General features: G+C 31.9%; 3 protein-coding genes across 4 annotated transcripts in view; all 3 read right to left on the reverse strand.

Annotated features, from left to right (window-relative positions):
• Window positions 1-2,958, reverse strand: part of LOC143084987 (uncharacterized) — a 12,226-nt gene extending 9,268 nt beyond the window's left edge. The window contains exon 1 of one of the 2 annotated variants that reach the window (XM_076261107.1): window positions 2,811-2,958. The gene's annotated coding sequence lies outside the window, so the exon portion shown is untranslated. Of the gene's footprint in view, window positions 1-279; window positions 452-2,810 lie in introns of those variants that run through there. The other variant, XM_076261113.1, reaches the window with a different exon arrangement.
• Window positions 2,959-22,898: 19,940 nt separating this feature from the next.
• Window positions 22,899-38,868, reverse strand: LOC143046144 (receptor-type tyrosine-protein phosphatase T-like). Its single transcript, XM_076219546.1, has 15 exons — window positions 38,785-38,868; window positions 38,241-38,308; window positions 37,467-37,503; window positions 36,281-36,378; window positions 35,724-35,861; window positions 34,205-34,350; window positions 32,520-32,655; window positions 31,300-31,449; window positions 30,653-30,752; window positions 29,428-29,501; window positions 27,761-27,886; window positions 26,987-27,097; window positions 26,038-26,183; window positions 25,185-25,320; window positions 22,899-23,827 (listed from the first exon to the last, which is right to left on the reverse strand). Exons 4-15 carry the CDS (start codon window positions 36,341-36,343, stop codon window positions 23,756-23,758), a joined length of 1,398 nt encoding a protein of 465 aa, XP_076075661.1. The 5' UTR covers window positions 36,344-36,378; window positions 37,467-37,503; window positions 38,241-38,308; window positions 38,785-38,868; the 3' UTR covers window positions 22,899-23,755.
• Window positions 38,869-43,054: 4,186 nt separating this feature from the next.
• Window positions 43,055-50,813, reverse strand: LOC143047137 (uncharacterized). The gene is made up of 3 exons (XM_076220431.1): window positions 50,717-50,813; window positions 47,441-47,578; window positions 43,055-43,215 (listed from the first exon to the last, which is right to left on the reverse strand). The coding sequence occupies exons 1-3, from the start codon at window positions 50,811-50,813 to the stop codon at window positions 43,055-43,057; spliced, it is 396 nt and encodes a 131-aa protein (XP_076076546.1).
• Between the last annotated feature and the right edge of the window lie 12,559 nt (window positions 50,814-63,372).

Genomic DNA, 63,372 nt, shown 5'->3' on the forward strand with positions numbered 1-63,372 from the left:
AATCTGTCATATAGCAGCTAGAAAACGGTATTCTATCTACATGTATCTGTAATGTCTACTCCGACTAGAACACTGCATGCCTGTCATTCGAAATACCTCAGGTAAACACGTTTTTCTAGTATCGATTTTGGGTTATATCATCTGTTATGTTTTGTATTTAATATTGAGAAGTTAATGGCACTTCTATAGTTATATAACACGAATGTATGAAGTGTGACGACCTAGATTTCATGTTCTAGATGAACAGATATTTATATAGATTATCCATATGATACTTACAAGTAATTCGTTATGTACTTGTTCTCCTGTCTTACACTGCTATATTAACCACTACCTCTGTCCGAAGTGTCATGTGTACACCATGTACATAGTTTATAACCTTTTTAATGTCTATTCATTCTACACACTTATACATATTTGCTCAAATACATGTTGTAAATATTGCCACTGGTATTTAAAAATGAAATACAATGAACTAAATGGCACAGTAAATAAGTTGGTGAATGTAAAATTAAAGGGAGAGAACACATAATATTAAATGTCACATTACGCGTGGTCAACCTTGTCATTGATCGATCAATTAATGAATGAATTGTTTCCCTTAGGAAGTAAGAATAGAGAATGGAAACGGTGGATGTGTCAAAGAGATAACAGCCCGACCAAAGAGCAGAAAACAGCTCAAGATCGCCAATGGGTCTTCGCAGATAGAAAATCGACCACCCAGTGGCGGGCTTCTGGTGATCCCTTAATAATGATGTATACTCGTTCGACGAAATGAAGGCTACAATTGATGTTGAAACATTCAAATGAACAAAAAATATTACACAAAAAAAAGGCACAAGCCTAAAGACATAAAATTAAGAATGAAAATGGGGAAAGCGTCAAAGAGAAAACAACCCGACCATAGAGCAGACAACAGCCGAAGACAACCAATGCAGCGAGAAACTCCCGCACCCGGATGCGTCCTTCATTATCGGACAGCTGAAGGTTGCATTACTGATTCCTACAGGTAAATGATAGTCCAATCACTGAAAAAAAAACTGTTTTCATCATGTGCAAAGAAAAAAATACAACTAAATAACAAAGACAATTCCATTTTTTTTTTATTAAAGTCAACTTCCAATATATACCATTATTTTGTCACTCGTCAAAACAGATTCTTGAGAAAAAATAATCACTTTCAAATTTTAATTTTAACGCTTCCAAAAGATTTATTCTCGTCTATCTTTGGTTATCAAAATTGATATCTGGAGTTGGTCTTATTCTTCAAACATCATTTTCATCTACACTTAAAAAAAACCAATAAAGTTATGCTTCTAACGTTTGATAGATAACACCGAAATACAAGGACCAGAAACAATTTAATCCTCTCCCTGTGTAAAAGTGCAAATCTAGAACTTACTTCATGAACTAAGGGACTACAATAGTTTTTTTGTTTTTTTTTTTAATTTTCAAGTTTCTGCGTTGATTTACAATGCAAGTTGTTGTTTTTAAGTCTGATATTTTTGCTTGAATATGAATATAATGCAACATTTCGCTTATTAACGACGATAGATATTGGAATTTTAGCAGAATTAAGGAAACGTTACTGCATATTATCTGTTAAACAAATCACCCGTGTGTTCGATTCGCACTTTGGTCGCAGTGATCGTTGTATCTGTAAGAGAGACGGGTTATTTTTGAAAATGGAAATTGAGAGACAAAAATATATTCCATTAATAAAAAGAATAAAACAACACAAGTGACATCAATACACAAATAAACGAAACGAAGAGGTGACACGACCTTCCAGGAAAACAACCGATAAAAAGGATGGATTATCAGATGGTGCCGTTTTATAAACAATCACATTCTCTTTAAAATTTCGACGAACAACAAATAAATGTAAAATGAGTGCACGTTGTAATCTCTTCATTAGTTCCTATAAATTTTATATTTGAAACAAAATTGACTGCGGTGCACTCAATAAGACAATATATATGGTTCAACGTGAACCTGTCTTCACAGGTGTTTTTTCTTTTCTTAACGTCCAGTGGCAAATATTTCATGCATATTCAGGACGACATTTTCATTTATATGTTTATTTTAATTGCCAAATTGAAATGAATATGAGTTTGACATTGTGGTATACTCTCTATCATTTTAATGGTCATTATAAAGTTATGTGGGATAACCGTGTGTGATGCCCCGTAAGTTAACATTTGTATTGTAACCATGGACAATAGAAGGACATTTAAACAATTGATTAGCACTCAGACAGTACCAAATAATCAAATTAGTCAGATGTTAGTTTAATGAAACATATTTTGATGTGAAACAATGAAATTAATCTGAAAATCCCTAAAGAGATTTTACTTTTCCCTGAAACACCATAAGACACAGAGACATAATATTATAAAGTTGTTAACTTCTGTGCGATTCCGGTTTTTGATGGAGAGTTGCTCCATTGCTAATCATCATACAACATCTCTTTTTTTTTTTACAATTACAAATATTTTTACCAAATACAATGTACAATCTATTGATAATGAACTTTACAATCTGTCATATAGCAACTAGAAGACGGTATTCTATCTATATGTATCTGTAATGTCTACTCCGACTAGAACACTGCCTGTCATTCGAAATACCTCAGGTAAACACGTTTTTCTAGTATCGATTTTGGGTTATATATCATCTGTTATGTTTTGTATTTAATATTGAGAAGTTAATGGCACTTCTATATTTATATAACACGAATGTATGAAGTGTGACGACCTAGATTTCATGTTCAAGATGAACCGATATTTATATAGATTATCCATACTTACAAGTGATTCGTTATGTACTTTTTCTGTTGTCTTACACTGCTATTACCACTGCCACTGTTCTAAGTGTCATGCATGTGTACACCATGTACATAGTTTATAACCTTTTCAGTCTATTTATTCAATACACATATACATATTTGATCAAATACATTTTGAAAAATTTTGCCACTGTGTAGTACAATAAAGGTATTTAAAAATGAATTACAATGAACTATATGGTACAGTAAATAAAAGTTGGTAAATGTAAAATTAAAGGGAGAGAACGCAAAATATTAAATATCACAATACGGGGGGTCAACTCTGTTATTGATCCTACAGTAAGATATCAATTAATGAATGAATTGTTTCTCTTAGGAAGTAAGAATAGAGAATGGAAACGGGGAATGTGTCAAAGAGATAACAGCCCGACCAAAGAGCAGAAAACAGCTCAAAATCACCAATGGGTCTCCACAGAGAGAAAATCGACCGCCCAGTGGCGGGCTTCTGGTGATCCCTTAATAATGATGTATACTCGTTCGTCGAAATGAAGGCTACAATTGATGTTGAAACATTCAAATGAACAAAAAATATTATAAAAAAAGGCACAAGACTAAAAGACATAAAATTAAGAATGAAAATGGGCAAAGCGTCAAGAGAAAACAACCCGACCATAGAGCAGACAACAGCCGAAGGCAACCAGTGCAGCGAGAAACTCCCGCACCCGGAGGCGTCCTTCATCATCGGACAGCTGAAGGTAGCATTACTGATTCCTACAGGTAAATGATAGTCCAATCACTGAAAACAAACCTGTTTAGAAAAAATACAACCAAATAACAAAGACAATTACATTTTTTCTTTTTTATAAAGTCAACTTCCAATACAATAATTTTGTCACTCGTCAAAACAGATTCTTGAGAAAAAAAATCAGTTTCAAATTTATTTTAACCCTTCCAAAAGATTTATTCTCGTACAGCTTTGGTTATCAAAATTGATATCTGGAGTTGGTCTTATTCTTCAAACATCATTTTCATCTACACTTAAAAAAACCCAATAAAGTTATGCTTCTAACGTTTGATAGATAACACCGCAATACAAGGACCATAAACAATTTAACCTTTTCCCTGTGTAAAAGTGCAAATCTAGAACTTACTTCATAAACTAAGGGACTACAATATTTTTTTTTGTTTTTTTTTAATTTTCAAGTTTCTGCGTTGATTTACAATGCAAGTTGTTGTTTTTAAGTCTGATATTTTTGCTTGAATATGAATATAATGCAACATTTCGCTTATGAACGACGATAGATATTGGAATTTTAGCAGAATTAAGAAAACGTTACTGCATGTTGTCTGTTAAACAAATCACCCTTGTGTTCGATTCGCACTTTGGTCGCAGTGATCGGTGTATCTGTAAGAGAGACGGGTTATTTTTGAAAATGGAAATTGAGAGACAAAAATATTATCCATTAATAAAAAGAATAAAACACAAGTGACATCAATACACAAATAAACGAAACAAAGAAGTGACACGACCTTCCAGGGAAACAACCGATAAAAAGGATGGATTATCAGATGGTGCCGTTTTATAAACAATCACATTCTCTTAAAAATTTTGACGAACAACAAATAAATGTAAAATGATTGCACGTTGTTATCTCTTCATTAGTTCCTATAAATTTTATATTTGAAACAAAATTGACTGCGGTGCACTCAGGGACCGGTCAATATTTATCTACACATAGGACCGGTGCAAAGTGCAGTAGGACAGATACTTTTTTCCGGAATCGCTATTGTTGGGACATCACTTTTTTCACAGATAATATCCATAGGACACAAGTTTTTTTTCAAACGATTACTTTGAAATAGTTTTGAATACATTTATAACAAAACTTAAAATAACAAGTATAATATACAATATGTAAAAATAAAAATTATTATATAAAAATTCAGATAGGCATCTTTAATTTTTTTTATAACTTTTTCAAATCAACTTGGATTTTCATCAAACTATGCAGCTATCTTAGATATATAGCAAGCTTACTGAATCCCATTTCATTTAGTTTTTTGTTGTATTGCTGTAAAATTTAAGAATTAAAGTAATCTTGGTAAAAAAAGCTAGGATTTGCAATTCGGACAAAATAGAGATAGTACACTTTAATTTTTTTAATAACTTTTTCAAATCAACTTGGATTTTCATCAAACTATGCAGCTATCTTAGATATATATTAAGCTTACAAAATCCCAGGTCATTTTGATTTTTTGTTGTATTGCTGTAAAATTTAAGAATTAAAGTAATCTTGGTTTAAAAAAAGCTAGGATTTGCAATTCGGACAAAATAGAGATAGTACACTTTAATTTTTTTTATAACTTTTTCAAATCAACTTGGATTTTCATCAAACTATGCATCTATCCTAGATATATATTAAGCTTACTGAATCCCATTTCATTTAGTTTTTTGTTGTATTGCTGTAAAATTTAAGAATTAAAGTAATCTTGGTAAAAAAAGCTAGGATTTGCAATTCGGACAAAATAGAGATAGTACACTTTAATTTTTTTAATAACTTTTTCAAATCAACTTGGATTTTCATCAAACTATGCAGCTATCTTAGATATATATTAAGCTTACTAAATCCCAGGTCATTTTGTTTTTTGTTGTATTGCTGTCAAATTCAAGAATCAAATTAATCTAGGTCAAAAAAGCTAGAATTTTCAGTTCGAACAAAATAGAGATAGTACACTTTAATTTTTTTTATAACTTTTTAAATTCAATTCAAACTATGCAGCTATCTTAGATATATATCAAGCTTACTTAATCCAATGTCATTTAGTTTTTTGTTGTTTTGCTGTAAAATTTAATTTCACTTATATGGTGAAGTGCAACAAACATACACCATGTACATTACATCATCCAACAAAGTAGCAAAAAGGAGTATGTTCGATAAGGTCCTTAAATGGCCCACTTTTTTAGCGTAAATTTCAACTTCGGATTTATTGACCAATATCACGATAAATTATAGCTAATACATTGACTAGATAGGATATAAGCCATTTTGTTTAAAAGTTTACGTTTCTGCGTTTCATTATGACGTCACAAGTTGTACTCATATTGATTTTTCACGAAAAAATCAATGAAAATGGGTAAATTTCCAAAGATTTTTTGACAGGAAACATAGAGCGCATACGTCGACAACAAAGATCTTTTAAAATAATGTTTGTGAAGACATTTAATATGTCTTATTTGAATTTTAAGCTTGTCGACGCCTGCGCTCTATTTTTCCTGGTCCTTTATTTGGTTGAAATCCCGCTGATCTTGTCAAATTTCACCAAAATCCCTTAACTTGACCGTTTTGGAATGTAAAAATCGTTGTGTTAGAATTAAACTTTGACTAAAACAGCTCTGTTTAACTTTTTCACATGTCTTTAAGGCAACTTAAAACAATTATTGTCTTGTAACCATGAACTTTATAATTGGGGCCAAATATGGCACTTACCGAACTTACTCCTTTGGGGGTCACATCAGGTACATTTTCTGTAAGTGGGAAAATGTTAAAGCAATTATTACCATTCCTAATAAAAAACACATTCCAAGGCAACCTATGGGTCTTCAGGTTAAAATATATATAGAGAGTTCAACCAAATGCTATTGAGTTTCATGTTTCTCCTGGAGCTTGTTTTTATAATTAATATTTAAAGGTTTTGATAAAATTCTATAAGATACATGCAGCTTCATTAATTTTTCAGTTTAACAAACACCTATGTGGTTTGATTGCATTATGCAATGTCTTTGTTTTTTTCAATGCTATATTCATAGTATAATTTATGATAATGCCATGCCTGTAATTGTATGTGAATCAACAAAATAAAACATGAAACTGTTGCTTTTGATCATATTATAAAGATAACATATGTTAAATGCCTCTATTAAGTATACTTTTATTTACAATACATTGGAAAAGTAGGATAGGACACCAACTTTTTTATTACTAAGTTGGCATAGGACATCATTTTTTTTCAGTCAGAAAGCGATAGGGTTGTAACTTTTATTAAATGTTTTTATTTTTTGCACCGGTACTATGTGACGATAAATTTTGACCGGTCCCTCAATAAGACAATATGGTTCAACGTGAACCTGTCTTCACAGGTGTTTTTTCTTTTCTTTTTTTATGAACCCAGTAAGAAATGAAACAGTAACCCAAAAAGAAAAAAGAAACTGAAATGAGAGGACTACATTTTGAAATATAGTATAGTATTATATAAAACTTGCCTTTATCAGCTGCTAAAACGATATCCTTTTTGTAATCCACACTTAAATCGAATATATCCAAATACACATTTGATTGTAATCCAAATTTTGTTAAGGATATACTTAGGTGAGGTTAAGTGAAAATTAATAAATTAAGAAGTTAAAATTGATTCTATAAGCTGGTAGAACATCAATTAAGGATAAAAAATAAGCTAAAGATATTGATAGGTCATGGAGCTCCTTTGCGAGATATTTGAGATTTAAAATATGGCGGGAAAAGGCTGACTCGGACTTTTACCTTATATTTGTATCGATATAATTGGGTCTCAAAACAAAAGAAAGAAAATCAAGAATCTTCTAAAATTTTGGTAAATGACCTTTCATGACCTATTAAGTCTTATATGAAAAAATAAATGGGTGTTATGGGGCAAAATATTTTACATTGTATTGTATGGAAAAACTCCAAGGAGTCCGAACATTTGACACACATTCCAAAACCTCATTTAAGTACATCCTTAAAGCACAATCACTAGTCACCACTTTCTTCTTCTTTTTTGCATTAGGAATATACTTTCATCGTCTTTATCCATTTTGGAACACAAAACGCATGTAGAGGTATTCACGGAGCATATTAAGATTAGTCCTTAAGGCTTTGCACGGAAAAATCCTGATACGCATACCCTGAGTTTTAATCTACATGTAGCAATACATGTTGACAATGTTTAACTTCAGTTGTACTTTCTTTTTTCCGTTGAGCTACTGTTTAAAAGGGGCATCATGTAGGATAAATTTCAATGTAAAGAAAGTTTTTTCACAAAAACTTTTTCACAGTTGATGATTTTTTTTTAACTTTTTGACGTGTTAAACAATGTTTTAAGTAAGATATAAGCCTCTAACAGTCCATTCTATAAAATATTGAACAGATCTTTAGTCTGCGGTCTCATACCTGTCCAAATATTTTACAGAATGGACAGTTATCGGCTTATATCCTTTACATAATGGACGTCATACCCAACTCCAATCATACACAAGAAATTAAATTTAAAATCATACAAGACTAACAAAGGCCAGATGCTCCTGATTTGGAACAGACGTAAAATGTAAAACAGTTAAACTCAGATAAAAAGAAGTCCGAGTCTGATGTCAGAATAGGTAGCAAAAGAAAATAAACAAAATGACAATAGTACACAAATAACAAAAGACTACTACAAAATCGTTATGGATAGACCGGTTATAGAGAGCCAGTGGAATGAGAAAATGTATCTATGCGTTATATTTTTTTATATATACATCTGTACATGTATATTAGTTTATCTAGTTTTCAATTCTTTTAATTACATTTACATGTACTTTTGATCGTTTGCTTAACTCAACTAGTTTGATATCAATAATTATTTTTTCATTTAAAGAATTGGTTAAAGTGCAAATATATTACCATTTTCAACTAAGCATGGTTTGAATCATTGAAATCAGCCCATTTCTCACGTTTACGATAACAGAATGAAAAAGGTAATTCCCCATTTGAGAATCTAAAGTATTTTAGGGGATATTTTCAAAATCGTACATCAAAACGATGTTATTATAAAAAAGAAGATGTGGTATGATTGCCAATGAGACAACTATCCACAAAAGACCAAATTGACACAGACATTAACAATTATAGGTCACCGTACGGCCTTCAACAATGAGCAAAGCCCATACCGCATAGTCAGCTATAATAGGCCCCGATAAGACAATGTAAAACAATTGGCTAACATCATCCAAAAGCATTGAATGCAACCAATATATCACCTTGCAAATATATATATTAGTTTTACAAAAAAATGTTTACTCGCAAGCTTGTGCAATATAATATTCTACTCGGAACAATATTCCCCAGTATTCGTGCAATAACCCTATATTATTTGTATTCAAAATGTGTCAAATATCAAACTTATTCTTTCCCTGTATTTTTACTCGTTTTTTTGGTAAAATATTATTTTAATCGTGTATATAAGCTATTTCATTTGATATTTTATAGTATGTCTTTTTATGTTATAAAATACACTACTGTATCAGGTAAGGGTGAAAGTTAACCTTTTTTATGCACCTGTCGTTAGCCAGGAGCCCGTCGTTCTGTGGTTGTCGTTTTTTGGTGGGTTTCTCGTTTTTATAATGATTAGGTCATTGTTTTTCCTGGTCGAATATGTAACGCTAGTTATTTTGGGTATTTTATAACTTGCTGTTCCTTGTGAGCTAAGGTTTCGTGTTAAAGGCCTTACTTTGAGATACATGTATGATTGTTAACTTTTTATACATTGTGACTTGGACAAAGTTTCCCTACAAATACCTACCTTTTATAAGTACTCACTTAAAATGCTATTCCTGTTGTCAGCTATAGGTTAAACGCTTGAATTGTAGCCAGAAAATTTGGTGTTTATTATATTTAGCCACACATCAAAACCCTAACACACATGTTTGTGCATAACTAGTACAGAAGTTAAACTTTTCTTATATATGTCAATATATAAATAACACATAGCTGAGAGGTTGATAGAGAAGATTGGTACCCCGAGTAAACATTGTCAACCGCGGCGAAGTCATGGTTGACAATGCTTTTTCGAGGGGTACCAATCTGCTCTATCACCCTCTCAGCTATGTGTTATTTAATTTATTATACTGAATGTCCTATCATTATTGTCTTTTACAGATTACTTTTATTTTAAAAGTACGTATTTTCTTTGACGTCACGTTCAAAACAACGTTATGGGTGTTAGAAAAAAAAAAGTCAAGCAAGAGGTTTTATTATTTTTATTCTAACAGTCAAATTACAAAATCTGAATCCAAAACGAAGAACTTAAGCATTGCATTTTATTACTTGATGTAAATTCAATTCATTGAATGTCCTTTAAATTATCGAATTCTAATTGGTCTAACCGAGAGGGTAACATTCAAAAAAATTGTCACCCGCTCAGCCATGTGATAGAGTAAATTTACACCCTCGTATTAGCCAATCAAAATATGGCATTTTAACGTGAAGTATAATAAATATGTTTTATTCTAGCAGGCAACGCTTCTAATTGTCTTCCCTAAAAAAGGTTGCTACATAACGTCTAAACTGATATTTTTGTACTATTTGAATATAGTAATCTGTTAGGCGAGTAATCATATTTGATTTTTTCAACACAGTATGTCATCACATGATAACGTTTAACATATCTCTTTCTTTAGAACTGCAGAAATAAATAGTGTCGCCGTTGGGAATGACAAAGTCTGAATTGCTAATGTATGATACATTCAATAATAAATCTTATATTGACGTAATATGGACTCCAACAGAGACACAATTCGGCAGTCATATATTCTGCTATACAGCATTTGATATTAACAGGTAATTTTTCATCATATGAGAGAAGTTAAAACTTGAATACCACAATAGCGAGATGTGTTATTGGAGATTTATAAGAGTTATAAACATTTTTATTTAAGTTCTATTATACATGATTGCCTTGCATACTTTAAATTTGATACGATGTGTGTTGTTTGTAGAAATATAAGAATGTTCAAGCGCTCATGATAAAAGTAATTAGAAAATATTTAATATTTCCTTTTGTTATTTTATTTGAAGGGCAAATAATTCTACAATAATATTATTACTTTAAGTTAAATGAAGAAATGCAATGTTTTACTATTTGACAAAAAGGTTATTTATAAAAAATCTTTTTCAGGAATACTTGACATATTCTATTTTATTTTTTATAATTTTGTTATTCATCAATTATCTTTTGTGTCTATTTTAGAGAAGCATCCGACCAAGAATGCATAAAACTTATAGTTCTAAATGGGGAGAAAACATTTAACAAATATATTAATAAATAATTTGATTTTGGCTCTAACGCGTTTTCTGATTGGCTGACGTCGTTTTGTTTATCAGCTTATAGACATCATTAAGTCTTGAACGGTTTTTTCCATGGTTTACTCCGGTTTAAAATGGAATTTAGAATTATATTATAAGATATATACCTGTAATATATTATCTGTCTATTCGAAATAACATAACAAATGTGGTGCACACTGTAAAATAACCCACTATTCAGTGTGCACCAGGTTTTTGATATCATTTCTTCATAGACCGAAAATATATTACAGTCATTCCTTAAACAGATGGTTGTAACTGAAATATAGTACAAGCAGTGATAATTGTGGTCGTTTCACAGCGTAGGCTTAAATCGTTTTAAACTGGTCTATGTCTCTGTTATCCTCAATTTGACCTTTATTCTCTTATCCTCTACGATGCAATAATTCATGTTGAGTTTATGATCAACACTGACCCACATACGTGATTAAATGAATAAATCAGAACATTTTACATTTACATTTAGGTAAACAATAGAACGATTTAAAGAGTGACATTCATATGTGGACCGTTTGTCCTTCAGGTGACATACCCAATCAATATACTCAACTCAATTATTCAAAGTTAAAATAGTTGTTTTAAATCAAGGCACTTTTAACTTTATTTGAACCAGGAATGCCATGATGGCATGTGTAACGATTTTTATTATTTCCAAAGAATTTGCATTCTATGCTGATCATATCAATCATTAGTTGATTATCAAAGAGAAAAAGATTCTAGATCATATGAGTATTTATATCGTTAGAAAAAAGTGATAGACGTATAAACATATGTAATTGAAATGATATCTAGTGTGATATTTTGTTACAGATATTGACGAATGCGCATCTAACCCATGTCAGAATGGAGCCACTTGTAGCGAAAAATTCAACAGATATAAGTGTACATGTCTTGATGGATTCACTGACAGCCAATGTCAGACAGGTAAAAGACAATATAACAATATGATTCAACATTTGAAAGATCTTACATGAGCTGAAGACCTTTTCTCAAGTACGATGTTAGTCACCACAGTACAACATAAGCATAAAGATACCAAATATGTCAATATTTATGCAGTCTCTGTTGTAAATACTCTACCTCCGTCCACTTTGAAATTTTGAGATTGTACAAGAGTGGTTCGGTTTTAATTTGTTTTAGTTAAACCATATTATTAGTTACATAGTGTGTTAGTGACCTAATATGATATATACCCTGTATATATCATATTAGGTCACTAGCACACTTTGTAACGAATTTATCTTACCGACTATCTTTATTTGTGGAACTTAGACTAACGTTGTCTTATTTGCTATCATAACACATCTTCTTATTTCTGTATAAAAAGTGTTCCAGTGTTCAATTTTAAGAACCTTCTTCTGGTCTGCACCAAAAAACTAACGTAAACGACAAACATCTATTATCAACAGCCTTGATATAAAAATTTAAACAGATCTTTCAATACTTTTTAATAATCAAACAATGCCTAAGTTGTAAATCCACTACTAACCGTGTATTGAAATAAGCTCCGCCTCCCTACTAACCGTGTACTGAAATAAGCCCCGCCTCCCTACTAACCTAATATTGAATATATACGGTCTCCACGAGGTCGCTATTAACCAATCAGATTCCTATAAATGTATAGGAGGTAAGATAAATATGACCCAGATTTTTCAAATACTTACGAGATCAAAATAAGTTTGAATGATTTCAATCGAATTGATGATGACAAGTATTTGTTGTGATAACTCATAACTTATGCTTTATGAAATATCCAAGTAAATATTCAAAGAATATTGACATATTTGTATTAAAAAATAACTATTAACTTTATTAGTATGCTGTAGTGACTAACATCGTACTAAGGAAAAAGTAAAATGTTGCGTTAAAATTGATATTTCGTCGTTTACCTATCTGACAGTATATGTCAGTAAATCCGTCAGCACATGTTCAGTTATATTCGTTGACTCAGTCATTACATGTAGCTCCATTCTGACAATATCTGTAAAAATAATTATCATAATACATGTACATAAAGTATATATTTTGATTACTTATATTCATGCAGCTTTCACATTTTGCATTGTAAAGGTATCAAAACTTGACCCTTGAACAACGTCTAGACAAATATCTCTGCTGCTAAAAGTTATTTATTGTCCCCTGTGACATTTTAGAAGTGTACCAGCTCATAACGCACATTACGCTTATTTTGGTGTGCATACTTATTGAGTCTCTGATGTAAATACTCTCTGTCAACTTTAAATTATCGAGACAAACGATAGGGGTTTGTTTTTTAACTTGTATAACGTAGTATTAGTTAAATAGTGTGCTAGTGACCTAATACGGTATATATGGGGTCAGTACATTCCATATGGGGTGAGCGCGAAGCTTTAAAACCATGTTTAACCTTCAATTTTCTACATAAGAAAATTCCATAACCAAATCAAGAATATGACAGTTGTAAACTTTTCGCTTTAGGTGTTTGACTCTTGATTTTAACTTTTGATTACTGACTTTCTGTTTTGAATTTTCATTGGAGTTCGGTATTTTTGTTATTTAATTTTTTATGTCATCAAGTAAGCAGATAAAACAATTCGAAGGCATCACCCACACGTAGTAAAATATAATAAGTCCATATCATATACAATGAAAATATAAACAAGTTGAACGATGATCTAATGTACTCTTATGGTACCGACACTTACTTATATTCAGTAAGCAGTACGATGGACGTGAGAACGCGCCATACTGGAAAACAAATCCCTTAAACACATTCGTAACAAATATTATACATGACCATTTTATATAAGAATTCGCTGGACTGGACACATTCAACTTGCTTCTAAATCTCACGAAACTCTGATGAGAATGTCCTTTAAAAATGCAAAGTAGATATTATTAAAGAGAAACGTAGACGTAGGTAAAACAGTATACCAATATCCTGTGCACCAGGTGTATAAGAACAAAGCAAAAAATTACTTTGATTTATGTTAACTTTTAAAGGAAATACAGAGTATTCAAGTGAATAAACCAATTGAAGGCAACACAAGTAGCACACATGTATCAATTTATTAGTAATCCTCAAGAATTTTCAGATATCGCTATGAGTACGCTATGTGTTGAAAAATGTCATGTCTTATGTTTCAAGAAAAGTTTGAATTGTTCACAACAAAATTTTAAAACAGAATGAACTAGTAATGTATTTATTTAAGACATTCACAACAATAACATTTTCTGTCATTAAACATATACAATTAATCTATTTGTAGTTTCATCATGGTCCATGATAGCTTTTATAGATTTAGCATCTGCTGCAGTTCTTGCGACTTTTTGTTGTTTTTGTTGTTTTAGATTTTTTTTTTTTGGAATTTAACTCCTATGAATACATACAATAGTATTGACTTCTTAAAAATATTTCAGAAAGAAAAAAATCGTCTTTTTAAAAAAAAATAATTATTTTTTTTAGTTTCATCTAATGCTTTTTTTTATATTTATATATTTATATATACATGAACTGTTTGATAACTATGAGATTGTTAAAAAGATGAAAACAAAACTATCAGCTTGCTATATCTGATGTTGACGCAAATTGTCTTTAAATTACTTGTAGACGGAGGTGTTATAGCTGGAATTTAGGGATTGTCGAGTATCTTGGTCAACAAATATAATTCATATGTATATGTGTTGTACATGTATGTCATATACGTTTCAGTCTTTGCATGTACAACAATAAACGTGTGTACTCTATAATCTTATAATAAAACATTTCATATTTTCAGGTGTAAAAGGGACAATGAAAAGAAAAAAGTTAAACCGCTAAAAATAAATGTTAAACCAAAACTACTGGATTTGGAATGGATATGACAGATGGTGTTCAGTGTCCGTTGTTACAAATAATACGGCAAAACAGTTATATTAAAAAAATCTGATGTATAGGATTATTTTCAACAGGAGCTCCGAAAACTTGTTTAATGTTAGAATACCCTAGACCTACACCAGATTGCTTTCACTGTGACTTATGTGATACTTCTAAGAAATGAATTGACTACAGCCTCATCATTCTTTTTGAAGTTTATATACTCGTTTTACCTATGAGTAGTTGTGTAAAACGGACAGTCGAAGTTCTGTTTTTAAATGTGTTTTATGTTTTTCCGTCATGTATATGCATGTAATATTTGCCACTGAACTACACCAACAACTGATCAACCATGTAAGAATCCCATTCAAATAAACCAATAAATAACTTTATATCCGAAAATGACGCGAGTTCCCAACATGATAATCTCTGTATCTAATTATAGTTCAATAGTCGAAGTGAAATCATGTGCAATTTAATATATTAAATGTTGTATCCTACTGTGATGCTGGTTTCAATGTCGCTTTAACCATAAGTCTCATGTTATGCTGTTTGCTATACACGTGTAATAGCACAATATGATTTGTGAGGATTTTGACACTGCAGACTCTTTAATAATCATTTTATCCCCATTATCAATCAATCAGTTAGTATGAGAATCTTCGCAGGACATCAAACTGTGAAATTTTTGTGTGTCGATATGCTCATTAGCTTCACTGTTTTAAACTTTGACATCTGATAAAAATCTGAGGTCAAATGTGTTAAAGGTTCCTGTTTGGTGAATGTTATCTTAGTGTAGTGTCAGTATACTGTAGATTCAATAGTAACTTTATCATGGAACCATTGCTACTAAACGAAAAGGTTTTAATGTAATATATATTTATTATGAAAATTACACCAGATAAAATGAAAACGTATTTCCTGTACTAAACATATAAAACATATCAAATTGTTTGGCCTTGGGAAATCACTCAACTATCTGACGAAAAATTTTGCTCCAGGACTTTGTCAGGAAGCGATTCTTTCGTGGAAGAAGACCAGCTGACAAGCCACTACGCTCAACTTGAACAACACAACTGACAAAAGAATGATAAAGCGAAGCTTCATCTGACGGCCCATGCGTGGCAGTGGACCAGCCCCCGCGTGACGGTGGGCTACAATGTTTTAAGGTGTTGAGTTGAGGTTGGAGATGTTAAATGAAAAATGCTTGGAAAATGAATGAAAAATATGAATGATAAGTGAAATATTTGAAAAGGTGCCAAGAAACTCTGACGAAGTAATGATTAGAAATCAGATGAGTCTGAGTGACCCCCAAGTATTTAGAATAAGGAATCCCCCAGGACCACCTTCAATAAATCAACGAATAACACAATAATAAGCTAAATATAAGAAACAAAATATACATATTAAGCAAGCATGCAGTTCTACTGCCAATAAATCGAAGTTGACTATACTATATAATCAATGATTGAAAGATTCAGCAAGCTGCTGTTGTGCATGCTTTATAGAGATTGGTTGAGTTCGAATATAACGCACATAGCAATCTGAAGACCAACGACCTAACGTTTTAATCATGTGATCTTCTATTTTTGCTTGACCAGCTGCGGTGCCAGCACCTATTCTAAATGAATGACCTGAAAAGTTTTTAGGATTATAACCGCATAACTCTAGAACATATCTGATTTTTGTTATAAAGAAATCTCTTTCCATAGCTAAATTGCCAATTGATACAAAAAGAGGGTCAGTGTTTTGATAAGACGATAAAAACGTTTTCCTGATCTCTAAATATCTTTTCAAAACACGATAAGGACAAATATGACTATTAATTTTGTGTAACTGAATATCTATACCCTTACGGAATGGATCAGTTTTGGACTGTTTCAAGTCCAGGTTAGCAATATTGTCTGTGAATGAAATGTCTGATATACATAAATTAATTGCAGGTTCAAAATGTTCGGATTTGATAACAGTCATTTCTCCGCATCGGAGGAAGCCAAAGAAAGAAATCACGCTAGCTGTTTCAATCATGTGATCAATAAATTTTGAAAAAACTCCCTTTCGTAAACTCTTTATAATTTGCTCAAGAATATCAAAAGTGATTGGTAGCCTTATTCTTTTATTTTGATTTTGAGATCGTTTAACAGAATTTAAGATCAATGTAAGCCTTGGCAATGGTTTGCCGTTATATAGTTCTAATGGATCACTACAATTTTCCTTTAAATAATTGTACCTGATTCCACATAGATAAAGTTTAATGGTAGAATAATGAAGTTGCAGAACTGTTTGACAATGAGCAACAAAATATATGAGGATTTCTTCCGAAACTGGGGCCAAGTTATTTGTAAATGTCACGTTATTTAACAGTAAATATCTCTTGAAATGCATGAAACCAATATCATACGCATCCTTAGTCCTTTTGGATATCGATGTTGTCCATAGTTGTTCGACAGTTTGTTTTAACACCATATTACATCTGAGATTTTGGGACACGGTTCCGGAAAAGTGTCTGCATCTGGTGCCAGGGTTCTGAAACGTTGTATCTGAAATCGAGATAAGGCATCACTAATATCGTTTTGTACACCTGGCACGTGTTTTGCACTAAAAAAGAAATTGTTTGTACATGCGCACCATGTTAATTTCCTCATTAACTTCATAGTATACAAACATTTTGATCGGCCTTTTCTTATAATTTCAACTGTAGACATATTATCAGACCAAAATAACACTTTTTTAGTTTTCCATGAGGCACCCCATAATACAGCTGCTACAACGATAGGGTACAATTCGAAAAATGCCATTGAATGTTTACTGTTTGTGATGTTTTTAATTTCGGTCGGCCATGAAGAATAAAACCACTTTCCACCAAAATGTCCACCAAAACCTATAGTTGACGATGCATCTGTGTATAATTCCATATCGTAACTAGATATGAATGTAGAATTATAAAACATATTAATTCCATTCCAATTCTTAAGGAATCGTAACCAAAATTCGAGATCTATCCGACATTCTTTATTTAAACGCACAAAATGATGTAATTCTTTCGCTTTGTTGATAAATTGATTAGATAAGACACAAAAGACCTGCCCGGTAAGATAACTCTTGAGGCAAAATTTAAATGACCTAGCAGCTGTAGAACTTCTCTCTTAGAACAAGAGGATTTTACACTTATGCTTGAAATAAACTCACAAATTCGATCAACCTTTTCCTGCGGTAGACGGGCTTCCATTTTTTCTGAATCGAGAATGATGCCTAGATATTCAAGACAAGTTACAGGGCCAACAGTTTTATGCATTGCTATTGGAACATTTAATCGTTTAAAAATCATCATCATTAATGCCATTGATCGCTCTCCCTCGGCGTGTGGTGGATCTATAGTTAAGAAATCATCTAACAGATGTAAAATGTTATTGACCTTGTAGTTGTTTGTAGCAATATAACATATTGCTTGTGATAAAGTATCGAATATGATGGGACTAGATCGGCAGCCGAAAGTTAATCGCACATAGAAATAATAATTATCCTCCCATTTAATGCAAAACAAAGGCCATTGTGAAGGTAATATAGGACAATTTTTGAATGCATTGGAAATATCGTATTTACATAACCAGGAATGTCTTCCGTATTTTAGGATTATATCTATAGCGTTGTCGATCTTGACGTACGACATAGAGCAGGTGTCTTTGTCAATTAATTCATTGATGCTAAAATGAATATCACTTTGATGGGGCGCCGATAAGTCCAATATAAGTCGTTTTTTCTTCGAATATTTTCCTTCCGCAACTCCCAACGGACTGACACGGTAACTTGAAAATGGGAGTGTTTCAAAAGGTCCGTACATAAAACCATTTTCACATTCCTTTCTTAACAACTCATTTACTACGTTCGGTTGCGATCGTGCAGACAAATTATTACGACACTCAAGGGTTGGTAAACTAGTTACAGACATTTTGGTGTCAAAACCATATTTTAAACCATTGCATAAATAACAAACAAAAGATTTGTCACTGTGATTTCTAAGTTCGTTTTGTAATACTTCTACATTAATCGGAGTAGTAGCCTGTAAGGGGAAGTTAATATTTGACAGTCATTTCTCGGAACCGAAGCTTGACTTTTGTGCAGGAGTACTAGTCTTAGCAGCTGTGTTTTTAAAAGAATAATTCTTTCTATTTTTCTCGCTATCGTTATGCGTAGATTGACGAGGACAGGTGGTTACGCTATGATCATAGTTACGACAATTGGAGCACATATGTAAGAAAAGGCATCGACCGTCTTTATTACAGCCAGACAAGCTATTGAAATTATTGCAAATTTCTTTCCCGTTGTGATAAAAACGCTTCCTACCACGAATATCAGAATTTCCGCTATTTTTCGTTAGATGTGGCGTAGATACGCTTTTTTCTGTCAACCATGTGACAAAGCTTGCAAATATTTATTTCCACGCCCGCACCCATCAAGATCATCAGGTCGCGATCCCTTTTGCTCCAATCGACTTTAATTTGTTTTTCTTGAAGAAGGGTCGAGGCTTTGGCCGAAAACAACTTATGGTAGTCGTAAAACTTATTGCCATAAAAGTTGCTGATTTCTATGATATCCTCTTCATAAGCGTCTAATTCAAATCTCCTACCTGGAAAAGCAGACGTCATTACACGCTTGAATTTACCGAAAGCTTTTATGAATTCCTGAATTGTTAGCTGTCGATTTAAGCGTGGGTCTGGGTTATTCCCCACGTTAATTTCCATACCGTCTGCCAAAATGGTATGTGACTGGGGACTCTCGAAACTAGGGATAAGGAGAGAAGCTAAGTTAATGTCCTTACCCTGTATTATTTGTTTCTGTAATCCTGAAGAAACTATGTCTACATTTGGAAAATCATCCGAACGAACTCCTGTTCTATATAATCCTTGATGTAACGCATCCGGTGTGTTTTGTAACGGCGGTGTCGTATTGCTGGAATTGTACCATTGATGGAGATTATATGGTTTGCTATCATACAGCTTCTCTGTCATCAGGGTATCGACGGATTTCTGAAGGCCGTTCACACATTGTGACATAGTGTTAAAAGCAGTCACCAATATATTAGTGTTCACATTCTCCGTAGCAGAATTATGTTCAATGTTTTGAGTCTCTGTTGAAGCTGTTGGATTAACAGATGAAAAACCTTCTGGTGGACTTAAACTGGTTTCGATGGTTTCTACGGCGCGATCATCACTTTTGTTTACAATGTTCTCTGTATACAGAGATTTTACTACGTTTAGAGTTAAATTCGGAGGCACTTTGAAACCAATTTTTGACAGTTCGTCCACCATTTCGGATTTGGTTTTCTCAGAATTAGTGTTTGTAACATTGATTTCCGTACTATACGGTTGAAAACGGGATTTCCGTTTCGTCGGATTCCGTTTTTTAGTTGGAGGCATAACTTATATTACAGTGTTTTGAGAATAAGTTATAAAAGCTGTTGCCACAAGGAGCAATTACTAAGACTGTGATCAACTTGTTTTTCACGTGACACATATAATGTAAAACTGCAAGCACGCAACTTTATCTAACCTATATTTATTATGACCTCTTAACCGATATTTAATGTCGAGTAACGGGTTATGCAGAAACGGGTTAAGAAAAGTCATCGGCACCATTAAACAGCTGGTAATAAACAGCTCGTCTATAAACCATGATTATACAATTATATAATCTACCAAATACTGATATCTCTAAGATGAACATTTTATACCATATTATTATTCAAAATAGTATTTGTCAAAAAAAAAATGGAAATGGTTGTAAATGACTTTTTATTCTTTTCAAGTCGTTTATTTTCAATTCATAAGACTTTAACTTACCAATAATGAACAAAAATCGATAGCAATGATTGTTCCGTTTTTCATCATTTGGTTTTATGCAAGCAAATCTATGATACCTTTTTCGTTTATTTTGGTACGCATGCTGAAATCTTCTTTTTTATAAGTTTATTTTGTTTACATCGTTGACCAACACATTTTTTTTTGTGTCAGATGCTATGATATTTACATTTGTTTCGTTGGTTTTTGTTTAAATATACCTAAGCTTCATTATATCGTTCTCATGGAAATCATGTTTAGTAGCCTAATAAAAATTATGGAAACCAAGTTAACTGTCTATGAATGAAATCATCAATGCAATAAATCACTTCAATGTACATAAGCAAGCAATAGTTGTAGATCAGACATGTTTAGGTGTGATATTGTACTTGAATACAGCCACTTTCTACTTTTAGTTGAATGTCATATTGGTCATATTGAAAGATTTTTACGGGTTAAAGCATAATGATAATGATTGCACCAAATACAAAATTTCCATTTAAACATTATATATGGGTAGTTATGTCGTTTATACTTATTGTCATATGTTGTAACATATATTTGTTGCAATAACATATACTTTTTTATCAGAAGTTATCGTTATGTCGTTGTTTTTTTCTTATTGATAAATAAAATCGAGTTTTGTTTTTTGTAATGTTGGAAGTCTTTTAGTTTGCTTTTCATTTTGTACAATGGCATTGTCAGATTATGTTCGACTTAAGAGTTTGAATGTCCTTTGGTATCTTGTGTCATTCGTTTGTAATAAGGAAAACGGTGGGGTTCGTGTTGTTTATTCTTTAGTTTTCTATGTTGTGTCATGTGTACTATTGTTTTTTTGTTTGTCTTTTTCATTTTTAGCCATGACGTTGTCAGTTTGTTTTAGATTTATGAGTTTGACTGTCCCTTTGGTATCTTTCGTCCCTCTTTTCTCATTGAACGAAAATCGAAGCAGCAAATTGAATTTTTGGTCTCGTACGTAAGTTAATCAAGACAGACGTGTCTCGCGCATGCAAATCGATATAATTGTTTTTTTCCTTTTTTTTCGCATAGTTATATGCATATATCGATACAGTAATAGTTGTGTACATAAAAAGTAAAATCACAAAAATACTGGACTCCGTGGATAATGTAAAACGTGTAAAAAATTCTCTAAGCAAATGGCAAAATCAAAAGGTAAAACATATCAAACGAATGGACAACGACTGTCATACTCCTGACCTGGTACAGGCATTTTCATATTAAAATGGTGGATTGAACCTGGTTTTATAGCGCTAACATAATGGTTTCAATTCTTTTATTCACAATTAACAAAATCATGATAAATTCTTCGTCAATTGGTCTCTTGTGGAGATTACTCTCATTGGCAATCATACCACATTTCCTAATTTTTATAAAAAGACACACAGAGGTCTACGAAACACTCCATCGTTTTGAGGCGCTAGCGTCGTTTTACTTCGGAAGATGGAATATATTAATAACACTAATTTCTTATAAAGAATTTCTGTTTTCTTTACCAAAAGTTACTACTAACGCAAAGCAAAAAATATTAACGAACAGTTTAGTAATCAATCTGAATGATGACTACTGTAGAAAACAAAATAATTAAAGGGAAATATGAGATAATATCAGATTATTACATGGCATTTTTCATATCGCATGTATTATCAGCCTTAGGTTCAATATCAGCCCAAGAGCCGCATGGCTCGAGGGCTGATAATACATGTGATATGAACAAATGACATGTTATGATCTTTTTATCATATGCTTCGACAATGGAGAAAAATCAAATATTCATATATTGATCCTTTTACGTGGTATCCAAATAGAAGTTCAAAGAGTGAAAAGTTTACGGACGTCCGACCCCAAATTTAGTACATTCGATATGAAATCTTTCTATTATATGCCTCAACAGAGAAGAAAAACATTTTAATATGTACTAAACGACAAAAAAAAAAATAAAAAATTCAAACATATACATAATGAACAATGTTTGGAAAAGTCAACTTTTTTTTAAAGTAACTTTCTAAATTATGTTTGAAACTTTTAAAAAATGCATTTATTTAATAATTTGATTGTTTTTTTGTTTTTGTTTTTGTTTTTTATTATTTTACAAAATATACTTTCCAATATCCAAATAATTGTTTTGTTCACTACTTTGTAATGTTTTTCAGTGAATACGTAGCATTGAGGTGTATTTTCCGGAAATTGCTATTACCTACTTTTTGTGTCGTGCTATTAATGTATTGTTTCCTGTAAAGATATTGGATCGACTTGCCGAAAAAAACCCACTAAAAGCATAAGAAATCTATAGCCTTTATATTTAGGAATTGATCACAATTTTGACAAAAATTCATGAAATAAGAAACAATGAAATTAATTCCATTTTATACAAAAACGAAAACGATATCATTTGAACAAACACGAAAACATTTTTAAGTTTTACTATATATCATTAGAAGGTCTCCTGGATGTAAACAAAAAGGAGTCAGGAATTCAGTAAAAGAGCATACTTTAGTTGCTTATGTCATAATTTGACTTACATAATAACAATACCACGGATCATTTTGTGCTATCATTATATCGAGGGAAATATATGTGTAAGCATCACATTTAATACAAATAGTTTGTCCTCACATCAGAAAAATCACAGTTCAATTTATAGATTTATGTTATATCTAAAAAATTATGTTTCTGTGAAAAAGTAAAGGATAAACTTAGCGACACCAACAGCAGTATAAGCTATATCAAACTCTATACTGAAAGATATATAGCCAAGTGAGGTATTCGAAAATTATAAATATATAATTCTGGGTAAAATTGCTTCATAAGCCATATTATTTTATCTTACGAAATGAAAGATTATGACGGAATTAAATAGTTTTTCATCCAATAAAAAAATAGCATTTGTTTGATTTTAATACCAGTCATAAAGTTTAACAAAACGATATTTAGCTCTATATACATTAACATCTATAATATGTTTTACTAGTCATGATAACTGTTTCTATACATCAATATAAGCATGGAAGCTTTAATAATGGTTAATGATTAATGACCGATTTATCTATAGCATAACAGTTGAACTGTTCCATTAACACTGTATTATAGCCGTTCTCATTTGTTCGTCAAAAATACTTCTATGAGCGCGGAGTCTGGACTACTATAGATTTGCATACACGGAGTAGTTTTCTAAATACTCTTTGATACACCTGTAGCAATATTCATACTGGTCCTGTCAAAAAGAAACACGCAGTCATTTAAGAAACAACATTTTAATGATTCAGATCTAGACAGTCGGAAATTATATTAACCTCACAGTTGGAAACTTAAGACAATGGAATATTGTAAACATTGAAATTGATAACCAAAAGTAAATGATTTTTGTTTTCAAATGTTAATATAATTTTCTTACATTGATACGAGTGGATTATTGGATTTATCCAATCGAGATAGTTAAATTATCAATTTTAAAGTCCGAGCCTCGGCGAGGACTTTAAAATTTATAATTTAACTATCGAGTTACTATGTAAGAATCTGTTTCTCTAATGATTAAAAAATACATTTTCGTTTTTTGGTAACCGAAAATCCCCTTCGAGTGCCTTTCCCATTGCACAAAGTTGTCAATTTCATTAACACCTGTTATAGCATTTGATTCATCCAGTTAGATAAAAAGGTCATGACCCTTAAAATCATCCAATGATCTTCTGAGATCACCGGCTACCAAACGTTGATTAAATTTTTTTATACAATTGGTTCAGAAAGGGATAAATTTCCGAAGAATTAGAGAAACAAATATAAGTGTCTCTGACCAAAAATTTTTGTATACTAGAAATGTACTGATGATAAAGCTCTTCCAATTCGTATTTAATTTTTTCTACAACTGCTTTGAGTCAAGTGTTACTGGTGAATATGAAATAGTTGAATCATGCGATTGACATGATACATAACGTTTGTGATAAATTTGTAATAGATTTTAGCCTCAAATATAAAAAAAAAAAAACAACAGATGCACGATTTTATTTTGCTGTTTTTTAAATATCACCCCTACATCTGAAACATTCGGCATAATAAAACATTGGACAATTCATTGTGAAACTGGAATAATGTACCTATTTAAAAATAGCTATGATAGGATCTGACATACATTTAATGTATGATAAATAAAGAATTCTTGTACATTTAGGTTTTCCTTTCCCTCCTGGAGAATAAGAGATGCAAAGCATGTCAAATCACACACAATAAACACCATGATTAGTATTCCGTCCAGTATCTTTCTTAGCGTTGAATAATTAAAGTATGAAAAACTTTAAAGCTGACATTTAGATAAAAATCTGAAAAAATGATTTTAAATATTTGAAAGGGGTAAATTGGATACTATGTTTGATGTGTTGCACGTCAGTGTTGATATTAATTTTACTCTTAAAGTTGGTGTGTTTCCCTCGGTTTTAGTTAGTTTAGATTATTTTCTCTCAATCGACTGACTTTTGAATACCGGTGCCTGTATTTGATACTGACCCTTTAACAATGCTACCGTTTTATTTGTAAAAAACTTGCATTAACCAAATAATATTTACTCAAACGAAACTTACAAATTCTGTGAAAAATTCAGGTCGTCTAACTTGCATTGTTCTAACAACTTGGAAAACATCAATTTCATCGTCTATCTCCATTTTTTCCATGATAAGTTTTAGTGCAACAAATACCCCGCTTTTACTGCAACCATCACTAAAAAAAACCACGGAGGTTGTTTCATGTTTAAAGAATATTGACATGACCGTATAAATGATCAAGTAACAATAACTAAATATAACTGGTCTAATAAACATGGCAATATCTTTCGAACCTGTCAGATGAGTAAGAATTACCATTTCAGTAATTGAATATGAAAAAAATTAAATAAGAAAAACGATTGTTTTCTCATCGGCAATTATACCAGGTCTAATTATATTTAAACTATATTTCTTATTTGAATGTTCTATGCACTTTTCAAGTAAACCAATATCAAATTTCATGGCAACATTTGCATTTAATTCAAGTTAAAACTGTTCTTCGCCATGCAATAAATGATAGATTGTCTTTAAAAAGATTTTATCATATGAAATTAACACCTAGCAAGATGTCTGAACAGTACTCTATTTATACTTTTATGATCTTTAATTCTGAAAAAGGTAACAAATTGAAATATACAAATATGATTCATTTGTGTATTTTACGGTCCTTACTATTTTTGACGTGTATTAATTTCATAACATTATGGGAACGAAACACTTATATACATGCTAAACTTAAAAAGTCCAAATGTGTTATGTTAATAGTGTTGCAGATAACTTCGTTGTGACCAACATACGAATGGCATATCACATCGCATAGATAAAAAAATATTATGCAACAAAATATCTATTGCGACATTGTATGTATAATATTCATATGTTAAAGACGCACCTACACACAACAGTAATTGGACCTTTCTGTTTTTTCCAGCATTCTAATACTTTTTTCAGCAGGTCAAGTAAAATGTTGGATGGTAGCATTGCATCATTGTCTACTTTACTTGTCGTAAAAACAGTTATTGTAATCGGATCCTTTTCCTGAAGAAAAAAAAACCAGAATGTATTATTACAGGTTAAATTGTTTTAAAAAAATCTCTTATTGATCAATTTAGAAATAGAACAGACGACAATTACACTGTTTACTGGCCTGTTTTCGTTTTTTTGGTTGATATGAAAAGTAAAATCATAAAATTACTGAACTCTGATTAAAATTGAAAACGAAAAGTCCCTAATTAAATGCCAAAATAAAAAGCTCAAACACATCACACGAATGGATAACAATTTTTATATTCCTGACTTGGTACATGCATCTTCTAAAGAAGAAAATGGCGCATTAAACCTGGATTTATAGCTAGCTAAACCTCTCACTGAAATGACGCATAAAATTCCGATATATATATATTGAGAACAACGTGTCTCCTTAGACAATTTATGTGGTATTATGAAAGTCGCATAAAGTTCCATGATATTGATTTGTACAGTTCTTTGTTTAAAACTTTTGGGTTTGTAGTGGTCAATCGTTAGATTTTCATGTTCATATGTGGTGTTGTGTTGAGTTATGGATGTCTGCTTGTCCCTTTTGTTTTTAAATTTCATATTGTAACGTCGACGTCTAATCGTTTTTTTTTAACGAAAATATTTCTTGAAGTGCGCATGTGGTACTATTTCATCCAGGTTCGCAGGTCGCACGGTTGCCTTAAATTTCTTACATTCACTTCATTTGCACTTGATGGATAGCTGTCTCATTCGAATCATACGGAATAACTTTTGTTACAGAGGTAACAATAGCAGAAAATACTTATTCTGCTCAGGAAAAAATCTTTTATAACCTTCACATTTACCTTATGGCTCAAAGTAAGCTTGAGCTCCTCTGGATTCGGTGAGTTGTCTTGCACAATAGTTAAATCTTGAAACTCCAGCACTTCCTGTCGTCCTAAACACAACGGAGCATTCTAAGAGAAACACAATAGTTATTCTAATAACTTCTTTAAATATAACCCCTTTCAATTAATTTTAAGCAGGTGTAAAAAATACAAATGAGAAAAAAGCACATTAATGTATGGCCAACCATGTCTTCAAATGAAATAAAAAACAATACAGTTTTATTAACATACTTTATTCAAATCAATACATCTTATAGTATACATTTTAACAATAAAAATAATTTAACAACAGTCATTGTAAAATGTAGAGTATAGATATGTGGCGGAGATGGACAATTACCATATAATAAATAAGGAATGAACAATTGTGTATTATGGAACACATTTAACAATTGGTACCCAAACTATTCAGTTCTTTTCTCCTTTTGAACTGATAACAACTGCAAAAGTTTTAAACTTAATGTTTTTTGGCTAATACTATGTTCTGTTAACTACCACAATGTTCCTTGTTACATTCAAAAATAAAATATAAGACTTTGGAATGATAAAAAGATATTTTGTTTCAAAAGATACATTTGTTTGTTGTTAGGTTTTTTTTTAACTATTTTTGCTTAATTAAGCAAATAAAAAATTGATAAAAAGGAGCTTTGCGTGATTTTTAAAAAATGAAACGCGCTATCGTTAAATGTATTTCAACTTCATACACTCAATGTTATAATGACGATATCTTACCTTGTTCAACTGGTCTAACAATACAACAATATGAGAGTTATGGTCATATACCATTGTCCAGAAATCAACAACAGTTTCTTCAAGTGGACACTGAGTTACTAAAATCTTACTGCCATATGTATATTCCTGTAAATGAAAAAAATGCATTGTATTATATATGCGTAGGACAAATGATGCTTTCCGCTGTTATCACGAAGTGAAATCAGCCATGTTAATCATCAATTTGGATATCCTTTCAGAAGATTAATATGTGAAAAAGACTTAAAAAAACATACAAACAAAAATATAATGCATTATGAATCCACTTTTGTTTTGATTATAAGTAACATTATTCAATTTGCGGGATGGGATGTTCCTGTTTTTTTTTTTAAAGAAATAGAAAAATATATTGTTATTTATCTCTTCATCTGTTTCGGATCTTATATATACTTAGCTTACAATTACTCGGTTTTAAACGATTCTGAAAAAAATTATGTCTTAAAAAAGCGCTTCGGACGCATGCAATCTAAAACATTCTCCTTCATGTTTTAAGTAGCAACTTTCAGCAGCACCGAAAAAAAAGAAAGAAAAAAAAAAAGACCCGGCGTAATAATATATACGTGTTCAAAAGGGAACTGCCAAATTGGGAATTTTAATATTTAGAAAATAAATGCATGAGTTTTGCTTGAATAAACCATCGTCCGAAAGGCTTCGTCAACGATCAGTGACGACATACGAATAGCTAAATGTAGCCTTTGTTTAGAAATATAACTACTAAATTGAAATCTAAGTGCGAGAAGTCCTTATAACATACGACTCAAACCTAAACATGCATTGGAATTTCCCCGGGAATAATTTAAGTTGTTGATACCAATTTATCTCCCCAATTTGTCTTTGTATCCGTCAATATATAGAGAATAATACATGGCAAAATCTGTATCACATGCCGTATCATCCCGAGATACCGATATCAGCCTAAGGGTCTTTAGGCCCGAGGGATGATATTGGTCGAAGGTGATACGGCATGTGATACAGATTTTGCCATGTTTCATACGCTTTATCATATATTTCAACAGGAGCGTATATATGAAATGCGTTCTGGTCCCTAGCACCTGGGTAACCCTCACTTCTATTTTTGTCTTGTTTTAAAAGCCTTAAAAGAACTGTTCAATTACTACTCCGAACTACTTGGGTTACCTTACAATTCGCGTGTTGTTGTTTTATAAAATATTTTGTTTATTGTATTGTTTGTTTGTGTTTTGTATGGTATTTTATTTCGTTCTTTTTTAAAGTTGCATTTTGCATTGGTGTGCTAGAAAATATAAAACAACTCGGCGTTTGTGACGTCACATGTCAAACACTGACGTCATCCAATGAATTGCGTCACGCCCGAATGACTGTTTATTTAGGACACATTTTGCGGAAAAATATTTCTTACAAAGCTTGCATAAAAAAAAAATAAAAAAAAAATAAAAAAAATAGGGGTGAGATAAAGGGTGCGATAAAGTGTAGGGGTGTGATAAAGGGTGTGATAAAGGGTATGATAAATGGGTGTGCATCACTGTTGTGTGATATAGATTAAACAGCAGGCGATTTATCGAATATTCAAAACTTCTGTATTTACTACTAAATATATGATAAGTATTTTTAATCTAATGTAAATTAATTATTACAGAAAGTTTACTCACGGGTATAATCACTGCATTGATGTAATCATTACGCGTTCCTGAATGTGACATTGTATAAGGTCTATATCTGTTGTCTAAAACAAAATCAAATTAATTAAGTATTTCTTTATTGTTAGATATCTGTCATATGCTGTGCAACGAACTATGTTCTGTTTTTAATTTAGTATTGTCGAACGAATGAACCATCATTTTATCATTAAAAGTAAAATATTTGATAGATAGATTGTAATCTAATTTTCTATCCGAGACAAAATTTCTCTTAAATAAAGACAAATAAAACATGTCATGTGCAGTTCTATCTAATAAAATCATCAACGCAGCACAAAATTGAAAATGCAAAATAATTATATAAATAAAATGTGTAAACTGACAAATTCAAGGAAACATTTTTTTCGACAGTCGTACAATTTAAAATACTGCCGGGATCGTCAGAAATACAGCCAATGTCCATGAAACGAGGTGACTTCACAGCTATATATTTTCTTCGTATCAACGATGACTTTGTTTTGTTAATGCCGTTGTCAAATTTGAAATTTCCTATCTACCACACCTTTTCGTTTGCGTTCTTGTTAGATTAATTTGTACGTTTGTTTGAATTTTTAATCAGTTTAATCAGTTTATCAAAGATATGTTTCACAGTTTTGGCTGTTTGATCCAAATTATTGTTACATCAACCTATTATGTCTGTTTCGTTTGCTCACTCAAATTTGCCGATATATAAAGTTAACATTAGTAAACCGCTGCTCAATTATCAAAAATCAATTCAACTTAAACAAATCCGGGTTACAAGCTAGAACCGATGAAAACGCAGCAACGGAGCTATAAATAACTGTCATGAAATTTTTCGGAAAATGCATGTTCTAAGTCAGAAATATAGCAGTTGTTTTTCTGAATCACGATGAATCTTAAAAAAAATGCCCAGCTTCAAAGCAAATTCAAAAAGGAAGGAGTCCGTAAAAACTTACAAAATCAGAAACTATAATTCAACGGAACAAGTAAAAACAACTACCATAATCTTGACTATGTTAAGAAATTCTGAAAATGGTGGGTTGATAGTTATCAAAAGTACCAGGATTATAATTTTATACGCCAGACGCGCGTTTCGTCTACATTTTATAGCAAGTATTCAGATTCATCTTATTATAAATGTCATGTTATATAATTTATAAACACCGTTTTCAGCAATTGATACAAATTGCATAAACTAAAGGTATGCTTTACTTACGAGGAAATATTTTCTTTGTCGAATTTTTTGATATATTGTCTTTTGATGTAGCAGCAGAAAATGCCGATGGAGGATACACAGGTCTTAAAGTTTCCAAACTCTAAATCAAAGATAATTTAATTGACAACTTGTTATAATACTGATTGTTAGGTAAATGGTTGTACAGGGAAATCTTTGACTTAAGTTAACTTACCAAATAAACTCATCATAGATACCAGAAATGACATTTTGTAATTACGTCGCGCGTTTCACAAAAGACTCATCAGTGACACTCGAATAAAAAGAAATTAAAAAAGCCAAATAAAGAACGAAGTGGGAAGAGCATTGATGGCCAAACATTCCTATAAATTTTGCAAATTCCGCTTAGTAAATCTATTCTTGAAGTAGAACAAATAATTTCCCCTTGAAATCTATGAAAGGTAATAACAAAGTCTAAGTTGTAATTACAAATACATGTAAAGATTGTACAGGATCAGATGAAAACATTCTATTTTTAAGTTGAGACAAAGTGATTGTAATTTCAAGTGGTAACACATATGTTTTATGCTGATTCAGGTTACTTTTTAAAAAATAGGCGTATGATTTATATGAATTAATTTGACATAAAGTATTTCTTTTAACTCATTTTTAATGACTGTAAACTATACCTGAAATTCTAGTTTATAAAGTTTTTGATTTTGAGGTAATTTCTTCTGTTCTTGATCTGAAATATATTGACAGAACTCTTTCTTTGGAATAGATGTATCTGGTACTGTGAACAACTCTAACAAAGCCTCAAAGATTGCCTCATATTGTTCCTGTAAATGAAAACGATTCAATTGTTAAGATGATATTTTCTTTTTATAGTTCTTTTGAAGAGTTTTTTTTAATTATTTCTCCCAGTTGTAACATTCATAAAATAGAGTGGTGGCATAAGTAGTCAATCTTTTCATCAGCCTTATCTTTTTGACATGATAAATTTTATGGAAGTTTAATTGGTTTTACACCATGTGATGAAGTCATGTTAGAGTCATTAAGTTTTGTATGGTGGGGTGTTTTATAAGAAAATTCCCCTATAACTCAGAACAATTCTAATGACTTAAATCTGATCCATTAAATTTTCTAGTTTATCTTATTATTTTTATGTCACAAAACACTGCCATATTTGATGGGATTCAAATGCTCAAACACATTTATCTTAACTTAACAAAATGTACTAAATTTGCCTATCACAATCTTATACAATAGTCCTTGTATCAATGATAGTTGCCTTAGATTAAGCCAAAACATCTTAAAATTTAATGTTATCAAAGCCATATTGAACCTCAGAAGACGAAAAAAGAATAACAAAACTTAGTCAAACTCAAAATGGAGAGAGGCCATAAAAATTGACAAAATCTAACGCTAATCAACGGAACAAGTGAAAAACAACTGCAAAATTTCTGACATGGTACAAGCATTTTCCGAAAAAGAAACAAACTGACAATGTCATGCCAAAAAATGATAAACCACAAAAATACAAACAAGTTAGAGTTTATACAATGTCCTACAAATAAGTAATAAGGTAATGCAAATGAGCCATGGAAACGAAGTACGTGGCGACACATATATTACATACATGAAGTATACAAGTATGAACTCAAAGTTTTAGTTGACATAACAACACATCAAAACATTTGGTAAGCCAAAGTAATAACTGGTATTCGACTGCTTTCAAATTGTTTTGATTGTTTTGTTTCTCATTTCATAAACAATGAGATAACACAATCGATACATTTAGAATTGAATTAAAGATATTCCAAGCAAATTACAAATGAGTAGAAATGTAGGCAGGCATCTTTAACCTTCTTCTTAACTATGGGTATGGAATGTCAACAATTAAACTTACATATGTTTGAACCATATTCATTCTGTCTTTTCTCATCATCTGTATACATTCCATCACATTTATATAACCAACTTTCGTTCCATTTTCATACAATGCATCTATAGCTATAAAAGTCCCTGTCCGCCCAATTCCAGCGCTGTATATTTTATAAATATATATTGGTTCTTATATCATTATTATGTGTATTAAAAACAGAAAAAAACACATTCATATTATTGGTTATTATATCATTATTATGTATATGAATAAAAGAACAAATACATTCATAGTATTGGTAATTATATCATTATAATGTCTATTAATAACAGAACAAATACATTCAAATATTTTTGCATTTTTGGAACAAATCATATCTCCAGATACACCGGATATACGTATACGTGCATTAAAAAGGAAGATTGATTTCAAAAATTTGTACATATAATAACTTAAGATAAATAAAGGCTACAGTAGTATACCGCTGTTCGAAACTCATAAATCGATTGAGAAAAAAACAAATTTGGGTTACAAACTAAAACTGAGGGAAACACATCAATATAAGAGGACAACAACGACACATCAGAAACACAGCATTAAAATGTAACATACACAGAAACGAACTATAATATAACAATGGCCAGTTTCCTGACTTGGTATAGGGTATTTTAAGAAAAAAATGATGGATTGAACCTGGTTTTGTGGCATGCCAAACCTCTCGCTTTTATGTCAATGTTAGATGTAACATTAAAATGACATAATAAAATGACAGGAATACAATACAAATAAATGGAAGAACATATAGGACAGAGAAAAACACGAATAATAGCTAACAAAAGGTAACAGGTTTAAAATTCAATACACCAGACGTGCGTTTCGTCCACACAAGACTAACCATTGACGCTCAGATAAAAAAAGTTTGAAAGCCGAAACAAGTACAAAGTTGACGAGCACTGAGGACCAAAATTCCAAAAAGTTGTGCCAATACGGCTAGGGTTTACATCATTATTATTTAGAAAAAATTATACTTTTGAAAACAGTAAATGTTATAAAGGACTGTATAATAAGATATACAAGATCAAACCGAAGTGTTGACTAACTACAGAATAAAAACGGATACATTACATAAAACAACTTAATCCAGCACATAAAAAATACACCGCCGAGTTAACTAAAGCCTCAACGCACAAAGTGACGTCACATTTGAAAATCGAATATTAAGTTGAAAGCATTATTCGAGTTGTTTTACACAATTTGTATCTTATAATACAGCGTATAAATAATTGATGAGGTAATATTTTAATGATGAAGGATCGACACCGCTACTGATGGACTATTGCTAGATGATGTAATCATCTCTTTAGTCAGTATTTTGGTTATATCATGATATATATCATACCTTTCTCAAATTCTCCTTTGATACATTTAGAAATAATTGAGGAATAAGTTCCACATTCCTTTAGCAAAATACTAACCGTATGAAGATTTGGTAATGTTTATGTACCTACTGGTCACACAAACAAGTATTCGACTAACTGCACATCCTCGGTGTTTGAAATGTTTAATTAAGTTGAAACTTTCTTGATGAAGATTAATCCATTAAAAATCCCTTCGGATACAAAACAAATATATGAAATGATATTTATGATTTTCTTACCCAATGACAAAGACATGCTTTTGATATACGATCTATCTTTTCACATAAATACCTGCAGTGTACAACTATTGGCCCAAGTTGACTACATGTTTTACTTTTGACTTTCCTGTAAAAGTTGACCACTTTGATGCTGTCTGGAACACCATGGTCTGGCCACTCAGTAAAATGAAAATGGTGAATTTCTCTTACTTGCTCCCTCTTAAATAGGAGAATACAACAGTTATTTGAGGTCTAAACAATATATTATGTAAATGAGATCTATTTTACATATAGGTAAGGCATTTAACTGTTACAGTAATTGAAATATACGATATCAACATTTGAATTCGAAAATATTTTCTCTTTATCAGTGAAGGTAATAAAAAACTTAAAATCATACGCTTTATAAGTGTCCTCAAAATATAAGAAAAAAACCCAAAAATAACACACCATCAGCTTATGAATGGTCCTCGACACAATTTATATCGTCCATACATAAATCGATTACAAATATAGAATTCAAAGATGGAATCAAATGAATACTGTTGTCAATCTTTCATTGTGTGAACAGATGTATCTATGATGTAACATTGCATGTGAAGGTCGATGTTAAGGCCCTCAACAAATGGGGAGTGTATACATGCTGTTAAATAGATATAAGAAGATGTGGTATGAGTCATTATCCAAGTCACAATATGTAAAATGTAAAAGTGGACCAATATAGGTCAAAGTACGGCCGTCAACACGTAGCCTTGGCTTACACCGAACAGCAACCGATAAAGTGCAAAACCATTAAAACGGTCTAATTTATATAAAAAAACGAGAAACGTAAAGCAGTTATGAACCATATTAATGAACGACAACCACCGAACATTGGGTAACTGGTAGGTGCAAATAAATGCAGAAATAGTGTAACACAATATAAAAAGACACGCTATAAAATATCAATTAAAAGCTCTTTTTTTTGTAAACAATGGAGCCTTAAAAGACCTGATTTTCAAAGTTGCTTTATTTCAATGTTTGTAGTTTTTACACATATATAAATTCAGAGACAATAATTCTAGGTATGACTCAATTATAGTGATTTTGCAATCAATATAATAGCTAAAGACAACAGTAGTATAAAAACATGTATGTTTGCAATTATCAACTTCATTAATCAATGTCCTTAGTTTCTCCTTTTATTTTTATGTGTACTTGAAACATGTTAAACTTGTGTGTTTGTTTTTTGCAATTAAGTTATAGATGTATTTATGGTTGTATTTTATCATTATATAACTTGCTGTATATCTTAATACCGAAAAATGAACCATTGGAATTGAAAACCTAAATAACTATTAAGCTAATTTATGTAGATTCGTCATGTTTACGGGTTTACCAAAACGTTGCGTATTATTGAAGAGCTGTTTCACACATATAATTGAATTATATGCGACTGTCATACAAATGAGAGATTTAGCTAGCTATAAAACCAGGTTCAATCCAACATTTTCTTCATTTTTTGCAATTTGATTAGGGACATTCCTTTTTGAATTTTCCTAAGAGTTTAGTAATTTTGTGATTTTACTTTTTCAAGACAATAATGAAATTACCAATAACTGTTTGTTCAAAACTGTGAGCAATCTATAAACATATACTGTATGTTCTCTTTCTTCCTTCATTGTGACTATATAGTCGTTTACTACCAAAGGTTCATTAACTGTTTCAGGCCAATATCGTTCACACTTTATCTGAAGAAAATGTATGAATGCAAATGAATATACAAACTGAAAGTATTATACAGAAGGGTTCGATTGTCACATTAATATCAGAAAGGCTTTGTTTTGTATTTCTTTTTTTTTAACATATTTTTACATTAGAAAACGCTGTACCAAGTCAGAAATAAGACAGTTATTGTCCATTCATTTGATGTGTTTTGTCAGTTGATATTGCCATGTGAATAGGGGCTTTCTGATTGAATTATCTTCGGAGTTCAGTATTTTTGTGATTTTACTTTTTAATGTTATAAAAACAGCAAGATTTAATTATTTGTTAAATACAAAGGTTTTCATACTATTTATAAAACAGTTTCTTTAATCAATTCCATAAAACTTTTGAATTTTTTCCTGACAAAGTAATAAGTTATGGAACATATGGTAAGGTAAGGTACCTTTTTATTTTCTACCAGTTGTGTTACCATCACTACTTTTCCAACATTCTCTTGCCAGATCATGTGCCAGAAATCTCTCAATGTTTTCTTTTTTGGACCTTCATGTTGAGAAAATAAAAACATAGACAGTTACAGTATACTGTATCTGGAATGACAAGCATATATCATGAAACTAAGTTCGAAAAGTATACAACTTTCGTCGTCTATAATAAAAATGTCCGAGTCAACGTACTCTGCAAAACTAAAAATGTTATTTCATTTAAATATTTAATTAAACAGTTTCCAAAATGAAATTTTAGAAAATTAATAAAGATGATACATTCAATAAAATCTTTTTTTAAACTCGTTGATATTCTGTATGTCACAGGAATTGTACAAATCAAAATGACAAAACTAAACTAAGTCAAGGAAAAATTAACAAAATTATGAAGAATTATTAAACATTTAATAATTATGGAAAGCAATGAAAGGATAATTATAATAAGGACAATCATACTGATTTTAAAAAAAAGGGGAAATTCTTTGTACCACTATAATTCTATGCTATGCTCTTCTTTTTGTATTATAACATAGAAAGAGGCAAACAATTTGTTTGCAATTACATATATCCGAAATATATTACACAGAGACAGAAATAATTACATGTAGAATAAGGAATTTTTACCAAATACAAATTTTAATATATTTGTAGTTATCTTAAAAATACAAATATCTTAAGATTACAATTAATTGAATTACACTGATATAAATATGACTTATTTTGACATTAAAAGATAATATTTTGAAGGATGTTCGCTTGTCATATTTTGGAATTTTAGTCAGATTTTTGGACTCGTCTGGATTTATGCATGTGAATGCCTTAAAAAAATTGCCCATTGACCCCTATTTTTCTTTTTATAAAAATGTTATCTGTATAATTATAAGCCATCTGTAAAAGTCTTATAAAATCTTTGTTAGTTTTTAGTTTTTGAGAACTTGAATTTTTCAATGATAAGGCTATGAAAATTCAAGGGAGAACATTTCTCTGCCAAAATGTCAATGGCTTATATCTCAAAGACAAACACATTGCCTCTATTTTTTGTTCCGCGTTTGGTTATTAATACTATATCAATTTATACTAGCTAGTGTTATGAAAAGCTTGTTGTTTTGAAACTGAGTAGCGGGCCTCCTTAATATATATACACACCTTGTGATGCTATGTATGCCTTTTCCCTTTCATAGTTCTGAAAAATCAAATTATGTAAAAAAAAAACAAAAAAACACAGATTTGTTTCATTAACCATAATCTAAACCATCGTATATCGGTTATCACTGATCATCGAGTTGATGCCTTCATGCATTTGTTGCTTTGATTGCAACACGTTTTGTGTTTGCCGCTTCTCCGCTTTATTTCGAAAAAGAGCAAAGGAAATTAGGCTCCAAGTTATATCAATGTTTGCAGGAAAGATGATTTTTTTCTATTTTTCCATGTCAACAAACAGATTTAAAATGCAGGTTTTGAAAGATCAATGATAATATTTACAACACATTATTATAACATCGTTCTTATTATTTGTCAATGAAGTTGCAAGTCGATTTATTTACCCTTTTACTTTTTTCAGATAAGATCTAACTGATGTAGTGTGACAACAAAAAAACTTCTGAAATCGTACTAACATAGAAATATGAAAAAAAACGGGATACTGATTTTGTTATCGTGTTTTTAATATGTCGACATGCAAAAATAAATGCAATGTACCGTCTTCTAACATTAATTTTCAAACAGAAATAGAAAATTTTAAATTTCATTCTTGATAATATTCAAAACAGTATAATCTAATAGTGGAATTGCAACTATCAGTGAGTTTACTTATTGATATTGACCAAATTTAAAACATGAAGTTCTTAAAAAACTCTTTATTTCAGTTGAAAATGGAAAGATTCCCTACTAAAACAAAACGAAAATATTTTCAAAACTCACATCAATATAACTAGCATTAATGTACCCATGCGTCGTGTCTCCCTTCAAAACCACCCTCGAATGATCATCTACAATATACATTTGTACATTGGTTGTGTTGTTGCTAAAATATATGCAGTGTGACATTCATTTTCACTGAACTGAACTAGTACACATTTTTGTTGAGGGGCAAGCTAATTCCAGCCTCTGGTCGCGCAATTTTGTCCCTCTGTTTTTTTACCGTTTTTTTGTTGTTGTCTTTGCAGTTCAAGATTCAAAACGGCTGATGATTTGTTTAAATGAGGTCATCAATCATCAAACACTTTTCGGTATCTTTTTCTACATTATTGATTTTTTTATTTGTTTACATAACGAGAAAGCAAAAGCGTTTGCTTATTCGTATTATACGTGTCGCTGAAAAACCATTAATCACTTCGTTGAAATTTTCAGATCTGACTTTTTATCTTTTTAACCATATCTGATTCTTTTGGACTTTTAATCGTATTTGGTGTTAAGATGTTCGGAATAAATTCATTCACTATATAATTTTCATTTTATAACATACAAGGCCATGTTGTAAGGAAACGATTTTTTTCTTTATTCTCTGCTTTTGAGCCTTCCACGTGCGCATAAACAAGTCCTCTAGGTAAAACCTACAAATAAACAAAACAATGCATTTTATTGATAACGTTATATATCACATATATTTAACTGCTTTGATTCATTCAGTATAAATGAATATTGTATTATGAAATACTTGTAAAGTAAGCTCTGACTGTTTTTAACGTGAAATAACGTTTTACCTGCTATATTATGGCAAAATTAATCTGTTGATATTAATAGTTTCATTACCTCATATTCTTTCTGGAAACCATCGTCTTCCTGTTTCTCATTTATAGCCTCCTTTAGATCCCTTATAAGTATTTTGTATTTGAAAACATTGTTTTCACTGGGTACATTATTATACACGTTTTTATCCCCGTTTTCAGATACTTGAAATGTAATATCTTCACGTTCTGTGTTTATCTTTACATGTACATTAGCGTATCCTTTTCCAGAATTAAGATTCTTTTTCGTACCTTCAGAACATAAATAATTGAATCATTAATTAATGAAAAGGAATTGTGTCTTGCAATTGTTAGTAAAAATTAATTTGGAATGTTGACTCTTCAAAAAACAGATGTGAAACCCAATAAGAAAAATGTTGCTCCCTTCGTTAAACTTAAGTTGCGCGAATCTTTTCACTCGAAAACAACGACTATGACTTTGATGTTCAGTTCAAATGGATTTTGTTTGCAATAATCAATTTGAAATAGACTTTCTCAGATTGTTGACTTTTGATTAAACAAAAAACCTTTTGTCGCAACCTTAATGAATATTTATTTTTGCCTTGAATTCAAAAGTTTTTTTTAAAGAAAAAATCTAAAATTTTGAGATACTTCTATATATGGGAAAAAGACGTACGTTATTTGTGTTATTGCGTATTTTATTTGTTTGGAGAGATTTAATAGTTATATTCCTTTCATTAAGAAACCATTAGATTTTTATGCAAATTGAAGAGTTATGGAAGTTTCTAATGTCAGCATGTATTCGACATACCCATAAGAGACAACAAAACTGTATGTCGGTCGGCTTCAAACAACTGTGTGTCAAACGAACTTTGTAAAGAATTTTTAATTATTTCCACAAGAAACTGTAACTGCTAATAAAATATCTGTAAACATAACTTCATAATACCCCAAAGGGATTGTAACATTTAAAAGATGTGAGGAGAAAAAAGCCCTACTTGTAAAAAAGTTATGATATAGTTAATCTAAGCGCACCTACACACCGGAGGTGTCTTTAGAGTTCATGAATTGTGAGCAGTTCCCGCTCTACTTTCGACATCCGCTTCATAATCAAACAATGTTTAAATTAGATATGTGATAGCCTGCAAAAAGGCTTCAAAGAACACTTATTAAATTACTTTCTACAATAAAATCAAATGACATTACCAAAATAATTAACCCTGAATTCATGTTAATTCAAAGTATCTGCATTTTAATGTCAAAAGTGTAACATTGAAGGACTTAGAAAAGCATAAATATTAAAACTAACACAACTGAAAAGGTTTAAAATAGCTAAGTTAGGATAAACAAATCAGGAAATCATCTGTTATAATCATGTATAAAGACAATGATGAAAAATGAACTCACCCAAAGTGATCTTATTATTTGATTTTGTCCAGTGTATAAATATACCTTTCGTTGATATTGATCTACGCCTGGAAAAATAAGCACTTGACATATAGCACATACAAGTCGGAAGCATGATTTTGTGCTGGTAGATATGTAAAAAACAATGTTTGAAGACGATAAAGAAAATAAGTTATGTGTTGAATATTTTTTTCACACTCATTTACACTAAATTAACAACCATCGATATTATTGATACTTAGTTTATTCATTAATTTTTTATACATAGAAATGTTTGTCTTATTTTAAAAATCAAAACAACACATGAAATTCAGATAGGATTTAAAAAAAAACAAAAAAAACACCATACCGGTAAGTAAAAACGTACAACTTTTGTCTCTACGTGTTAAAACATAGTTTAAGAAATGAAGAGCGCATCACAAATCTGTATCATATTTCAAATATGGTTATATAGGTACGCTAAAGCTTACTATCCGGTTTTGATTTAACTCATTGTCGCTAACTGTATTATTGTTTTACAGCCAAGCACTTTGCTTTGTTGGAGATAGTTGCCTCATTGGCAATATAAACCCGTCTTAATGTATTACTGAGTATCCTTCTTGAATCATCAGAACATTATTATATGAAGCTGTCCTGATAATGAAAAGATGCTATGTGAAAAATTTTCAATGCCAAAATTTTCATGTACATTTAATAGATTGTATTTATCAAAAATGACCAAAATAAATACCACAGCTATTTACTGCAAGTATAGATTACATGTACTGTGGTCAAATTTCTCAATTTAAAACCGGCGCCATTTTTATTCGTTTTTGGTTCGTAACTTACAGACAGAACATTATTTACAAACACACTCTCGAGGGGCAACCATAAAACCAAGTAATATGTATATCCTTCCAGACAACCAAACGATAAAGAAACAATCACTATATGCACTTACAGATATACTGATTACTCTAATAACACATCCCCGAACTTAACCATCAATAAAGACAACAGTAGTATGCCGCTTTTCAAATACTTACTTATAAACGATAAATGCCGCCACCAATATGAGAACTACAATTATGATAGCGGAAACACTTCCACTTATAGCAGCGGCGTTTGTAGGTTCTTCTTTTAGTGACTCAGATCCAACTTAAATAATAAAAACAAAAACCTATTGTAAAATGAAAGTAAGAAGTTTTTAATAGTAGTTTATTTTTACAGCTGTCTAGTATACATCTATATTTATTATTCAGCCTACGGGAAAACTCACGATATTCTATTTGGACGATAGCAATCCATTCATCGTCATTGAAATAACAAATTAAACCTTCAAGCAAAAATTAATATCTATATTGTTCAAAACAAAAATAGCGATATGATAGCCCTTTATAGCTTGCTGTTTGGTGTAAGCCAAGACCGTAGTTAGACTTGGATGGAGAGTTGTCTCATTGGCACTGAAACCACATCTTCTTATATCTATATAATGTCCTTAAAGAAAAACAATTTGACGTATGAGAGCTGTCTCTTTAGTAAAACTATCACATATTCTTATTTTATAAGGTGGAAACCAAGCGTTTAGGAGGTAAATCCTGCACATATCTAAAAATTACATTTTGTTTTGACTTGACAGTTATTCAGACATTGATAAGTCATCTATCTAACATATTTATAGATATAATTTGATTGTGAGCATGGTGTAACAATATCAAAGAAAAGTGTCACAGAAGTAAGCATCAAATGAAAGCATTGAAATAATTGTGAAAGGTTTAAGGATCAAACACTGACTTGTTCAAATATACCTAGGTGTTTTCGGGAGATCACATTTGGAATCATTTAAGAAGTTGGAGAAAGCAAAAGAATGGAGAATATTAAACTTTCAACGACGGTATAAAGTTTCAGCGACGGTAAGTGTAAGCGATAGGCGATACTTGAGGTACTTTGTAATCTTTTGGAAATATTTTTTTATTTAGCCAGTATGCTTATCAGTCTAAAGAGTAATCGTCCTTAAATGAATATAATATGTAATACTCCGGATACACTTGACTACAATAAATATTTAAGCAAAACAATTTATATGTCATCACAAAGCAATTATTGTACTACAAACGGAGCATGCGGTTCATAAAAGATTCTTTGAATTAACAAAAGGGCAAACACCAATAATATAATTATGTGCTTTTAAGGATATATATTTTATACCAGTGGAAATAATATCCTAAATATTTGTTCCATTTGGAACTAATACTAAGAGGAACCTCTATTTCTTGACAAGACGACAATTTTAAACTATTGTTCATTGTTTTAAAAGATATCAACTTTAACAAATGCAAAATTGAGGATCATTACGATATACTATACTATACCCACCAAATAAGGCCCATGTCATCGATTCTTCTGATAGAAAATCAAGTTATCCAACATTTATAAAATCATTTTATCAATTACCAAACTGTTATTGCATAATTGTACGTCAGCTTGTAAACATATTTTTGTGGATTTAAAAAAATTTTATTCAACAATTGACAAAAATCTGCATACTAGCCAGTAGAAAATTGATACTCAGTTGATTTTTCAATTCCTGGTTTATAGGTACCATGAAAAACACGAAAATGTCAACCCCTTAAATATAATAAGTAAGTTTACTTGGAATACTTAACGTTTCTGTACACAAAGTCTACCTTTATCACATGATTGACCATGCCATTCCTTTTCACAACCGCCAAGTGGACATTTTCCTGTTAACGGGTTGCACGGTCCAGTCAGACAATTACACTTTCTTGTACAGTTGTTTCCAAAATACCAGTCATCACATGCTAAAAAATGAGCAAATATATCCTACATGTTATAGTAGATCAAAAAACCAATAAACAATATGAATTACATACAAATGTTTGAATACAAAAGACATTAGAGAAACTTATTAAGTATAGTGAGCTAGAAAGAGTCAAAGATTACACCATGTAAACAAATATAAACCAACAGACAGAGAATAGTTATGTCATGATTTAAGTAAATATGATTTAGCGAGACACAATTTTGGCAAATGACACCCGCTGAACTACATACAGGATAGGTTTTTTATCTTCAAAACTTGTCAACAAATATCTGAAAAAGTGCTTGATGAATTTGCCTTAAGCTAGCACAAAATAGCATTTATTCTGTGTTTAAAAGAAAACTTTCTTTGAAACATTTCACAATAAAAGTAAAAGTGTAAGTCATATTTTCAAATATCTGCCACAGTAAAATTGAAATCATGTTTCCTCCTGAGGGAGCGTTTGATCAATTGTACCAACTCCTTGTATAATAGTTTATAAGTTTTGTCAACTGGATTTTCATCATTTAAAAAACAACAACAGACAATGATGCACAAAATCGGGATTGAAAAGGGTCCATGCATTCAGTAAGGAATAATGGAATAATATAAATAACAATTATTTACGTACTGTTGTTGCAGTAGTCCTCGTACATAAAACCAGATTCACATTCAGTGTTGTTATTACATAATCCATTCATGGAATTACATATGTTCAATACACATCCTTTACAGAATGTTTCACAGTTTCGACCAAAAAATCCACTGCTACATTCTGAAACATTTTATTTTTTTATTTTTATTTTTAATAAAAACGTTAATAGCATAATGTTTGACATGTCCCAATTAATGTTGTTATCAGTCCTCTTTTTCTCAAATGTGAATCAAATTGGACGTACAAAATGTATAAACGGGTTTGTTTCAACATACACAACACGAGTTGTGCCACATATGGAACAAGATCTGCTTACCCGTTCGGAGCTTAGATGGCGATCGTGTTTTTCAGTTTTATTTGTTTTCTATGTTGTTTTTCGTGTACCTTTAATTGTCTTTTCTTTTTTTAAACAAATTTAAAACGACCAAAATGAACATCAAATCTGTTTGAAATCTATCATATACAATTTTAAAGTGGCTTTTTCATTAATTTCATGTATTTTTAATTAATATCAAATCAATCACTGTATACTTTAAACCTGTTAAGCTTTTAAACTTTATAATGACGAAGTACTCAACGCGATATCTAAGTAACAGACAAATATACAACACTTTAAGATTCAAATATATCTAAATATCTCTGTTTATGTTTAGAACTTGTAATGTAACTTGAATAGAAAAGCCAAAGGATATGGTATACCTTTCCTTGAAACAAAATCAGTACATGCCAAGAAAAGAAATCAAACGAAAAATAACACAAACAACACAAAAAACAAAGGAACTACGCTATAATTTTAACCTGAGAAGGTCATTTAAAACGTGTATCGATAACATGTTTTATGTTCCACGCTGTTGTTATTTCAGTTATTTTAAGAGCGTTCGTCTAGATCGGAATGTTTTTATGCCATTCTTGGTTTTGTACCTTGATCGCATGATTTCCCATGCCATCCTTCCTTACAACCGTCAGGTGAACACATTCCATCAAAATTATTGCATGGTAGGTCTAGACAGTTACATTTCCTGGAACAATTATTACCAAAATACCATTCTTCACAAGCTGAAAGATTCACAAATGAAAAGATTATGGACAAAATTTTATTCACGGATACAAACTTTTATCGTTATAAAAGCTTTGACATCTACTGAGTATATACCATTTCTCTTTCTATATCAAACTTGTTTTCTCAGTTTCACATAACTATAATCGACTGCAATAAAAGTTGAAAAATATGTAAAAAAAGAGTAAAATAACAAAAATACCGACTTCAGAGGAAAACTCAAAACGAATAGTCCCTTATAAAAAGGCAAAATCAAAGTCTCAAAGTTAACACATCAAACAAATAGATAACAACTATCATATTTCTGACTTTATACAGGGATTGTGATTTTATAGCTCGCTAAACCTATCACGTGTATGATAAGTGCATGAAATTCCATTGTATTGTTTAAATATGGATATAGAAGTCATATGTCAACAAAGAAAAAGAAAATGGTATACAGACAGAACACATTTGCAAAAACGAAAGACAAGAATAATTGGTATCTTCCGATAGATTTTTATAGAAAAAAGGACGAACAGTTCTTAGATGTACCCCTAGTTCATTAACTTTCTATTCGTAAAGTTTAACAGTGTCTGAGAAGTATCGGCAAGCTGTAATATACTGAATGATTGGAGAAATAAATATCCCATATGCAGGTGAAATGTGTATATTGCTACTAAGGTGAGGAAAATTGATGATTTCAAGTAGCAATATAATATACTTTATTTTGAAACAATAACCTTCATCAGCAATGCTGCTAGAGTTGAAAAACTATATGCTATATGACTAAAAAGAGGACTTTAGAAATAGAAAAATCATTCAAAGGTCAAGTTTGCCTGGGGAGTGGAAACCTTGGTTTTTTTGTAACTACTAAATTTCTTTTTTTTTGTTATATCCCACAATTTCAAAACATTTTTTAGTTATATCCAACAATTTCAAAACTAACTTTGTAATACATTTAACCATACATAATCAACTGTTGATGGTGGAAACATCATTCTAGTTTGTAGGAAAACATATACCATGATGATATCAATATTATTACCATACTTTACCTCTCTTTATTTTGTTTTCAAATAAAGTATCTTATATTGCTACTTGAAATCATCGATTTCCTTCACCTTAGTAGCAATATTGTTTTATTAAGTGGCATCAATTTTTTTCACGTCGCGTTTTTTTTCATTTTGTTTCTTACACATTTTTCACAAGAGAAATAAAACATTGAAATTTATAGTTTAATTTTGTACATTTGAACTAAGTTTTTTTCAATTATAAATAATTTGTGTGTTGGAATTTAAGCTTCCGTTAGAGCTTCAACTTGGTAACACTGTCTTATTAAAATTGGTTTTTGTGTTATATAGTCAGGTGACTTGTCACTTCCTGTTTCCACAACTGAGCGTGTTGTTCTCATTGCCATTCATTATCGTCAATCTACTTTGCTACAATAATTATATCATTGCTCATTTTCCTTTTCTTTTATAGTATTATTATATCACAAGCATGTAAATGCTCATTTTTTGAAATTCTATACTATACATACGTCTGTTGCAGTACTCTCCGATTACATAACCCGGCTTACAGACAGTTTTGTCATCGCACAAACCATTTACATGATCACATACTTTTGAAATACATCCCTCACAAAATCCTGAACAATTTCTACCAAATTGACCGTTGCGACATTCTGAAATAAAACTTTTAGAATTAATGGTTTTGGATATAGAAAAAGAAACCGTAATATGTTTAACCTGTCAAACGCAAAGATTCAGGTAGTTGTTTTTCCAAAATGGGATTATCTAAAGTTATTTTGAAGACAATTTAACTAAATTTGTTTAAATAGCTGGCAAATGTAAAGTCAGAAATACGACAGTTGTTGTCCATTCGTTTGATGTATTTTATCATTTGATTTTGACATTTAATTGGGGACTTTCTGTTTTGAATTTTCCTCGGAGATCAGTATTTTTGTGAACAATGAATGAACAATATTTTGAAAGTATATTTAAGTCTAGGATTATGTTTACATTACAGTATAAATGTTTCAAAAGAATCCATTAATTTTATTTGCCGACAATAATCGAGGAATAATTAAATTCAACATTCATGATAGCAATGCCTCCGATGACAACGTCACGACAATGCATAGAAAATCAAAGATCAAATGGCACGAGTAGTTATTTACAGTTGTAGCATGACAATGTAATAATACGAAGTATTCTATAATTTAATTGGGTTGCTAAAACGTTGATCGTACGCACATTTGTTTCATGGATTACTTATGTTCATTCAAAATGTGTTTCGGTTAACGATTTTTCACACAAACAAAATTACAAATAAAGCATTGAATTCTGTATTTAAGAAGTGGAAGGTTTACATACAAATAATTACTGAATTGATGTAACCAGTGAATTGAGTTATATAAATTTCTATGTAATTAAAACTTAAAAAATGTCTCTTCTAGATTGAACGAATTGTAAAATATGTTTTTTGTGTGTGAAAAAAAGATAAGACATAATTCTTGGAAATTACACAAACTTTGTGTACAATTGAATCCCTGCCACCCGTCTTTACATCCCCCAATGCATTCACCAGTTACGCGATCACACGATGGATTTAAACAGTTTATTGAACAAGCATGACGACAGTCTTTACCGTATGTACCCTCTAGGCATGCTGCAAAATAAAAATAAAAACTGGTAATGACATTCTTAAAATTCCTGCCTTCTTTCACTTGAATAGATATACCTGCTGAACCAAGATTCTTGGGAGCCTTTTTTAAAATTTATTTTATCTTTTTAGTTTTGTGTAGTTTTTTAAATCATCTCATAATCATTTTCAGGTTTGGTTTTTCATTTACCTAACAGTTATAAAATGTATGGCATACTTCTTGTTTGGTTAATGCAAAGTTGTGTTTTTTTAAAGTAAAATAATTTGCAAGAATTTAACCAGGAATGATTCAAAACCATAATATCACAGGATCGATTTGAAATTAATAATTTCTTAAAACGACTTATTATTGCACTTGATACGTTTTAAGATATTGGACGCAGAGGGTTTCGCTGTTTGTTTTAATAACGCCCTCATGTAAAGGTTATATTTTTGTTTAGTGTTGGCGTTACTCTTTTTTTTTATTCTTTTTGGAGGTTTTCTTCTCTTCAACTGCTGTAGTATGATATAAGCCTGGTAGTTTTAAATATTTTTACCTAGAACATCGACGTGACATTTATTTTTGTAATGCTGCAGAATTGATACCGTTAATGATGATACAAACATTATCCCATTGATTAGTTTCTCTGTCTGGCGTTGAACTTTATCGCAAATTTGAGTGGTTGTTGTAACATTTTTTTAAAAGTTTACCAGTACTCTCAGTACTTTGAATTGTTTTCATAATTTTTTGGATAAAAGTTTGCCGTTTTTATATTACTGTTTTTATTGTGTGTTTAGAAAATGATAATAAAGGTGTAGGAACCTGAATGTGTTTGATTAATTTATCATATACCATAATCATAAAAATAAAGTGCAAAAACGTTGATGTTTTAACCTAAAAAAGGGGCGAAAGATACCAAGGGACAGCCAAAAAATAAACTGACATCGTCATGGCTTTAAAATAAAAAGACAAAGAGACAAATGATAGCACAAAAGATACAACATAGAAAAACTAAAAACTAAGCAACACGAACCCCACCAAAACTGGGGATGATCTCAGGTGCTCCGAAAGGGTAAGCAGATCCTGCTCCACATGTGGCACCCGTCGTGTTGCTTATGTTATTACAAATCCGGTAAATAGTCTCATTCGTAAGGTTACATTCTTGAAAAGGGAAGGGGATTGTAGTTACGAACGACATAAGGAACAAATCCGATATTATCTGTGAAAGGTTATTCCATAACGGTCCACCAACTCGTGATGGCGTCCGTAGAATTTACGAAGAGATAATTTCAACCTCACCATTTTGAACTTTTGGTTTTATAGCTTCCATGTGAGCAGCATCCGTCTATCAATGATAAGTGATAGGAAATACAAGCATGGGAGTATCGTATTAATTGGGAACTATACACTCCTTATGCACGCGCTGCTGGAATGTTGCTACAAAGAAATGGAAAGTTCACAATTGGAAAGCTGAAATCATCTCTTTTGTCGTAAAGTTTTATTTTCAACTGACCCTCATTGTCAATTTCTAGATGTAAGACAAGATATGAGTCAGATTTAACTGTATCTGTTGTATCCTTTATCTGTATGTCGTTTGGATAGATGTATCACCACATTTTGAATTATTTAGTGTGAGAACATCATCTTTATAGCGGAAAGTAAAGTGGAAGGAGAAGTTCCTGTACGAAGTCAGCCTCATAATAATATGGAAACAAGTTAGCAAGAAGAGGGGCACAATTGGTTCCCAATGGAATGCAGACAGTCTGTTGAAAAACACGTTCTCCAAACGTAACAAATATGTTGTCAATCAAGATACTTGTATCTTCGTTCGCCATTATTATTTTTTATGAAACAAAGCAATACCAATCCTTTCAATTTGTCTTTTAGTTAATTTGGAATAGGGAATATTTGTGTTAAGTGTAAGAAAGTCACATGTTTTAATACTATTGCAAGATGAGAGAGTCTTAGATTGTATCTCCTCTAAAGATCTTTGGATTGTTTTTAGTATTCACATCTGATTCACGCCACCTCTAGAAAAGGCACCATTAATTTGAAGGCAAGCTCCCATTGCTGATAAAAAAAAGATGTTAATAATTTAGAAAGAGGTTTCGTGGAGCACTTGGAAGACCAAAAAATGTACCGTTGTTTGTAAGGACACTTATGTAGTTTAGGTATCCATAGACCATAGAACAGACCTATGATTATCGAGGATTTTCTCTGTGGGAAGTGTCTTGAGGGTATATTTTGGGTTTCCAAGTGAATTGTCCATACCTTATTCATTTATCAAGCAGTTTATTGAATGATATTTACATACAAAGTTCCTAAATAAGGAATGAACTTCCTAGGTAAGAAAAAAGCATTGTGTTGGCTCATATTAGTCTGATTAAATATAGCCGTATCATACGTGTCATGTGAATACTTCACAAAGCGATTTTGAAGTTCAAGGCGTCTTTATATCTGTAGTGTTACAGAACCTTCAGCTTTTGTATTATCTTATTATTGAATGTTAATACATTTCTTTTCGTTATCGTTGCCCTTTCTTGTGTAAATAGTTATAAAATTGAGAATGGAAATGGGGAATGTGCCAAAGAGACAACAACCCGACCATAGAAAAAACAACAGCAGAAGGTCACGAACAGGTCTTCAATGTAGCGAGAAATTCCCGCACCTGGAGGCGTCCTTCAACTGGCCCCTAAACAAATATTTACTAGTTCAGTGATAATGAACGCCATACTAATTTCCAAATTGTATACAAGAAACTAAAATTAAAATAATACAAGACTAACAAAGGCCAGAGGCTCCTGACTTGGGACAGGCGCAAAAATGCGGCGGGGGTAAACATGTTTGTGAGATCTCAACCCTCCCCCTATACCTCTAGCCAATGTAGAAAAGTAAACGCATAACAAAACGCACATTAAAATTCAGTTCAAGAGAAGTCCGAGTCTGATGTCAGAAGATGTAACCAAAGAAAATAAACAAAATGACAATAATACATAAATAACAACAGACTACTAGCAGTTAACTGACATGCCAGCTCCATATGTATTGGTATAGTGTTTATTGGAAGTTGAACTATGCTGCTTTAAAATTTGAAGATCGAAATATTTTATATATCTAAATCTATTAAATATACATTATTATATATGATAAAATCGGCTATTTACCTTGATCACACTCATCGCCAGTCCATCCTTCTGAACAACCAAATATACAAAGCCCAGTTTTCAGATCACATGGCCCATGGCAGGTTCCTGGGCACATTTTATCGCACAACGGACCATAATGTGTAGGTGGACATCCTAAAAGGTTAAAAAGAAACACTTCCATCTGTGTTGCAATAGGATCTTTCACAAGTCTTAATCAGTGGGTCGCATGCGTGAAAAAGAGGACGGGGAATATGGTTACAACAATACAAAAACATATCTGTCGTCATCTGTGCACAATATATTCAATAACTGTCAACCAACTCATGATGGCGTGCATAAAATGTAGGAACTTCAACTAATTTGATAACTTAATTGTAAGAGTCATACCTTTAGCAAGGTAATCATGATGGTAAATGACATATTGTATCAACTGGACGATATAAACGCCATATGCAGGCACCGCTGTATTGAAGCTACATTAAAATGAAAAGACATCGATTGGGAATGATATCATACCTTTTATTGTAAAATTTTGTTTTCAAACGACCCTTAAAGTCAATTTCGAGATATATTTTAAGATATGATGCATAATTAACTGTTATTGGTGTTCTATCTGTAATTCAATTTCTATGAACAACTTGTGTCTGATTCATTTGTCCTATTAATAAATAGAATATATTTAACTAATTCACTATGAATTGTTAGTAGAAAAATGAAATTATTATTCAAATTGTTCAAGATAGATTCAAAACAATTATATGGGAATAAGATTGCATCCGAAAACACACCATTTACTAATCAAAGATACCAGACTTATGCGTTGGTACCCCAATCGTGATCTTCGTTTACATCAGGCTCATTAATTGTGCCTTAATTGAAAACAGTTGGATCGACAAGTAGAAATTCAAAGAGTTTAAAAAAAAAAAAAAGATAGAAAAAATGTCAATCTAAGAGGCTATCAATGACTTGGTGAAGTCCAACCATATAAAATGAGAACAATAGTTATGTTATACCAAATGTTCAGAATAGATAAACAACTATATGGAAAGTTAAGATAAAAGTAGTGTACCGATTCTCAAATCACAAATATTGATTAAGAAGACAAAACAAGATAACGACGAATATTGAAAGTCTCGTATAAACACCAAATGAGTGGGAGGAGAAGAGACTCCTTCATTGAAACAAGGGTATGTCGACGAACGTCTCGTCCGTTTTCTAAAAGCGTTCATCGGATGACACCAGGACCTTGTTCTTAGATATCCCTAATGCCCGCGTCACACTGTCCCGATTTTTATATACGATGGACACCCGAATGCGAAAATTGTAAGTTCGAACGAAGTTGGTCCCGATCTCGTTAAAATACCAAAAAGTGACCGAAGCAAGTACGATGAATAACGAAGTCTATACGATGGTGCCGAAATTATATACGATAGCAAAAGATGGACATACGAAGGTTAACCGAAGACGGGTATTTAAGCTTCATATCTCAGCCGAAGCATACACGATGGATCACGAAGGCTACACGATGGATTACGATGATGGCGCGATGGCCATACGATGTCTAAAAGACGTCGTGTACAGCTTACGATGCATTTAAATTATATGCCAAAGGCATCGCGCGTTTTAAATTGTTTGATCAATATTGAATATATATTATATTGTACATTTAATTTCTGTGTAATCATAAGACGGAAGACCGTGGGCTTGAAGGGTAAAACTTTACTCCGAGTCTCTGCATATAATGCCTTTATGTCTTATTCTTATAAAACTTAGTTTATTATCCCCTCGCCTACTACATGTAAGTTGCGTGTAGAAAAAATTGTTATGGACACTCTAGAACCAAAATGCTCAAAACTTGGTATGGTGTTACTCGTTAAGAATATCTTAAGCGCTATTGACTTTAAAGTTCAAAGGTCAAGGTCACATTGGCAGTTGTAATACAAGGCAATATCACCCTTGTGGACACTCTGAAACCAATATGCTTCAAAAGATTTTAACCACATTTGGTATATTGTTCCTCCTTGTAATGATCCGACATTTTTTACTTTCAAGGCCAAAGGTCAAGGTCAAGGTCAAGGTCATGCAGATGAACTTGTTTTTTCTCCTTGAAATAGCACAAAACACAGGAAATTGGTTGCTCATTTTTTTACCTGCTGGTTCTAAAGACAATATTAAAGGTATTTCCAGTTACTGAATGTTTTGGTTGATTTCTAAAAAAATAGTTTATGTGTCAAATATGCATATTCTATTTACCATTTTCTGCATGTGTCATATACAAATATAGTGTCCATATTTGTCCCCAATATGTTACATACGAGGGGATGCCACGCTCGGCATTGCCTTGTTTGAACTGTAAAATATGTGCACTAGTCTGAATAATCACCCATAATTATGCCCATGTTTACTGATCTATCTTAAAGGTAAGGTAATGGGTTCGTTGATCCCTTTTATGAAAAAGAGCTCTTTCCAGGAGAATATCATAATAATATAGACAAAAGGAAGGATGTCACGGGGAAATCAACAAATGCGACATAATATGACATATAGAAAACAAAATGGATATCGAGTAAACATTCGTGTGATAATCAGACGATACATATAAAATTAGAATAATGAAGAAAAAGTTGATTTCCCTATATACGTGTACCTGCAGTGTTGGTGTACGAGGGGCGTTTATGATTTTCATTATGTTACTTGATATGAAAAATTGACAAAAAATAATATTTTACTTGTAAAAGTAAATCCTGAGCCTGTAATAGCTGCTCTTCTTGTTCCATTTGAAATAATAGAAACAACGCTGTCGCCTTTCTTGTTCTCATAGAATCATATGATATGAGCTCCATGTTTTGTGAACGTCTTTCTTAACTGTTGTATTAGACTGATCAGTGCAAATCGCACATGGCACTTTAAATGTATTTTGGCGCGAAAAATAACTGACATTTAGCTGGATTTATTGCCGTCGTAGTTTCATCTTGTCGCCTTCGTACTTTTATTCGATGGCAACACGACGGGATTACGAGGTCTTCACGAAGTCGTGTTGCCATCGTAAGACCTTCGGGTAGCTTCGTGATTCATTCGTGTAGACATCATAATGTCAAAACTTCCCGATGGAAACGATGGAAACACGAATGCAATACGATGTTCAAAGATGCATTCCCGGTGACATAACGATGGTGAGGATGGTGATACGAACTCAATACGAACCCTCAACATCGGACGCACCTTCGGGGATTTTTTAACATGTTGAAAAAAATTAGAACACGTCCCAAAGTTGTCCCCGAAGGCTAGAAAAAGTGGACGATGGTTCTACGATGGTTAAAGATGGCACTACGAATAGCCCAATCTGGATACGATCAGTCCCGATTTTGAAAATTTCCATAATCGCGTTCCCATCGGCGTACAAATCGGGACAGTGTGACGCGGGCATTATCAACTTCACAAATATTGATTAAAGGTACGGACCTGATTTATCATCCTAAGAACGTGTTATAGATATATTTATTAAAGTTATAGGTCACATGACGTTGTAACGGTCAAGTGATTGTTTACTATAAACAAGTGTGTTTGTTTATATCAAACATATGTTGTGTGTTTATGTTCAATTTGATTTTGGCTGAATAACATTCAAAGATTGAACAGAAAACATTTAGCAGATTTTTTTTTCCTCACGTGATCGTATATTCTAATGCTAGTAATGTAGCTGCTGGTGCTTACTCGGTAGATATCGACTCTAATATTTTTCATCAGATATGGTCTTGGATGGAGAGTTGTCTCATTGGCACTCACACCACATCTTCCTATATCTTTTTACAAGAGTCCTTACAGAGATCTACATGGAGAGAACTTCAAGCTATTTTGTTGGCATTGATGTCGTTTAAAAATCGTTTAGTAATAGTAAAAGTTCAATGATAAGTTAATATTGATATTAAAAGGCCTCCAAACAAAAAGGGGTGTTCAGATCCCCGAGCCCGAAGGGCGAGGGGATTTGAACAGCCCTTTTTGTGAGGAGGTCTTTTAATGTCAATATTAACTTAATCATTGAACTTTTACTGACTTACAAACCGTCAAAAAGATATGAAAAGTACATAAAAAGCACTTGCAGCAACCTAATTCCCCTGAACTGGACGAGTCTAGATATGTTAAACTTAAATGATAGTTAAACAGTACTCAGACTGATATATACAATTAACAGTTACCAAATTGAAATGAAAACGGACCAATTTAATGGCATTGCATCATATAATTATTTATTTATGATAAAAAAAAAATTAGCATCTAAAAAACACCAATTGATAGTTTTACAAAATTAGGGTGTAAATTATTATTTTTAGCCAACTTTTCAAAATAACGATTTCTTGTTTAATAAATCAGCAATCAAGACCCCCGCAAAGACCTCATTTATAACCGACCAATGAATATTATGCCCAACAGCTTCATGCTATATATACTTGATGTTTTTGATCAGTCAGTAATCATGAAATAGAATCGTAAAGATCAGAACTTGGAAAACAGTAAGTATTTAAGTACTGATATGAAAAGTACATAAAAAGCACTTGCAGCAACCTAATTCCAACAATTAGCTTTTTAATCAGCTTGTTTAAGAACTTTTAATCAGACAGTCCTAGATGCATAAGGTCCTTCACAATATTCATCCGGCAAATGTTCCTTTTGTTTCTGATTTGGTAATTTTCCTACATTAAGATACATACGCAGCAAAATAATTAGTTTTGTCTATTCAGTCCGATTATTTAATAGATCTTGCTTTATTTGTGTTTTTTTTTTAATAAGAACTATGCATGCAAACCTTCAATGAATAAAACCGTATTGAACTAACCTAAGGTTTCATTGTCCCGATCAAAACGTGTTGGGTGAGATATATTCGCAAGTTCAATATATTATATGAAAACAAACACTTTAATTTAGTCGTCCGTTATTCCCTTTTCGTGTCTAAATGAAGCAAAAACACCTGAAAAAACTTTTATCTTTCTTAGTTTAATCCTTGCCTGACAAAAAAAATAAAATCATATGTGAAAAATCGTATTTGAACATTAGATAAGAACAATAGTAAAAAAATCTAAAAGTCTAAAACTTTTGAATAAGCAGTCATTTATGTGATAAACTGAAGAGACCCCCCCCCCCCAAAAAAAAAAAGAAAGAAAAGAAAACAACATAAAAATTTAAATGAAAATTGTAAATTATAGCATTTTACAAGATCTTGTCTTTGTGTGCCAAGTACTAGTACTGTAACAGAGATATTAATCAAATTGACTGATTGTTGTTTGCTTTAAGTCCAGTAGCAAATATTTCATGCCTGTTAATGACTATAACACATACATTTTAAATACAATAGGTAGGTTGTACAATAGGTGCAAGAGTTTTTAATTTGATTCATAAAATCTAGTACCCTGAAGTCGATCATCCATGTTTACGTGTAGTTTACAATATCATTTCACGCATCCAATTTAGGTTAGATACTTTTAGCTCGCTTTAGTAACTGTGAGAATTCTGTGAAACTGTATTGTGTATTGTACTTTTTGGTACGATCACTACTGCTCTCCTGTTTGGTCTCGTGTGGGGGCGTTCGGGTCAAACAAAGACGTTAATAAAATTGGTATTCTATTTCAACGCTTCACACGTGGCATCAAAAAGTTTTTAAAGAGCACAAACTGGCCGGCTCAGCGTCGGAAATGTGTCCTGGTCGTGTGACTTTTCTTCCTGCAAACTAATATCTTGTGAACTTACACGATAAAAAAAAAAGACTCAGCTTTTCAGTCTAGTGAAAAACGGGGTTAATGCTCTTATCATATTTCACGCAATCGTCCTGAATATTAATTTTATTCGCCGCTGGTCGTCATCCATTATCATTATTTATTTTACCGTTTAATTATATACAGTGAAGTGTTTTTCTTTTGCTAGTATTATATTAAAACTTCATAAATTTTCACCAATCAAAATTAAAAAATGGAAGGTGAATGTTTTCAAACACTTGTGATTGTTGGGATTATTATCTTTCACGGTAAATAATAGTAAATCAAATGTGCCTTTTCGGATATATAATATTTGACGGAAAATATTGAATTAACTCCGTATAACTATTATTTAGTCATGTGTCAGTTTTGAGCTTATTATTCTGTATACGGAATGTTCTATAAAAAAAGACCGAATGTTGACTCTAAATATTTTTATTTGTCTGTGTCTTTGGGTTGCTGTCGCATTAATGTATACCTTTATCTCCTTTTATTCAAAACCAAGATTTGCTTGGGTATAGAAATATTTACATCTCTAGACCTCTCCCCTTCCACAATATACCCTTGCTAAATGGGTGCGTTCGTTATATAAATACACAGCTTTGTCCGATCAAAATATAATAGGAATGTATAGCAGATGCCTGGTGCAGTGAGAATTCCACGCTATCTTTACCTTAAAAAAAACATTAGAGGGAAAGACGAGCTACACACGAGTTGAATGATTGAAATGTGTAAACAACAAGAAAAGTCAGCTTAATCTTTTTTAAATAATTATAAGTCGCATGGCTGATTTTAACAACATTTTTGTGACTTTTGCTAGAACAAAAGTAGATAAAAAAATATAACAAAACCGATCAGCAAGACAATATATAAAAAAAAATAAATGAAACGCTCAAAATAAGTTGAATCTTTTTTATAAATTGTTGTCAACCTTTTTTTTTATTCATTTTTTCTCCTTTTATGACAACTATTATACCAGTCTGAGATATAGATAAACTTCAAACAGCAAATGTTGTCACCTAGACGAGGGAGCCGTTATTGTATGCTTCAATATATGAGTTATTGCCACTCAATGAAGATTGTTTTTCTGATGTAGTCCCTCCCCTGTTAGTTTTGCTGGAAGTTATACAATGTAATTCCTGATGTGTACTACGACAACGTTTTTTTTTTAACATAAAAAAAAAGATTAAATGCAAAGAGAAAAATGATGGAAGAAAGGCTAAGATTTACGCATAAAAATTCAAACGTAAATAAAAATGAAATATAATATAAAAATTGGAAAACTGTTTGAGACTATAATCAACTGAGGACAAATTATCATAAATCACTAAATGAAGCTGATGAATTTATTGCTCCTTTGTGTCCAGTGGTAAATATTTCACGCATATTCACGACTAGATTCAAAGTGGGTCAATTTGAAGCAAATGTTTACAAATTTAGAGTGGCACTTTTTACAATAAGGCTGAGCGTTCGCTAGAGGTAAAACGTATGACGTAATAGAATAGATTTGAACCATAATGATCGAACTTGTAAGTTATAAAGCCCTCCTTCCTTTTTTTTCTGCACGATAGACGAATGTCATATACAAAACGTCATGAATTTACAAACAATAACGGCCAATAAAAGTAAATGAGATATGGATTTTTTTTATAAATTAATTCCTATTGCAGCCAACATCTCCCGGTTCGGGACAGGTTATTTATTTCCACAAAATACCACCTGATTATTGATCGAAGATATTTAAGCAACCAAAAGCACTTTGAATCAAACAAATTCTTGAAATGGTAAATTAAGGTATTTTGCTGGGTGTTTTTCCCAATCCTATTTCGGACCCCCTGATTTTAAGAGGGCGTATCTAATTAGTCATGCCCGATTAACTTTTATTGAATTGAACCTCAACTTAAAGACCTACATCGGGTAAATAAGTTCGAGGTACAATAAGTAGACAATAGAAATCTTTTGTGAAATAAGATCGTCCCAGGTATCTTAGAAAATAAATTTGCGTTGAATAACAATGAAAAATGCACGAGCAGGTTTGTAAAGAACTAAATGTGTTAAATGGCAAACAGATAATAATAACTGTGTTTTCATTGTTCAGAAAGGAAGTGCAAAAGTTCATTTACAAGAGATAGCTATTAATATTTAAGTTGTGTTCTGAATTGAATATAACGTTATATGTTGTTTGGATCCCGAGATCTGAAAATACTAAAGCTGATTATATTTCAAAAATGATTGATATAGAAGACTGGGGAACAAACATAGAATGTTTAAAATTTGTAGATGATATATGGGGTCCGCATACTGTGGACAGGTTTGCGAGTAATTTAAAAAAACAATTACCAAGGTTTGATTCTAAATTCTGGAATCCAGGTGTTGAAGCAGTTGATGTGTTCACGCAAAATTGGAATAATAAAGTTAATTGGATCGTTCCTCCAATTTCTGTTGTTTGTAGAGGAATTAGACGTATGATGTTATGTAAAGCTAGAGGCACTTTGATAGTTCCAAAGTGGCCTTCCTCGTCGTTTTGGACAATGATTTTTAAAAGTGGTTCGCATTTGCAACCATATGTAACTGATGTTTTAGAGTTTCAACCAAATCAGAACATTTTTATTCATAGTATGAATAATAAGTCCTTGTTGGGATCTTCTGAATTCGTTTCTAGTGTTCTAGCTATAAGATTGAACGCTGAGTTCATGTAAGAATTTACGACAAGGCTGTTAAGCAAGGTCGCATAGTAAAGAAAAGGCCAATTTATTGGCAAGGTCGTATGTTGATGACAAGGCCAAATTTAATAGGCAAGGTCTCACTGGCATGGCCAGTGTGGAAAATAAATCTGGCAAGGTCATTTGAATATATTGTAAGCTAGTAGTACTATAGTAGATTATATTTCTATTTCATATGCACGTTTGTCCGATATTTTGTCATGTGGAGTATGGAAATCCTTGCCTAAGTCAGTCGACCAAGGTTTGTCATCTCTATCTAATTGCCTACCTGAGTTCTGTCTGCGTTCGAAGACCGAGAATACCAAAAGAAAATATTCATATGCATTTAACAATTTCTGTAAGTGGTGATATAACTATTCTTATGTTAAACCTTTACCAGTTTCAGATTTTTATGTTTCATTGTACTTAATACACCTATCAAAGACATTTAATTCGTATGCTAAGGTTGAAGAAGCATATTATTCCATAAGCTGGGCTCATAACCCAGCTGGCTATTCTAATCCGTGTAATTCACAGTTGTGTTTATCGGTTAAAGAAGAAGCTCATAGAAAGATTGGACATGTTATTGTTAATAAAAAAAAAACCAATTACGCCAGGTATTTTATACAAAATTGTTATTAAATATGGTCAAGAATCTAACAATCTTATAGAAATTAGAATTTGTTGTATAAAGTAAAATCACACAAATACTGAACTTAGAGGAAAATAAATTCGGAAAGTCCATAATCACATGGAAAAATCAAACAACAAAACGCATCAAAAACGAATGGACAAGAACTGTCATAATCCTGACTTGGTACAGCTATTTTCATATGTAGAAAATGGTGGATTAAATCTGGATTTATAGCGCTAACCCTCTCACAATGATGACAGTCTCGTCAATTTTCGTTATATTTACATTGATGCGTTAACTGAACAGACACAATAAATAAAATAGTCAGAATATGGGTACATCAGTCATCATCGTATAACAATATGTATGTGTCTTATTAGCTATGCAAGGTTTCTAAGATTTTCTGAAATGGTAAATTTAAAAAAGATCTGATTGAAAATTTTCTGATACACATGTATCTTTGCCCATTCAGAAAAGCAAAACTGATCATTATAGAGAAGGCACACAGGTTTTAATTGCTAGAACAGATACACAAACATATCCTGTTAGTATGTTGGAGAAATATTTATTATTATCCAATATTGACGCATCATCTTCAAATTATATATTTAGATCCATGTGTTTATGTACAAATTCTAAGTCTTATAAACTGAGAGGTCTTAAACCTTTATCATATACTAGAGTAAGATAAATTATATTATCAGCTCTTGAATCTATCGGTTTAGATAAGTCCAAATTTGGATTACATAGCTTGAGATCAGGTTGAGCTAGTGCAGCTGCATCAGCTGGCATTCATGCTAGATTATTTAGGAGCATGGTAGATGGGCTTCAGATAAAGCAAAAGATGGTTATGTAAGAGAAAATATTAAAGAAAAACTGACAGTATCTAAAAGTTTGGGAATATAATTTTCATAAATATACTATATATGTGTATTATTCTGTGTTCAGATCTACTTGGCTTTCTTTGTCTTTTGAAAGGCTGCTACAGCTGTAGGCTCACTTATCCTGTTTTATTTATTAAATAATTTATATTCGTTTGAGCTGGCGAATTAGAATATAAATATATTTATTAAAGTTATTGGTCACAAGACGTTGTAACGGTCAAGTGATTGTTTACTATAAACACGTGTGTGTGTTTATATCAAACACATGGTGTGTGTTTGTGTTCAATTTGATTGGATGGCATATACCCGTAATGCCGGTTTTACGGGTATATGCCCTCATGATTTTCGAGAAAAGCCTGATTAGGTATAACTTAAGGGGTTAGTTTGAGAAATAAAAGTTGTTCGAAGTTTGCCTATAGATCAACGTAGCAGCTTTCGTTATTATGTTAACTCACCCACAAACCCTTTTATGAGATGGTTATCGTTAATATGAGTATATGCATATACAACATTATATTAATAGGATATTTTCCACTTTTGTAGATAGGTTTTGATTGTGTTACCGTATATTACTGTGCTATTGTTACTGTATGATTGGATTGGTAGCGTGCCTAAATTTATAGTGAAGGTGAATTTAAAATTAATATTAAAGGCTGCTACAGCTGTAGGCACACTTATCCTATTTATGTGTTGTTTTATTTATTAAATAATTTATATTCGTTTGAGCTGGCGAATTAGAATATAATATTATTGTATTTGTCTTTGAAAATTATTACTTTTTCTGTTGAGTCTATTCTTGGTAATATTCATTTGACGTGCCTCGGTACTTATCATCCCGGCATTGTACTATCGTGATGTAGCAAATTTTGGTATTTTTTACTTTCATTTTTGCTAATGCGCTTTGTCTACGTATCTTTTTCGTTTCCTTGTTGACATATTTGTTTCTGTTTATATGGATAAAGACTTTACCACAATGTTGACGGCTGTACCCTCATGTTTGACAATACTACCTATAATGTCTGTTTGTTTTGTTCAGACATCGTTAATATTATGAAATTTTATGCGAATGTCATATAAGTTGGAGGTGAAACTGGCCAGAAAACCAGGTTTAATCTATCATTTTCTGAACAAGATAATTTGTTTTGTTATTTTACTTTATTCTATGCAGGCATAAACTGCCTAATCCCCCCATTCTGTGTGTTGAGTTTTTCCTATATATGATTGAAGTATAAAGAGAGAAATAAGAATAACCCGAAATGTCGGGATATAAAGAGTCATATAACATGTATAAGGAATAATCCTTAAATAGCATTGTTTAATTTTTTTTTTACAAAGGTATCAATGAAAATATAAAGGAAGATATACATATACATATGTAGGATCAAGTATAGAATACGTGATTGTAGTACCATCGGACTTATATTTAAGTCAAATGAAGTAAATCGGTTCTTATACAAATTACATAATTGTAGTACCATCGGACTTATATTTAAGTCAAATGAAGTAAATCGGTTTTTATACAAGTTAAATTATTTTCCAGGTTTATTATTTGAAGATTGTAGTTATGTTTAATCGCCATATTAAGTTGGGATTGACAGGTCGACAGGACGACAGGTCGACAGGCCGATAGGTCGACAGGTAGACAGGTCGACAGGCCGACAGGTCGATTGGTCGACAGATCGACAGGTTGACAGATTGACAGGCCGACAGGTCGACAGGCCGACAGGTCGATAGGTCGACAGCGACATGGCAACAATAAGCTTGATTGACAGTCCGACAAGTCGAAAATGTAGCTATTTCTTTTTTTATAATTTTTAAAAGAATTGTCAATCTGTCAACCTGTCGACCTGTCGACCTATCGACCTGTCGACCTGTCTACCTGTCTACCTATCGGCCTGTCGACCTGTCGACCTGTCGACCTGTCGACCTGTCGTCCTGTCGACCTGTCGTCCTGTCGACCTGTCAACATTTTCATTAGATAAATACATTTTCAATTATAATTTTGAGGCTTTACAACGAATACAGAGTTCTGTGAATAAAAGTAATAAAATTTATCATGCGAAAGCACATATAATTCAGTGGTTTTAATTTAGTTTAATAGAAAAGTGAAAAGCAATGGTGACTGTTTAAAAAAGAAACTAACACCCAACAAGCAGTAACACAATACGATACAGTTCAATTGCTGACTTGTCGACTTGCTGACTATTTTTTTTGAGTACTCAACTTCCCCCTACACAACATCCTGACTTAATGACAAATAATCTATGGATAACATGAAACATCTGCTGACCTGTCGACCTGTCGTCCTGCTGACCTGTCGACCTGCTGACCTGTCGTCCTGCTGACATGTCGACCTGTTGACCCGTCGACCTGCTGACCTGTCGCCCTGCTGACCTGTCGACCTGTCGACCTGCTGACCTGTCGACCTGCTGACCTGTCGACTTGCTGACTATTTAACTGAGTACCAAACCTTCCCTCTACACAACATCCTGACTTAATGACTAATAATCTATGGATAACATGAAACATCTTCTGACCTGTTGTCCTGCTGACCTGTCGACCTGCTGACCTGTCAACTTGCTGACCTGTCGACCTGCTGACCTATCGACCTGCTGACCTGTTGACCTGCTGACCTGTCGACCTGCTGACCTGTAAACTTGCTGACTATTTAATTGAGTATCCAACCTCATGCTAGTCCCTATCCACA

The sequence above is a fragment of the Mytilus galloprovincialis genome, chromosome 1, assembly GCF_965363235.1.
Source record: "Mytilus galloprovincialis chromosome 1, xbMytGall1.hap1.1, whole genome shotgun sequence".
Taxonomy (NCBI): Eukaryota; Metazoa; Mollusca; class Bivalvia; order Mytilida; family Mytilidae; genus Mytilus; species Mytilus galloprovincialis.

Coding starts and splice junctions, on each gene's coding strand:
- LOC143046144 (XM_076219546.1), bottom strand. CDS start 36,343: ATGATCTGGCAAGAGAATGTTGGAAAAGTAGTGATGGTAACACAACTG. Junction 29,502..30,652: donor GACAAAGAAAATATTTCCTC/GTAAGTAAAGCA, acceptor ATTTTGTTTTAG/ACAACAGATATAGACCTTAT. Junction 27,887..29,427: donor TCAATGCAGTGATTATACCC/GTGAGTAAACTT, acceptor TTTCATTTACAG/GAATATACATATGGCAGTAA.
- LOC143047137 (XM_076220431.1), bottom strand. CDS start 50,813: ATGTGCCCAGGAACCTGCCATGGGCCATGTGATCTGAAAACTGGGCTT. Junction 47,579..50,716: donor TGGCGATGAGTGTGATCAAG/GTAAATAGCCGA, acceptor TTTATTTTGCAG/CATGCCTAGAGGGTACATAC. Junction 43,216..47,440: donor GGGATTCAATTGTACACAAA/GTTTGTGTAATT, acceptor CTCATTTTTTAG/CATGTGATGACTGGTATTTT.